Here is a 69688-nt window from a genome sequence, read left to right as displayed (position 1 = left end):
ATAGACACTGGGCTGTGGATAAAACACTGTACAAGGGTAAAAGATGCAGTGTCTGCGCGGGGCTGTGTTTCAGCTGCAGTTGAGGGCATCGGGTTTGATAGCAAACGTCTTCCCTGGTTCTCAGCTGGGATGCAGCATGGCTACTGTTGCTTTCTGCCTTCTTCCCCCGTCCCACACCCATTATCTCAGGCCCAGAGCGATGTCACCTAGTGTCAGTGACAGCCTGGTGTCATCTGCCTCCTCCATAATCCCTTTGGTTTCTCTTTCCAGTTCAGCCAGGCATCGGTGATCCGGAGCTACACAAAATTCGTGATGGGGGTACGTAGGCACCTGCCATGTCATTTCTCTTCTTCCTGCTGTCTTTGGGGTGAAAGCTCGTGGTCTGGGGAGGCGGAGGCTGGTCTGTACCTTATATCCAAAAATGAGGATACTTTCTAACGTGAAAACGCTGGAAATAGCTTTTTTTGGCATGGTGAGCATTAGAGAGGCTACCGTTTTTCTGTGCTTTCAGATTGCTGTGAGCATGCTGACGTACCCGTTCCTTCTCGTGGGAGATCTCATGGCAGTGAACAACTGTGGGTATGTCCGTCACACTGAGATCTAAGGCTTTCCCTTCCTTTCTTCCAGACCCTTGTTGTCCGAATCCTCTGCCGACGATCGTAAAGCTTTCATACAGAACTGTAAACTATATGGCACCTCGCAGAGCTGGCTCGTTTCCTGTCCCAAGTTGCTTATAATTTTAGATCAGAGGGCACAGACAAGAGCAGCATAAAAGCTCAAGTGGAGAGAAATAGGGAGTATCACGGTGGTGTGGTCCGATCTGAACCGGACCGGAGGCAGAAGGGATCAAAGGGACTGTGCTGGCTCTGGGGAGCAGCATGAGGGAAAATAAAGCTCCTAATGCAGTGCTGGGTGCAGACAGGAGCAGCACCAAGCTTGCTTTCCCAATCCCACTGCTGCAAAAAGCCGCCTGCGTCCGCACTTACGGGAAGGGGACTGGATCCACGCTGCTGGGGTAGTGTTTTATCAGTGTCTGCTGGCTCTTGAAGGTGTAGATACAGCTTATAGCCCTGAACTCTTTAACGTATCCAGGTAACGCTTCTTGTTTGTACACGCCAGGGGTAATTAAATTACATGATCTGTTGCATTGTAAATAACGAGCTGGTCATTTGGCCTTCAGCCCGGTGCGGACACTGTTTCTGTGTCCTCGCTTACACTTATTGCTGCTCTTGTGTTACCTGCCTGGATAATGTGACATCTGTACAGACCGTCTCAGCTATTCCTTGTTGCCATGCAGGTTGCGTGCCGGCCTCCCTCCCTACGCTCCTGCTTTTACATCCTGGATCCATTGCTGGAGGTACCTCAGTGCTCAGGTGAGGGAGCAGGGCGCACGCGGGGCTTTGGGCTCCCTCTGCTCCTTTCCGAGGTCTCCAGTGCTGCTCAAAAAGTGCCTCATCCTTGACCTGTTTCCATCCTTCCAGTGCTGGTACCAGGCATGGCAGTACTGGTCTGCCCATTGCATGCCCTGAGCTTGCAGCCTGCAAACTTGTACCCAGCACGCTGCAGACAAAGCGAGGTGGCTCTGCCCCTCTCCATCAGTCACCCCTGGGGAAAACACCCGACTCCAGCACCCACAGGGCTGAAACCCCACTTTCTCCTCTGTAGCAATGCGGGGTGCTCAGGCCTTGCAGCCCTGCAGCGGGCACGACTTGGTCCCTGTTAAACCTGCTGCAGTTCCCCCGCCGGGTCTCGGCGGGGCTGCCCTGACCCTCTGTGCTCTCTCCTCCTCAGGGGCAGCTGTTCCGTGGCTCCAGCCTGCTCTTCCGCAGAGCGCCCGTGCCAGCTGCCTGCTTCCCCCTCGACTGACTCCTCACCAGGGAGAGGTGATGAACTTGGACTCCTCAAGAAACCCTAAGCTTGTTTCGATATATGTATATTTTTTCTTTTCGATCCGAAGTCCATGGTGCCAGAACAAGCCACCTCCTCTCCAGCAAGACCAGCAACAAGTTGGCTTCTGGAGATCTGGCTTCAGGCTCCAGCTGGACCAAAGCTCCATCCTCATGGCTGTCTCGTCTGGGACATGTAGCAGAGCGAGCAGAAGGGTGTTGTCTTGTTTCTTTGGTCCAGGCTGTAGCTCTGGAGTCACTGGGGAAGGCCAGGAAACCAGAAAATGCCCAGGTACTAAGTGAGCCAGCTCCAAGATGCAGGGACGGGACAAAAGACTGCTGCATTCTGAGCTGAGAATCAGCGAGAGATCTGAGGTCACCTTGCTGGGAAGGCTGTGCCAGCTGACCAGCGCCCTGCCTCATCTCTTCTGGAGAGGGCAAACATTTGTGTTTGGGCAGCTCATCCTGGGCGAGATCAACCCTGCGACCTGTATTTAAGGTTTGGAGGGTACCTGAACACCAGGGAGCACACCACCTCCCATGGGTGTGAAAGGGAAGTTAGAACATTAAAGCAGAAAAGGGAAAAAGGGACACTACAAAGAACAGCACAGTCCCAAAGAGACTGGCAGGGCTCAGCTCCAGGGCGGTGCTGGACTTGGACACGGAGAGCGTGCGTGGGGAGGGACGCGTGTGGCGGATGGTAACGGCTTGGGGAAGCGTTTTGCAGCGGGACGGGCTGTATTTAGGATACACCCAACAGAGCTGCTGGGTGTAACCTGGGCAGGCAGCCCCTACACATTTCTCAGGGGCAGTGGGTCCCAGGTTGGACCGACCCGTGTTTGGGTGCAGCGTGTCTCTGTCTCTGCCCGTGAGCATCTCCCAGCCCGCAGGACCACGAGCCCCACCGGGCTCCTGCCAAACCCGAGTGGCGCCGCTTCGCCGACGGACACGGAGCCGCGTGTCAGCGTCCTGGTAACAGCCACACACCGAAGGGTTCGCCTTGCAGGAGGGACACTCGGTCTGTTGCCCCCTGGAATAATGAAAAAAACCCTTGAGCTGGCCAGAAAGCGTCAGGGTCAGGGGCTCCCCGTGCATGCAGGGGCATGGCTGGCTTTTGCGTAGCAGAGCAGGGTTTATCCTCAGCTCCCCAGACGAGAGGTTTTTTTGCACCGGTCTGTGCTGTCACAGCAGCCAGGCAGATTTGCCCCTATTTTAGTTCCCCTACAAAGCAGTTTTTTGCACAGAGGTGTTGCTGCCCTCTTGGGAAGAGGTTTTGGAGTCCTTGAGCAGGTTCCTTGAGCAGCAGCTGGGGTCACATCTCATCCTGGTCCCTGGAGACCCCAACCTGCCATCGCACTGGGGTCTTCCTCCATCAGGCAGGTTTGATCCACACCTCCCAGCCAGGGCACGCGGGACAGCACTGGTACATGCTGGGACCAACAGTCCCCACCCAGCTCCCTTTGGTGTTGTGAAGTCGGTCCTGTCTGTCCTCCCTCCCTCCCATACAGTTTGTGTTACAGTATCAGAAGTTAAATAATGCATGACCCTGTTCCTTAACACCAGAGATTATTTCAGAGGATTTAACTATGCTCCAAAATACAGCTATAAAACAACTCTTGGGTGTTTCTTTTTTCAAGAAGTTAAAATTTTTTCTGCTCCCTCATCAGGGAAGGTTTCAATTTAAGACAGACACTTCCCTTTGGTTTCTTCCCCAAAGCAGGGGCTAAACCGGCTGTTGCCATCTCAGATTCCTTCTGATCTTCCTCACCTTCATAGAAGCTCAGCAGGTTTAGGCTGAGCAAACTGCACTGGGTGCACCTGGAGTGAGGGTGGAGGCAGCTTGGCTGCCTGAAACAGTAGACACGAAAGCAGGTATTTGGAGTTAAAATTGGCCCTGAGCTCTTCTGGGAGGGCTGGTGGAGACCCTTTGCTGCTGTCAGACCCGTCAGGGGGGCTCAGCCACCCCATCCTCCCCTGCACAGCTTGCAGGATCCTTCCCCACCGGCCTTTTATCACATTAGCTGCTTTCTTGCCTACGCCAACACCAGGCATTGCATCTCCCAGATCACACACGCCTGCTCAGGAACACATGCCTTCACCCTCCAAATGAAGGCCACCTTCTGCTGGTCACATGCCTGTAAAACCTCCTACACCCTGTGCACAGCCCGGCTGCAGCCACTGCAATGACAAGTGCTATTTCCTTTCCTTTGAGGAATTTACCTAAATCTGTACCGGAGCAAGCATCCTGCCAGCCATTTTCTGCCCCATTCACTGGGACTCACAAACTTTGCTGGAAACACAACATTTGAATATAGTTTTTGGTCAATTTAAATGAAAACCAGGTTTTAAGGCTTTCAGTACGCTGCCTTACCTTGAAGCAGGGGCTGCCATTCATAGGATGATTAAATACTTCCCAACCTCCTGCCTTTTCTAACCCCAGTTCTTGGCCCAGGCTTCATTTGGGGTGTCCCACCATGGGGACAGCGTCTGCACCAAGAGCAGACAAGGAGATAATCCAAACCCTAGCTGGTCACCCCCTCCTCTTTTAAATTGCTGCCCCCATTAGCGGGTGCCTGGCCCTGCAGCTGGTGCTCATGTAGCTCAGCTGATGGGGACGGGGCCCTGCTCCTGCACGAGAGGGGATTTGGGGTGAAACCTGCGGCCGGGAGAACAAATGAAGCGGTGTTTGTGTCTGGTGCCTGGGATGGAGCTGGGGATTTCTCCCACACACAGCCCCAGCCGCTCCCTTATCTGCTCAGGAAACAAACTTGGGTTTAAATATTGACTCTCTCCTGCACAAAACCGGGATGGGTGGAGATCGCTGCCGTCCGGTGCCTGCGCGGTTTATCAGCCCTCAGTGGAAAATGGAGATTGCCGGGACTTTGGCCTCATCTGCTCCCGGCTGCCGGGGGGAGAAGGGAGGCAGCGACTGCAGCCAGGAGAGGGAAACTCAGGTCAGGGCTGCCCTGACTCTCTGCAGGGCCTGGGTGCTGAGGTCTGGCATGGTCTGGGGAGCAGTGAGGTGCTGGTGAAACCCTTGTGCCCAGGGAAAGTGCAGCTGAGCTCGGACTTTGCATTGTTCTTCCCTTTCCCCCCGCAGAGACACTGTGCTAAAGACCCTTCAGTTCAAACCAACCCCCCACCCAGCCCTGCTGTGCTCCGCGCTGCTGAGTCGGGAGGAAAACACCCAAGCAGACCTCTCCCAATGGCTTCACGGTGCCCACCACCCTGGTGTCTGGTCAGCGGAACGTCAGGGGCTGCCGGTCCCTCCCCGCCAGCCCCAGCAGTGATGGAGGGGCCCTGTCCTGTGGCTGAGCGTGAGGAAGTGCCCCGCAGCACGGTGACCCTCGATAAGGCTGTTTGCACTTGTTGTCCTGCAGCGCCGAGCTCCACGTAGGCAAATACTTCTTTTAAAAAATATATATATAAAATAATAACCCTTGTGGAGGAGATCCTGCTGCCGAGGAGGTGGGATCAGCTGGTGCTGGGAAATGCTCAGGGTGGGGACTTGGATACGGTGATGTGGTGGCTCTGGACCTGTCCCCTGTCTCTGCAGAGTCCCGTCCTTAGTGGGAACGGGGTGGCCCCATCCCCTGGGATGGCCTTTACTCAAAGTGGGAAGTTACAGAGGAGCTGGGTCCTGCTGGATTCCTGCTGGGCAAGGGAAATCCTGGCTGGAAACAAGGGGAAAAGGCCACAAAGGGCACAGCGGGAAAGCTCGGCGCGGTGGCCTGACCTGCCACGCTGGCGGTGGCGGCTTCGTCCGTCACTGGTGGCTTGTACGAGGAGGGGAAGAGTGTGGGGAAGCTGCTTTCCACGCTCCCCCTTGCCTGCTGCGGGCCCTTTTTTGGAGGAAACTCCCTCAAATCCCCCCAGGCTGAGCTGCCCTGTCCCCTCCTGGGATGGCAGTGCTGTCAGGGGGACCCGGCAGTGTTTTATCCCTCCCCGATGGGGGAAAGAGGCAGTGGCACAGGCCAGCCGGGGCGGCAGAGACGCCTTTCCCCATGGCCCCTGCACGCCTCCCTCGGTGCTCGCATGGCGCCGGCCCCCCCTCCCTGGTCCCAGGGGAGAAGCAGGAGGCCCAGCGAGCCGGAGAGGGGGTAGAAATTTCTCTGGCTTTTTGATTTGCCTTCTCTCCCCTTGCTGCGACCCGCTGGCCGGGTTGGTATGGTGAGGGTCCGCGTCGCCGCTGCAGCGGTCGTTGTCTGAGGCGCCGTCCCTTGCTGAAAAACGTGTTAATTCTCTAATCTTTAGGAATGGAGTTTCTTCCTTAAAAGCCGCCTGCGCTCTGCGGCCGGGCGGCGCGGCTCTTGTCAAGCTGCCAGAGGAGGCCGGAGCAGCGTCACATGCCGCAAAGTTTTACAAGGCGAGCGAGCCGTCTGGGGAGAGGGACGGGAGAGGGGACAGACGCACGCACGCACTCGGACGCGCACACGGAGAAACCTCCTCCAGGCTCCCTCCGGCTCTGATCCCAACGTTTATTATTTTTTTTTTTCCCTCCTTTTTTTTTTTTTTTTTGAAGAACAAAGACTTTGGGGTGGGTTGGCGCGTTTGTTTTTCCGGGGTTGGTGTCGGTGGCTGGGGCGGGGGGGGGGGGAAGGAGGCCGGAGGCGGAGGGGGGAGCCGGCGGCTTGAATGCGAGAAAGTCCCGAATTTCCCTGGCTGAGTTTCCGAGACCGTCTCTGCGAAACTTGGAGGAGGAAAGACGGGGGGGGGGAAAAGAAAAATAATTAAAAAATAAAATATGATGACGTCACTTGGAGCAGGGGTGCCTTCCCCGCTGCCTGTCAGATGCGCCTGAAAAGAACAGGGCAATAAAACAACAGCCGCCTCTGTCTCCCTCGTTAAACACGGCACTAATTGGATGTTAATTTCTCCTTGCTCTTCTCGCTGCTCGATTGTGAGGGCTCTGCCTGGCTCTCCCTCTCTCGCTTTCTTTCTTTCCTCTTGCAATGCTCTTGGCAGCTCCGAGGGACTCCGGACTGTGCGCTCCCCTCCCGCTCGTGGACTGGAATAATTCAGGAGCTGGGAGAATTAAAAAAGACGAGGCGCGGGGGCGAACGGTTCAGAAACGGGGCGGGCGCGATGGATTTTGAGAGCTACGCTAATCTCCCCGTTTCCCGTGCATTGTCCTGCCGACTTGGAGCTATTCTCTTCCCATTTGATTTCTCTTCCCCCCCTTTCCCTTTGCGTTGGGTTTGGGCTGCTGGGTGAAAATATACGTTTCAAAAAAAAAAAAAAAAGGCTTAAAAAAAGGCAAAAAAAAAAAAGAAAAAAGGCAAAAAAAGAGGAAAAAGGCAAAAAAAAAGAAAAAAAAAAAAAAAAGCATGGTTCAATGACGACAAACCCCCAAACCTCCTCCCAGCTCCCCCCGTCTTGCCGCGCCGCCTAACCCCTGCGTGGAAACAGGCGTTTTAGGGAGCCGGAGCAGGAAGTTGTTGTTCTCTGTCTTGCCCAGGTCATCCTTAAAGGGTATGTGTGCAAGAGCGGCGGGCGCGTGGGGCTCGGCGGGCACCCAGCAGCGGTCGGCCGCCCCCCGCCATGCCCCCCGGCCGACGAGGCGGGCAAGCGGCGGAGGGGGAGCGGGGGGCCGGGTGGTGTTTTGGGGGACGCGAGAGGGGCCCAAGGGACAGGATGGGTGGGGGAGCGGAGGGGAGGGAGCGGGAGGCGGAGGTGGGGGGAGAGAGCGAGAGCCGGGGAGTAAAGTCCTACCTGGGATCGGTGCCAACTTCCTGCAAAGGGTTACAGACCCGCGGCTTTGAGAGCCCACCAGAGGCGAGTGCGCTCTTGTCACGGTTCCAAGGCGAGATGAAGGCAGCGGGAACAGGTACAGCAGATGCTGAGTGGCCTCGTTTGCCCGCCGAGCGGGGCTTTGGCTCGATTTATACCTCGCCGACGGGGAGGCTTCGGTGCTCCCGCCGGCGGGGGCCTCGCCATCCCCGCACGAGGCCAGCGGGTGCCAAGGGTGGGGTGCGCGGGCCGGCGGCGGGAGGGGGGGTGCGTGCATGGCAAGGGGGGGGCCTCCGCCGCTCGTTCGCCTTCTCGCCGTTTGGATTAACATGCGGAAGATGCGCCTGTCACTTTGCTTACTGTCAGCGCCGGCTCGGGGATGGGTGACGGCTTTGTTCGGCGCAGCCGGGGGAGCCGTGCCAACTCGGACTTGGCAGGCGAAGCCGGGTGGGCAGGGAGAGGGGGACGAGGGAGCGGGAGCGGCTGCCGGGGCGGCTGTGGAGGGACGTGGCCGCAGGCCCGCGTCTGAGCGCGGCGGCTTTCTGGCGGCGTGTGCCTCCCTCTCCCTCCCTCTCTCCCGCACTCGCCTGCGCCCAGGCTGGTGCAGACAAAATGAAAACGTGTTTTGTTTTGTTTTTTTGGCATCTCCCCAGCAGCGCTACCAACCCCGGCTGCCCCCCCCTTCTCTCCAGTCCTTTCCCCAACCCGCCGCGACTCCCCTTTTACAATCGGCACAACCCAGGTGCTAGAGCAGCAAAAAAAAAAAAGGCCAAAAATAACCCCTGGCACCCAAACCACCCCCGATCCGCCACCCTTGGTGGCGACTGCTTCCAACCTTCCTCCATGGCGGGTGGGTTGTTGTTTGTATATATCTTTTTTTGTCCCTTTTTTTTTTCTCCCCCCCCATCGGATCCCTCTCGCATTGGGTGTGTACGTTCCTATTCAAGGACCCGCCGCCTCCTGTCGTGCTAAAACCAGGAAGGAGGGAGCCCAGGGCTCATTTCTGCTTGGACGCTGGGGCGGCGGGCGAGGGAGCCGGTGACGGAGGGCGCGAGGAGGGAGGAGGGGGACGGGCAGGCGCGAAAAGGAGCCCGGGGGGGGCGGGAAAAAAATAATCCACCTCCCCAGGCCTTTTGTTTAACCTGCGTCGATGCAAAGGAAGGTCTTGGCTTTTTTTTTTTTCCCTTCCCTTGTCCTTTTTTTTCCCCTGTGCTTGAGCCTGGCGGGGCATTTTCGAGCCCAACGGGGCAACTTTCTGGAGCGGGCAGTGTCGGAGGTTGATTTTTTGGGAGGTGGCGGGCTTGTCCCGCGGGCGCGCGGCTCCGAGTGCAGGAATTCCTGCCAGCTCGCCTTTGTGCCAGCCTCTGTTGGCCTTGGGTGTCTCGTTCGGATGGAGCCTGGCATCCAGGCACCGCCCATTTCTTGGCGTTGAGCTGCGAGGAGAAGGAAAGGGGAGAGAGCGAGCGAGAGAAGGGAAAAAAAAAAGCTGTCTCACTCAAACTGGCCTTTCTCGGAAAAGGATCCTTCCCTGATGATTGTCCGGATAAGCGGAGCTAAATCCAGCCACCACTCAACAACAAAACCACTCTCTTCCACGGTGCGTCTCTCTTGCTGCCTTGGTACGAAATCGAACCTCACTCTTAATTTTGGGTGGTGTTTTTTTTTTTTTTTTTTTTTTTGTTCGTGCGGTTGGGTTTTTTTGCCTTTGATTTGAAATAACGTTTTGTTCCTCCAGTTGCTCAGTCGCTTTGTTGTTGCTGTAACCTGCCTTCTCCCCGAAACCCCCTTCCCGTCGAGTCCTCCGGCCCTTGGTGCTAAAACATCTGACTTTAAAATCGGTCTCCTATAGAGAGGGATGTATAGCAGCTAGGCAGGTCACTACATGCAGTGTTTGGAGCAGGACTGGAGGGTGATTTCTCTCTCTACCCTCGCCCCACCGCCCGAGACGTCCCCAAGAGCCACCCAGGGCTGGGTGCGTGTCGCGCGGGTGCTTCTTTAGTTCCCCACTGGGCACCGCCGAGGGGGGAAAAAAATATGTCGAATCATGTCGGATTTGCAATTCAACATGGCAGCCGCAGCTAGCGTGGTGGGAGCTCCCAGCGCCGCGCAGACCGGCGGGCACGCGTGCTCCCGGCCGGCCGTGCCAGCGCAGGGTGGGGGCACGGGAAGGGTGGAAGAGGGGAGAGGGGAGGACGGGAGGGAGGGAGGACGCCCGGGCGAGGTCAGAGGAGGAGGATAATTTTATTTCATTTTGGGGGGGTGAATTACACCAGGAGCGATTCGGGAAGGAGGGAACTCAAACGGTCTGGTTTTGTCAGCATTAACTGTTTAGAAGCTGGCTTGTTTTTCACGCTGGCACGGCGTGCCAGGGTGGGTGGCAGGGCTGGGGAGATGCCCAGGAACGGGGCGGGAGGCTCTGCCGGCCCCGGCGGGCAAAGCCGACTGAGGGAGCGCTCCGGCGGCAGCTTGTGGCTGCTTTTCCCAGAGCGATGGAGGCCTTTAGGCTTTGGAAATGGACTGAACTGGGTGCTCCTGGGAGGAATCTGCTTTGCGAAGGCATCGGGATGATTTACGGGGCTTCTTGCGGCCGCCCAGTCCCTCCTGCCTCGTGGAGGTTCGCGCCTCTCCCCTCGTACCCGGGCGAGATGCGGCACTGCCGTGCTGAAGCTCTCCAGGTCTGCCCGGCCATAACTGAGCCCAGGGGTTTGGCCCCAGCGTGTGTGAATCTGCCCTCTTTCTGTCAAACTTAATTTAGGCCCGTTTGGGACACAACAAAAGCAGCTTGTTTGCAGGGCAGGGTTCTCCTTCCCGGCCACCGTGCTCTTCGCAGGCGCTCGGGAGCCATGAAAGCTGCCCCTCCTCCTTGCCCAAATTTTTCCTCCTCTTTCTCCCCCACTCAGCTTCCCCCCTCCTCCTCCCTTTTCCAGAAAAAAAGCCCTCTTTCAGTGAGTGACGCATGGCCCTACAGTAAAGCCTTTGAACTGGCCACAAAGCACCTGAATGCCCCGGCCCTGCCTTGCCTCTGTGACCTGCCAGCCCGCGCTGGCCGTCTCGGCCATGCTCTGGGAACATCCCCAAAATTGCCTCGCCTTCCCCTTGCTTCTCAGAGATGCTGTCCTGGGTGTTACGCATCTTCCCGGCCCTGCAGCAAGCTGCGTGGCCTTGTGGCACCCAGATTTGGGGCCGGGATGGTGGGGTCTGGCTCGGAACCTTGCCGCTCGCCGGTGTGCCGTTTGGCACAGCCATAGGGAGGTTTTCACAATACCCCGCGGTTGGTTTGGCAGCTGAAACTCCCGTGTTGTGGGGAGTGAGGGCAGTCAGTCATTTGTGGGGTCTGACCCCCCCCCCCAAAACGCGTTGGGATCCCCTCTTCAGCGGAGCATGTTTACACACACTTCACAACCAGACCCTTAATGTCAGTGAAAAGCAGCACAAGTGTTTTGCTCATCAGTCCAGTTTTCTCCCTGCAGATTATTTATACAAACAGGGGCTGGGGTGAAACCTGACCTTTCCCAATTTGTTCCCAATCCCTATTGCTGGGAAAAGCTGGTGGAGAGTGGATATATAAAAAAACCAACCTGCTGAAGCTCCAGTGGGCTCTGCAGTGGGCAGCCTGAGAGGAGAGAAAGCCTGAACTCAAACAAGGCACTTCTGACGTGTCCTAAGCAAAACATCTGGCACCCCTGGAAGAGCCATCCAGCCAAGGGACGCAGCTGTTTTATTCCACACAGCTCGCAGCAAAATAGGGCTCATGCTTCCAGAACATGGCTCAGCAAAAAGGATGAATTCTTGAAACTGGGAGTTGGATCTTTCTGCTGTTTATTGCCTTTGAATCCTGAGTTTGCTCTGGGGCTGCTCTGGTGCAAGCTCTGCTCCATCTCCAGGCGGGAGACCAGGAGCTTTTCTCCAAGGCTCAAGCCTCATTTGGCTGCTGTAACCCCCCAGCAGTTGGCAGAGCCACGCTGGATTTACGCTGACATTCCTGAGAGCAGGATCGGGCCTCCAGGTTTGTCGAGGGTGGCTCTGGGAAATTTCCTTTCCTTAAAAGGGCCAGGTTTGGCCAAGGCAGAGTTTGGATTGTGATTTCCTTTTTTTTTTCCCCCCCCCTTTTTTTTTTTTTTTTTAAAAAAAAACAACCCTCAGAGCAACACTTGCATTGGTGAAAATGACTTGATTTCCAGTTGCAGAAAACGCTGTTCTCTATGTCCCCACAGGCCAGACCCAGCTTCCCCCATGCTGGGCCATCCATGTAATCAGCTTCAGCACTCCAGTGACCACTTCTGGTGGGGAAAGAGGGGATAAAAGGCAGGAAGACTGAATTTGGCCTTTGTGGGCTCCATCCTCAGCCTTTCCACTAATTGTTCCAATGGATTTGGGGGCACAGGTTTAATGGGATCCTTGCAGAAACACATCCAAGGGAGAGCTGATGCTTCATGCACCATGGGGAACACCCAGAGGTACCCAGCTCTGATTCACCCTCTGTACCACCCCATAGCTGGTCTTCAGAAGAATCAATATAGTTTATTTTCCTTCCTGTAGTTTTTTTCTCTCTCCCTGCCACCTCTTTGGTTCCCTCATTTCCCTCCTCTTTTTTCTGTAGCACCAGCTTGTTATTGTGGAGTTGCTCATAGCTACTGTTTATCTTTGATGTTACTTGGCTGCTGCGAAAGGTGAGGTCTGGGAGGACAAAGCAAGGCGGCTGGTTTGTTATTGTAGGGTTGCTCATGGGCACTGAGCTGTGCTGTCTGGCTTTGCAGTTGGAAAGCCCATGAGATACTCAGGGCTAATGCACGCTGGGTTTGGCATGCTAGGGTCACTCACGAGATAGTCCTGGCCACAGAAAATGTAAGAGAAGAAGTAAAGGGCACTATCAACATGCTGCATAAAGTGAGGTCAGTGGAGTCTAAGAGGTGGGCATTACATTACTGTGTAATGTACCACCCCGTACGTCGCTCCCTGTGGTGCCCGGGGGTCCGTAGCCAGGCTATGGGGTGGTGGCTTTGCAAGTACCTCTCTTGCTCCTTCCCACCAGTGCTGCTCTGTCCTGTAGCTGCTGCTCATCAGCGTCACCATCCTGCTGGGCTTGGGGACCGAGGACCAGCCCAAGGGAGATGGCTGTGCATCCCTGGGCAGCCCTGGCCCATGCAGGACCGGGCAGGAGGTTTCTCCTTACCCCGCAAGACCATGACAAGTGTTGTGCTGCTTCCTCCTTCTCCCTCCTCCTCCTCTGTGCGGCAGCCACGGCCACCTTTGTCTTGGTTGACTGTCAGGATGTTCGGGGTGTGGTTTGAACTCGTGGGATGGCCTGTGCTGATGTTTTAGTGCCAGGCGTGGGGACCTGAAGCAGCTTTGGCTGGGCAGCGAGGTTCTGGGAGTAACACCAAGAATTCAGGGCAGTTCTCCTCTCCTCTCCTTCAGTCCTGGCTAGCTCAGTGCTGGGCACTGGCTCTGCTGAGGGGAACAAAGGTCGCAGGGGCAGCACGTGGCATCCCGGCATGTGGAGTCAGGATGGCTTGGGAGCAGGCAGCAGGATGGGAGAAGGCTATTTGTTTGTACCAGGTTTGACAGCAGAAGCCTGAGGGCTAGGAATGGAGGCACCCTGGGCGTGCAAGGAGACAGGGTCCCAAAAAGCCCAACTTGGAGCAAGAGCTCGGGTTATAACATTCTTCAAGCAGGCTGCAGTCCTCATGTGGAGACGCCACCAAAAGTCAGGGTGGGTGCTGATACCAACGTGATCAACAGTTTGAAGTTCTGTGCATCTGCTCCCAGGGCTCCTGTTTGTGGGAGAAGGACTGGGTTAAGACCCTGGGAGCTGAGCAGCCCCTCAGGGAGGATGCCTGGGATCATCCCTCCAGCCACGCGGCCTTGGGAGCACACCACTGCAGCTGAAGAGAGCTGGGATGGACACAGAGGGACACAGATAAAGGGGTCTGGGAGGGTTTTGCTTCTTTCTCCAAGCCGGCACCACACCAAAGCTAAAGCAGGCGATGAAACCTGACTACTCAGCATGTTTCAGTCTCCCAGGAATAAGAATACAGATAAGGTCTCCAGCATCACCTCCCAGTTCAGTCTGGCCAGTCATCCTACAGCCTGCTGGGGGATTGCCGCTGTGGTTTTAAATCTGCAAAAGCTCCTTCACTCCCTGGCTCCGTCAGCCATGTGCTGTTCAGCACACACCGGACTCCACCCAGAAGCGGCTGCATCTCAGCGGAGGCATGAGACACACGATGTGTCCAACCCCAGCGCACTCTTTATTGCACAACTTGCTCTTGTTAGTCCTGAAATCTTCCTGGCTCTTCAGAGAGGTAGCGGCAAAAGAAAAGTCCGGCAATGAGCTCCCAGAGTAGGGAAACTTGAGCCGTGGAGCCTGGCTGTGCTGGAGCTGACAGCCAGGATAGGCCCCTGACCTGGGGCTGGATCCAGCTACGCCTGAGCACTGTGGGAGTTCCCATCTGGATCTCAGCTTTGCAGTCTGGGCCCTCCCCTGCTCAGGGGATTAGCTGAGATGTGGTTCCCAGGGCGGGGGAAGGGGCTAACGAACAGAGACAGGATAACGAAGCAGGTAAGGGCTTCCTGTACTTTAGGGCTCAGGAGGAAATCCTGCAGCTGGTGAATCTGGATACGATTAGTGTCCATTTCTCCCTGTGTAATCAACCCATCTGTTCATCCTTGCGCATCAACAGCGCACGCCCCGTTGCAGGCAGATGCCTCTCAGCCACTGTTTTGATCTGTGTCTGCCATGGCTGCTCCAGGCAGGCTGAGAACAAGGCTCGCCCTGAACTGTGGATGCTGTGACGGCATCTGCTCCCTCTCCCTGCTGGGTTCAGCAGTGTAGGTCAGGCCAGAGGGAGCCCCAGGAGAGCTGCAGCCAACAAACCAGCTACGATTGCTGCAAACAGCAGGACCAAGCTCAGGAAAAGCCTCTGCTTTGGAGGGAGGGCAGGCGTCTTCTCCAAAGGGCTTTGAACAAAAGTTCAAAGTGATCTTTGTAACACGCTGATAAGCTCAGTTTTCCAGACACTGCCTGCTCATCTGAGCTCAACTTTACCACAAGCAGGTGAAGGTGGATTATGTTCGCTGCCAGGCTTGTGAAGTCTTGATCCTCACGTGGGATCCCGAGTACAGGCTATGCAGTCCCCATGCGGTCGCAGAAGGGACTGGGCTTTCAGGCCCGCTCTGTGAGAACGCTGGTTGAAGTGGATAGGTGATGGTGCAGGATCCTGGTCCACCTTCTTTTCCTTGGCAATCTTGTCCAGCTGTGCAAAAACCACGTGGCAGCTCCTCACTGACTTGCAAATGCCAGGCCAGCGTGCCAGCCTGGGCTGAAATGAAGTCAAAGGAGGAGCTGGTGTGTTGGTCAATGCTTTTTTGTAATGCAGCAGCTCAAGCTTGCAGGGTCCTTTAGCGTGTTCTGAAAGGTCAAGCTTGGTGCCAGAGGCAGGACAAAACCTAAGTGTTACAATACCCAGTCCTGTAAACTCAAACTGTGTGAACCTGCAGATATATTAGCTCTTACTTGTGTTTCATTTGGTCGTCAGAGTGTCTTGAGGGATCTATTGTACTAAGTGCTGTCCACATAGAGAAGAGAAAGACAGTCCCTACTCAGGGCAGATTACACGCTCAGCCCACATCTCTCCTGTGTGTAGTGTTAAGTGATCCAGGCACCCGAGCTTCTGCCATTTGCAGAGTGCCAAAATGTCATTACTGGTCAGAAACAATTTGAGGTATGCACCACAGATTAAACATTGAATTTGCTTTCAAGGGGTATTGTTGCTTAACTTCTAAATGCAACCTGTCTTCAGCCCTTATTCTGTTGCTCTGGACTGTTCTTTGGGTCCTAAATCTTCTGATTTGTGTTTGTTTTGGAATGCACTGATTTACCACTAAGGAATAAATGAAAAGCAAAAGAAAACAGCAGTATTTGTTTGCATAGGCCCTACATTGTTCTGCGTTCTGCTGCTACCAAAACAGAGGTGATAAATCCTACTCCCTGGACAGAGAGATGTTTTTGGGTGGTGGCTGTGTGCAAACAAGGCCAGAGAAGATAAACAAGCAGAAAAAGATTGTTTTTAGCAAATGGCAGTTGAGGATGGCTAATCAAGTGATGGGTCAAAGCCAACACAACACCATCAGTTAGCAAGGACATATTGATATTTTTTTCTCCAAGGCATTATTGCATCAAGAGAGGGAAGAGAGATGGATCTGTGTTATGGTATCTGTGGTCAAACTTGGCTGCAATGAGGAATGTGTATAGTTTCTGTGTTGGAAAAGGGGAGTTTTGTGAAGAACTCTGCCTGTAGAAAATACGTCCACAGTTCCAGAAGGGCTCAGCCAAAAGGGCGATGAAAATCTGTCTGTTGGTGTCATCGTCAAAACTGGTGGAGGTGGGAACATTTGCTAATCTTGCTTATTTTAGGGGGCCTGCTTTCAGTGGCAGTTTGTTTCTGAAAATGCAGCTCTGAAAACTCAGCTCTGAAGTCTAATACAATACACGCCTCAGACTAGACTAGACAGAGGGATGCATTTTCCAGACTGTAGGTTCTTGCCTGCCTAATTATGATTTCCAGCTTCTTAAGATTAGGCCTTTGAATTGTATAAATGTGACACAGAAGAAGTGGCTGTGACATTGCCTTGCATTTTCTTTTCCAGCTGGGGAGGAACCCAGCTAAATCTGCAGAGTTTGAGAGCTTGCAGAACTGTAGTGGAAGAAGAATAATTTAGTCTCTCATTTGGAAATGAAACTCAACTTCAGTTCCCTGAGCAAAACTGGCACAATTTCTCTTCCATCCAGCCTACACAGGATGGCCTGGGGACAGTCTCACTCTTAAGGGGTAACTTTTGGCAGCCTGATGAAGTGCAGGCTCTAGATGGATTGCTGTACTCATGCTCGAGTAAGGCAAACAACCTCCATCAGCTCGGGTGGTTCCGTTTTTGTTGGAATCTTTCAGAACTAGGTTACAGCCTCTGCTGTGGAGTTTGGCTTCACTGTTCAGTTGCCTTTGTAGACACAGAAGGTGCTTGAAGCTGCATGGAATGGCCTTTGGGTGAGCTCAGGACTGGCCAAAGTCTGAACTGGTTTAGCTTGGGGGATTCATTGCAGCTGCCGCTCCAAATCCAGTTTGGGATGGGTCCCAGTGATGTGGAAAGTAAAGCCGCCTCTCACTTTAGCAGGAGAAGTGTTCTGTACCACCATCCACCTTCTGGAAGAGAGAGGAGAAAGTGCCTTGTGTGCATGTACAGTCCTCCAGAGCAAGGTGGGATATGGGACACAAAAAAACTGCTGGGCATGTACCAGAAAGACTAGCAATGTCAAAAACCCTAGCTTGGATTTCTTCACTTCCTTGGTCTGGAGCCCCCAGAGCTGCGTTTGTGAGAAGAGAGTCACTGCATCTTCAGCCTTGATGGGAGAAGCAGGCAGGGAAGAGCTTGGATGGACTCTGGCCATTTGTGCCTCAGATGTGCTGTGGCAAAAGATGAATAATGCAGAGAAGTACCATCTGATAAGAACTGGGAGCCCATCCTTGTTAAAGCCGGTATTAGACTCAGACCTTCACGAGATCTACTGCCTCAATTCCATGGTTCAAAGCACATTTGGTTAATTAGTACATTAACTAATTAACTTTCTCAGCATTCCAGGTAGGGAGTATCTATCTCCCAAAGGAGGAAACGAAGTGACTCGCTGAGACTGGATGCAGGAGCTCAGCAATGCAGCTGTTAAGTCAGGTTTTTTCCTTCCCAAATGATGCTGTTGTTGCTGCTTCTGCCTTACGTACATTGTTCCCCTGAGACAGAAATGGAGGAGTCTGAAAGATTCTCAAGAGAATGCTCAGGCCTGGTGGGGAAAGGTGCCACTGGACAAACCTGGAGGGGAAAAGAATCCATCCAAATATACCCAGAGAAGGCAATCTGCTTCACCCATATGCTCACACTAACTAAGTAAAAAAGCGAATGCCATTTCTCCCCATTCACAAGGAAGGTATTTCTCATCAGCAAATTAATAAAATATCCCTTTGCTTCTTACTCACATTTTTTATCCACTCTAAATTTCATGAGCCAGAAGCAAATAGGCCAGTGCAGGGAGGAGAGAGCATGCGAGAAGTGATGGTGGGGCAATGTTTGTACGGGGTCGCTGGGATGTGAGTAGAGCGGCAGGATAAGATCTGAAGAGACTCCAGCAAACAGCCAGAGGGGAAGCTTTGATGCTGAGGAAGTCCACCAACTCAGACACATGATGATGAGCGGCTGATTGCCACAGCTTTACAATGTGGTAGGAAAAAACAAAGCTAAAGCACAAGGATAGAGTTCTTTGGCTTGCAAGACCCACAAGAGCATCACAGACCCTTTCTCATGAGTCCTGATCACAAACAGAAATGGGGGTCTTGTTCTCCCCACCCAGCTCTGATCTGAAATCAGATGAAATGCTTTGCTCTACCTACTATCAAGTGACAATCCTTGGCAGCAAGTATATGTGTGCAGAAGGATGAGAACAAACTCCTACCTTCAATGGTTCATCCCTGAGGAAAAGAGTCTTCTGAAACTTACGTATGGGCCCATATGCCTTACCAAGCCTTTGCTCCAGGCTTTCAAGTGTTTTTTACCCAGGCAGTAAGCCCTTCACAACCCTGGAAGCTTGAACAGCGATGTCAAGGGTGTGCCTTGAACGAGAGCTCTGGTGAGGCCACAGCAGCAGCATCTGAAAGCAGAACACCAAGAGCAAGCGGCCCGTCCTGTAGAGGGGACTCCTTTCAGGACCACCTCTTAATTTACCACCAGTTTACTAAGCCCACAGCAGCCCAGATTGGAGGCTACAAAAATATCCCCCTGCCCAGCAACTCCTCCCTTGTCCTTTGTAAAGCTTCAGCATTTAATTGTATTCACACCTCCGTCTCCTCACACGAGCCATCTCAGCTCTCTCAGTAACCCAGGCCCACAAAACCTGTGCCTTCGTGATCTCTTCTCCTTGCTCACACAGTCAGACACCTTCCCCTCTTGTTTATTCTTAAACTCTTATTCCCATATTTCACCCTGTGCACAGCCCCCCCCCCCCCATTTGACCAAAATATATTGAATAAGCTGAAGGGCTATATGCAATTTTGTGTGGACTATTAATATCTTCAGCAATCCCAGCGCCCCCCCAATCCCTTATTTCTCCATCTCAGGACCCACCAGGAAGGTGCTGCCTAGCTGATCCTGGGGCCTTCTTACTGGGAAAGGCAAAACACCCCATCTGTAAATCTATCTTTCCTACCTTGTTCATAAGGCGTTTTCACTTAGAATAAGGTTAAAAATAAAAGTTTCTCAGTTTGTCAGGGTTTTTCTAGAAGAGAGTATTGGTGCCAGAACAGCTGAAATTGTTTCTCATTGCTAGCTTTGAGCTTCATGCTGCACGTGGCCATTTCTTGATCTGTTGCTGTAGGCATCTAGAGCCCTTTGGTCTTTATTCTGCAAGCTGCCTCGATGCTTTTCCTGGAAGAGTATTGCACAAGAAATACAATATTCTCTCAGTGTAAAGGCTAGAATTTTCAAGTGAGCCTTGCCTTCCCAAACCCTATTAAAATAAACTGGACTTGGATCTCTCAAATACCTTCAAAATTCCTGAACTGCGAGGTTAATATGAAGCTCACAAACCTACCTCTGAGGTCGTACAGCTCCCCACCAAGCCCTTATGGGAAGTTAGGATGGGCAGGCACTTGACAGAATTTGTTACAGGTGATGCTTATTTTTAGGGATATTTTTAATAAGGCTAATCAATCACAGCAAATTACTAAGCAATAAATCCACAACAGTCTTCACCTGGAGATCTTAGGTTACTTTGCAGAAAGTTGATGAGGATCAGATATTGAGGAATAGTGGTTATTAAAAAAATGTTATGATTTTAGATTTCTTCACAGGATAATTCAAGATGCTGGCATTATGTTTCTGCTCTGAATTACTCTGCAGAGAAATTGTCCTCCCCACTGAAGAGATAAAGCTTAGCAGGTCCAGCCTCCAGTGCTTAAATTTATCCCACATGAATATGCCACAAAGTGCCTTGTCCAATTAACAACCTTCCTTATAGGATTTTCTTACAAGATCTGTAACAGCTTCAAAACTGTCCTAGGTTTTGGCATTTCCAGTTTTCTGCATCCTTAGGGGATGGAGCTTGTTAACTGGGAACTCTCACCCATCCTAAATCCTGTGAATAGTCTTGATTTTCACTGCTTGTCTCACCTACAGAAGCAGAAAGCCCAGGGGGTGTTTGATTTGTGTGCTCCTAAGGGTCTTCCCTGGGCTGGGTACTCTCACACAAGTTCATGAGGTGTTTGCTTTGCTCTGAAAACTTCTTGTCTGGTTTTGGTCAGGACTTGAAGGGACTTAATTTCTGGTGGTGGAGGGTGGGATTCACCTGTGCAGCTTGTTGGCTTCTTCAGTAAGGCTGCTAACTAGGAGCTCAGCCCTGTGCTTTAGGGAGAAGTGGATTGAGTGAAATGTTTCTCTGGTCCCTCAAGCCACCGGCGTGCTGTCAGGACGGGCAGTTGTGGTGTTGGTCTGCGAAAGGGTAGAAAGATGAAAGTCATGGAGCTCGTAAGGTGCTTTGCAGGCGTGAGGTGCTGCTGGAGAGAGCCACTCGGTCACCGGGCAGGCAGGGCTGCCTGCAAACCCCGCTGCCTGCAGCACGGCTCAGCCCCATCCTCACTGCTCGCACAGCCTTTCATTCCTTCTGGCGTGCTCGGAGGGATGAGGACGGCCCTGCACCCCACGTTGTGGGCAGGTACTGGGCAGCTGCCCGCACTATCCCCTGGTGTGCTCGAGAGTGGAAAGGCATCATTGCAGGCCAGCACAGACCCTGCACGGGCCTCGACCATGTGGCTCCATTTCTGAGGCAGGCTCGTCCAGATGGGAGCGAGTGAGGAAACCTCAGGTCGCTCCTCCCTGGACCTCCTCGCCACAGGTGCCGTTAGGATTTGGGTTGTAGAGGCCATGCTGCCGCCGAGCTGCCATCCCCAAGGCCTCCTCGCCTGCTCCGGGTTCCTCTCCCCCTCCCTGCGGGTGTTATTTACACCGTTTCCTGCCCAGGGAAGTTCAGGAGTTTGACGTTACCGGGTTGGTTTCCGCTCTCCTGCCTGGCTCCCATCGGGAGCTCTCGCAGAGCCCGAGCCCTGCGGTGCCAGCCGTGGCTGGGCAGGAACCAGCCCATGGCAGCGGGCAGGATGGAGGTGCCAGCCAGGCCCAGGGAAGGAAGCGTAACCCCTGTCAACTGGCCTGGGAGGGCTGGAAAAGCCGACCCCATGTCCGTCCCTCCGCATGGGTCCTGCTGTGGGGCTGCTCAGCCCCGGCGGGAGGAAGGGAGGACGCACCCGGGCATCGCCGCAGAGCTTTTGGGTTCCTGCCGAATTGACGCCCTCCCCTCTCCCTCCCTCTCCCCCCCCATCCTTCCCTTGTGCTCCCGCCTGGCCTGCGTCTCCCCTCCCTTCCCTTCTCCCTCCCATCCCACAGAAAACAAAATGGCTGCTGCATGGCCATTTTGTTTTCCGTCTGGAAGGGGGAAGCCAGGACGCTGGGACTTGGCTCTTTTTTGGAGGCTGCGGCCATGTTCGAGCCCAACTCTCCCGCTCTACGTGGCACCGGCTGTAGCAAGAGAGAGAGGAAAAAAAAAAAAAAAAAGAAAAAAAAAAGGACCTTTTGGAACGAGACCAAAGTCAGAGGCAGAGAGTGGGTAGTTTTGGCGTATGTTGAGCACTGAAAATGCCTGGAATTGCCAAACTGAGCTTTTGTATTAGCAGCATAAGGCTACTCGGTGCATGCAGAGTCGCGGGGCTGCACGGTATAGCCGGACGGAAAGGTTTGTTCGCTATATTCAATAAAACAGCCCTCTTTTCTTCTGTATTTATAAAGTACCAGAGAGCACTGTTGTCTAATTTGTTTTTGGACAGGCGGATGGTTTTACACATCGGCTTGGTATGATTAGAGCCGGTCATTGCCGGACGGTAGCATTTTAACCTGTTGTGTGTCCTCTTGTATTTGGTGAATATAAGATCTGACCTTTCCACTGATCTGTCAGAGCCTGGATTTAGCTGATGTGATCCGGAGGATTTTTTTTTTTTTTTTTAGGGATTTTTGTTTTGCTTATTGCCTTCTTGCCTTGAAAGTTTTCATCTTGGGAATACAAAATCTTAATTTAAATATTAAAAGAAATAGCTGTTCTTGGCTTTTTAAGCCCTTGCTTTTCTTACGAGGATGGAGCTGTACTGTGATAACAAGCTGTTTACCGCACCAGCGTGTGTATCCTGCACACATTAAGGTGTGATACACGACAGAGACGCCATCAACAGTAACATGCCTTGAAAGTTTAAGGGAACTTGGTGGCGTTACCATACAAATTTGCGCAGAAGCATGGCAAAAATACCAGAACATGCGCCAAATAAAAGCGATTTTTTTTTTTTTTTTTTTTTTAAAAGTGATTCTGCATTTCCTTCAGTAGCCTGGATGTCTTGGAGTTAGTAGTCACGTCTCTTCGTTCACAGACGCTTGGAGGAGCTGATCTCTGTCCAGTAGCATGGGGGGGATCGGGCTCTGATAAGGCATCGATGTTGGGGTGATCGTCCTACCTTTCCTTGAGGGGCTGCCCGGACATCTGGAGAGAAGCAGACACTTTCAGAAAGGAGCTGGGAAGGAGAGCAGAAAGAGGTGAAATCGCTTTTCTTGCACAGAAAGGTATTTGCCTCCATATCTGCTTGGCTTGCTTGCAAATGGACAATGTGGAGAATTGCACGGGCAGCAGTGGTCCCGGTGCTGGGGCTATGTGTGTGGGCGCTGGGCGGGCGGCTCGCGTTGCAAATTAAACGTTTTGGTCCAAATCTACATTAGGGGTGGATGTTACCTGCACACCTTTCGTGAGCAGCTTTTGAACTGAATAGCGAGAAGGAAAACAATATTAATGGAAGAATTTTATCGAGTATTACAGGAAAGGATTTTTTTTCCTTTAGATTTCTTTTACTTAACCTATAGAACTGGGTATGGAGCAGGTAAAAATAAACCAGAAAGATATTTTTTCTCTTATATCTCTTGACTGTTAGTATTTTGGAGAAATTAATCTATGAAATATCAATAGCACCTGTTTTACTTTTATGACAAAAAATTCTGGGTTGGTTTTGTTTTTTTTTTTCCTTCATGAGAGTGCAAATTAAATGCTAATTTACAAGGAAAATACATGAATGTTTAGGAAAACTGTTAGCTGTGTGGCCACCTTTAATAATGGCTTTATGAAAGGTTGACAAAAGATAAGAAGTCATGTAACAAGCAGGTTACAGGTGCCTGTATTATAGATAACGATACCAGATTCATTAATGACAATCCAGATGTTTATAACATCTGATAGGACTCGAGACAACCTCTAACAGATGAGTAGCTATTTATTAAGATACCTGCTAAGTGTTTAATAATAAGTGCCACGACAACGTTGATATGAAATACTACCTATGTCATTCAAAGAGATGGAGGAAAAACATTGCTGAGAGACGGGGGCTGTTGCAGCAATGAACTTCAAATATTTTTACTTCCCTTTCCCTATTCGCAGCACCTTTATTTAACTCTTTTGAAGTATGATATTTTAATATCAACTCCAGGGTCAGGTGTCTGGGAAGATGGTTGGCCTTGCTTTGCTGAGAGGTTCGCCTGGCCTGTAAGAAATTAGAAGCAACTTGTCCTTGTGGCTAGTTTGGCAAATGTCATTTTTTTTTGCTTTCCAGTGGCATGGAGTGCACTCCAGATGTTTTTCTGGGATGTCTGCTGCTTTTTCTCTGTCCAACTTCCTCGCTGCCGGCTCTGAACGGTGCTGTATGTGTCTGCACGCCCCGGCAACATTGGGGAGCTATTGAAAACCTTCCCTTTTCTTTTTGTTTTCACTTATTTTGTGTTTGGATTTTTTTTTTTGGGGGGGTGTCTGTTGTTATTTTTCTACTCCAGCAACGTGGCGAGGTGAGGCCGTGAAGTCACTACCGGCTTCCCTACAGGCAAAGTTAAAGAAACAAAATGGCCGACGGTCAGCCATTTTGTGCCAACGCAGCCGGCTGGCTGCACACAGGCTTCACGGTGCTTGGGGCTGGTTCTGCCCCAGTCCAGCCTGTGTTCCAGGAGGCTGAAAAGCCTCTCAGAGATGCAGGGCCCTGATTTCCCGCTGAGAAGCCCTGCCTGTCCCCGGCACGTTTTGGCACCGACGCGCGGGACTGCGGCTATACAAAGGCTGAAAGCAGTGTCTGCTTTTAAAGGAGCGACTTTGTTGTTTTATGGTTTCCTCCTCCCTCCTCCCCCCTCCTCCATTTCATTCAGTGCTCCTTAATAAACCAGATCAGCTCCTCAAAGCTTCGGAGCCTTTCCAGCTACTCTCTAAGGCGGGCTCCGTGCCTCCTCGTTTTAAAGGCAGAGACTTGGCCATGCTTGGGCATCCTTGATCCGCAGATGCTTCATAATTTGGGGGGAACCAGCTTGGGTTGTCTGCTGGGGATCTGATCGGCTGGTCATCACAAGCCACCCTGAGCCCTGCTAACTGAAGAACAGTTGTAGGTCACTTTTCCCTCCCAAAAATGAGTCTGAAAGCTGGACTGGAAATGCCATTTTTTTGCCAGCCTGGAGGATCTTGCTGTGAAGAAACATATTCATCCTTTACCTGCCAAATTCTCTCACCCCTCCAAGCACTTCTAGGCAGCGCGACTGTGCTGTGGTACACGCTGAGCATAGGGACTTCCCTGCAGTCTCTTGCAGAGGCTGAGATTTTTCCACAAAAATCAAATTTGGCTAGTTTTGGAGGGACTCATGAATCTGAGAAGAGAAAAAAATTACAGTGCCACTACCTTAAGGTCTGCACAGAAAACGGTGTTTTTCAAAGAGGTCCAGTTCTTAGCAGTCAAGTATCCAAAAATCTTCAAAAGGTGGTTTTAAATAACTTAGAAGGCGGTGAGAGGCTTTGGATTTGGAGTATAGGCTTCTGACTCCTACAAACCCTGTTGGCTATTTTATCCTGAATTTTGCATAGCTACATCACATTCAGGTACTTGTAAACCTAATGCTTCAGCAGCAATACGCTACAAGGGAAGGTTTTGTGTCTGGAAAGCCGGGCAGAGCTGGAATGCAGCTCACTTCGGCAATTGCCATGGGATTTTTGCTGAGAATCTCAGTAGACACGGAGTTTGCACAAATCTTATGGATGCATGGATATATGACTAATTCATAAGGCCTGTTTGTGAAAATCCAGTGGGGTTTTATCATTGAGCTGTTATCCAGTATGTGTGTGATCTTCTCTCTCCCAGGATCTATGATTCTCCCGCAGATATTAAAACAGAACATCGCTTTTTCACTTTCTGTCAGACAGCTGGGAGAGGTGGATATTGATCTGTCCTAACCTGGTGAGCCTGGCCCAGGCAAACCATTGCCCCGGCAGTGCAACCAGATACTGGAGCAAGACTTCCCAAGACTGGTTCCAGTGTTAGCTTTACCACGGACTTCTTGTGTGATCTTTGGAAAATTTGGTCATTTGTCTGCTTCTCCTTCCTTCCTCATCTTGAATTTTGGTGGTTTAGACCACGAGCCATCCAGGAGAGCAGCTTGCTGTCACTGCAATTTGTGTAGCAGCACCAAGTGTGACAGTGATACTGAGGGTAGGATGGTCATAGTGATCCTTACCAAGCACAGTATTTCTAAATCCTCCTGTTTGACTTCTTTCTTCACATATCCTGGCAAGATCGGGATTGCAGAGTCAGCAGCTGGGTATTCCCAAAACCTATACTCATTAAGACAATTATTATAATTAAATCTCCTGTTTTCAGGATTACTTATAGAAGTCAGAAGGGATTTTTTTTTTTTTCCTCTCCATGTATAATTAGATCTATGGGAACTAGGAGTTATTTAATGTAATTTCCCACCCACAGTTTGAGATTGGCCCAAATGCCTATTCTCTGCAGTGGTGTCAAGAGTGACCTTTTAAATGCCTGGCCTACTCATTTTGCTTGTATGTTTAAAATAATATAAACCACCAGATTGAGAATCAGGAAAAATTATTCCTCCGGGTCAGTTGCCAAGAGTCTCTCTGGAGAAGATGAATGTCCTCTCCTGTATGCATCACCTGATGTGATCATCTGGGCCCCCTCCCTCCTGTCCTCCACCACTGCAGAAACCTCTGGCTTTCTTGTCACCAGGATCCCTCCTCCTTGATGCCTATGGCACTAGCTTAAGTTGGAGGAAGATGAAACACTTTAGTCTAAAATAATACTCTGTCTCTGAGGAGGCAGAGTGGCCTGTGACAGACCTTTGAGCCTGACTGTAACCTTGGTGAAGCTCTGGCTGGTGTTGCATGTGCTAAGGAGTGATGTGCAACCTTTGTGCATCACTTTCTATGCCAATAAAACAGGAAGAATAACATTTCCCGTCAGAAGGCTCTTTGGGATGCAAGGTACTTGGCACTGTGGATGGGCTGGGTACTTAAACGTTATAGGAAGCAGTCCTGCAACATTGATTTTTTTGACGTTGTTTATACCCTGTCACACTAGGAGAGGCCTGGGCCAGATGGCCTGGCACAGTAGGTCATCCCTTGTGCAGGCTGAGTTTGTCAAAGGAAATTAAGAGAGTTACTGGGACTGTGTTGGATGCCAGTGAGGACTTCTGGACAGCTCTGCAAAGGAACAGGGGCACTTTGCAAACCTTCCTGCAAAGATATCCTTGTACTCTCACCTCAGGGATCCCAGCCACAATAGTTCACCAAACCTTTGGCAATCTCACCTATTTAGGCTGTTGCCTGTTAGCTGTGGAAGCACAGACATTTAGGCAGCCTTTGTCTCTTTGGGGACTCCTGCCTTAGCTCCTGCCTCTCCCACCACAACACTCAGCAGATGTTTGGGAGGCTGGGGGCACCTCCTGCTGAGCTCTCATGGGAAGTCCTCCTTGGGGTCTCTGCTGTGCTGCACATGCAGCCCGCTTAATGTGCTACTGGTGGCTTCCTTCTCATTACGGCTGGCTTTAATCTTCAAGGGGAATTCTTTCTCATTGCAAAAGAGCTCACACGTTTCTCTTAAACTACCGACTTAATACCTTGCATCTGTACTTGGGTGTGCAGAGAATGAAAAAGTCTCAGAAGGTGAGCCAAAGGCTTGAGGGGAAGCCAGTCTGTCTCAGATCCATGCTAATATTGCCTGGCTGTGCTATAGCATTAAAGGGACACCAAGTCTGCATGTTGCACTCATTTGTTTAGGAAATGAGATCTGCCTTGATGTACTCAATACCATTACATTTGCAGCCTAAAAGCTTCCTTGTACTCAGTTATTTCTAATCTGCTCAATTCCCTGGAGTGCAGAACAGCTAAATTGATGGATGCTCTTATCTGGTGTGTCAGGTTTGTTCTAGATATGCTGTGTGCTCAAGAGGTGAGGTCAGCCTGGCTGTGTGTTAGTTGGCATTATTGCAGTTGCAGGAGGGCTGTGCTAGCTGTGTGTACGGCCCTGGGTTCAAAGGGGAGGGCTGCTGCTTCTGTAAGCCCTTGGGTACATAAAGTTTGCAGCCAGTGTGATTGCCAAGGATAAAATATAGTCCAAGATGACTGAAGGAGGTTCAAAGAAGGGAGCTCCAGGACAAGGTTGGGTATGAGACTCCTTTTCCCTAACGTCATGAAGCCTGATGAATTTTCACGCGTTTCTCTTCACAGGAGCCGCAGAGCAGCCGGTGCCTGGGTAAGGATCATCTCATTGCCTTAGAGTGCCATGGTCCCAAGCTGTCCTTGAGGCTGAGGTAGTAGATTGAATAGTTGTGGAGTCCTATCCTCCCTTTGAGCTAACTATACAATCTACTGTCTTTCCTAAGGAGACAGTCAGGTCTTCAGCTCTCGTCACCTACTTCTGCTCCAAGCGTCGAGGCAGGTGGTGCAAGTAGTGCAAAGCCAGTGATACAGCCGTGACTGAGGCAAGACCTCTGCACTGCTCTGTGGAGGTGAGGTAGTAGGTTGTATAGTTTGGTGGGAGGGATTTTATCCCATTTCAGGTGATAACTATACAGTCTATTGCCTTCCTTAAAGAGCAGCAAAACCACTGGAGGAGGCTCAGCCACAGAGCTCCTGAGGCAGCACTTCTTTCTGTAGAGGATCCCAAAACAGCACGACATTGTTGAACAACCCAGTGGGTCTTCTCTTACAGCACCCAGGATTGCATCTTCCAGGGACTGCCCTGTGCCTCGGTCGTATGAGCACGGAGCCACCTGCTAACAGAAAACCTATCTCTGTTTAACGGGTGCAAGAGAAACCCTGAAATGAGTTCGTGCATCAGCTCCTGGTGTCCAGTTTATTCTTTTTTTTTGCAGAAGGTGGCCTCAAGTTGTAAAGGGTTTAAATGTGCTATTCTTTTCTAGTCTGTCCTTGAGTCTGGAGGGGACTGGATCCTGTGGTACAAAGAGGATAGATCTGAGCTTGTGATTTAAGTTTGTTGCACCCAGTTCTGAAGTCTGGGTTAAGAACTAGATCCAACAGGAAGCTTAGCTTGTGGACTCAAAGTCCTGGGAGCTGATCAGATTTGGCTGGCTGGCCCCTGCTCAGGAAGTGCATTCTGTTTTGGACAAGTTCCCAGCTCTCCCATGTTACAGAGTTACAGGGTGGGTTTTTTTCTGATTTGATAATCCATATCAACCTAACTCACTTATATGCAAACCCTGGTGAGGAGATTAGAGCTCCTGTGTATTTATATAGAATAAGACAACAATTCAGTCTAACACCCTGTGCTAGAGCAGAGACAGGTAAAGAAGAGATGTGAGCCAAAGGGAGCAAGTCCTAATCCTTCTGGGTTCTCCCAGGCAGGTAGCACTGTCATCTGACAGCAGACATATGAGAAGACAGTGTGCTTCAGAGCTCTGGCACTTGACAAGGGACAGGGAATCGTTATTTCTTCTCTTTCTTAGGAGCAGATGGGACTATCCCTCTGCCATAGCCCAATGTAAGCAGGATCAAGTCCATGACTGGAGCTGCAACACGAGCAGGGCTGCATCAGTTCAAGACTGAAGGGCATCTCGGGCCATTATCACTGCCGTCTCACTGTCAGGGAGATGTGTGAGACCTGAGACATCGGGCAGCGGGGGCAAGCAGAGGACATCTTCTCAGATGAAGTGGGAGGAAGAGAACTGCAAAAAGAAATTGGAGCCCTCAAATTTCACCCGGACCAAACACACATGGAGACTCAGACCTGACTGCTTGGGCCATGGGACTCCCCAAAATGAAGGAGCTTGTTTAAGGCTCCTCTGCTTCTTGGGATGGGGCGTAGCTGCAGCGAGGCTGGGACGTGACTTCCTCAGGCTGGGCAACAGCTGGTGGGTGGGGATGCCGCAGTGTCTAGCAGCAAAGGAATGCAGTCCTCTCTCCATAAATCTGGCTCTTCAGCAGTCCTGGCGACTTGCTGTGCAAAACTACAGCTTGGTCCTCTTGGATGCCTTATTATCCTCTAGCTGCTTGCTGAGGGGCAGGGCTCCTACCCGCAAATTGCTTGGAAGATACCAAAATAACACCACAAGCATGGGAACGAGCGGCACATCCACTTCGTATTTAAGAGGTACCACCTAGAAAAGAACCAATCCTCTGTGTCCCAAAGTCAGTTCAGTCCCCCTCCATCGCATCGGTGTTAACGCAGAGAATCTCAAGCAGTGAAATTGTGTGAGCTCGAAGCCATGAATAAAATATTACTGGAGATATTCTCTTTTGAAAATAAACTTGTTTTGACTTTTTTTCAAACTGTGTCTTTTTACTGCCTTGAAGCGAGCTTGGATGGTGAACTGGGATCTCTAGAGGAGTGGCCAGCGTTCCTGACTCTGTGCCACTGACCAAATTCTCCATTTGACCAAAATCCTGAGCATGTAAGGGAAGCCACAGCCAGGACACAATGAGGACGTGGGGCAGATTGGGTTGGCCGGGCAGTTGAGACCATCTGTTTTGGCTGTCAGTAGGTGCTTTCCTGGGCCAACCTGAATCCTGTCACAAAGCTCAAACCTGCTTCCTCACCTCAGTCAGCACAAGGGTTTCTCTCTGCCTTGGACAGTCCTCGCTATAAGCATGTTTATAACTCTGATACCAGCAAGGGGTGAACACAGGGACTTGCAGGCTGCACTAACCCACTGTCTTGTCTCTGATAAGTCATAACTAGGGCTCAGAAACTTGCCAAGGCAATATTTACTTTCTCTAATGCTTCCTGGTGTATGGGAGAGAGCAGCCTCTGCCCAGGAGGGAGGTTAGCAGGTTGTCTGAGCTTATAACTATGGAAATTTGGGCCACCCAGTGAACTCACTGGCCAGAATGCCCAGGCACGTTTCAGCAGGGCAGCCGTGCTGTGGCAGCGATGCCATCACTGGCCACAACGGCCACGAGGGGTAGGCGCCTTCTTTTAGCAAAAAGCAGCCAAGAAACAAGAGGGAGAAAGGTGGGTCCCCACCAGAACCCCCGGGGACACTGCAGGACGAGAGCACATTCAGCCCCAGTACTCCGAGGGATATGGGGCAGCTTGCTGGACCTACGGCATCACGGCCCCAGCTGCAAACTCCCCAGGATGGTGCCAGTGACTGCCCCAACCCTTCCAACTCACCATGTTCAGGGGAGCTTCGGGAGCACGAAGCCAAGTGACCTCTCACTCAACCTGAAGCGGGCACATCCCTCTCTGCTGGGAAACAGGATCCAGCAGGGGAACCAAGCAGGCAGAGTGAGTGTAGCAGCCAAGCCTTATAAACACCACAAATCTCATTATTTTAACCCAACTGACCACAGCTGATGATTAAATGCCGCCTCCTCCTCCCACTGCACACGGCTATGGGGCTGCCAGGACCCAGCAGTATCTTTGCCAGGGTGTTGGCCCCTTTCCCCCTCCAGGAGTTGCCCACTGCATCACCCCGGTGCCAGCGTATCCTTCATGCCAATCCCAGAAATGGTGTGGAAGTGCCACAAAAGTCTCCTTTGAATGTTTTGTGTCCTCCCTTGTGCACCACACCATACCCTGCCCTTGCCATAAGGTCACGTTCCCTCCCTCCCTAAACCCTCCTAATTTAGGATTAAACCACACCAACCCAAATATTCGTGCTGGCAGGGTTCAGCCCCGCTGTCCTGGGGTGCAGGGGGAAGAGGAAAGGAGATTTGCCTTCTGGTTTTGAATTTTCTGTTACAAGGAACTCTATAAATAGGTCCGTGCACAACTGCATGTTTCCAGAAGTCAGAAGCTTAAGGAAAACAAGATTCAACAGTTTTTACAAGGTCCACTAGCCCCAAAATAATGATAAAATATTTAAATCCTAGAATTATTTTGATGGGCTGATGCTAACGCTGTTTATCAGCAGCACCATTGTTCCCAGCTCCACGATGGCTCTCAGCAGGGTGAAGGATTCAGCGCTGCGAAAAATCAGGTGTTGACCAAATGCCCTGATTTTACTGGGAGGAGAAATGCTTTTTTGCTCTTTTTATTGTTTATAGGGAATTACTGCTATGTCCTCCTTCACACAGATGGAAAAACAGTCACAGTCTTAAATGCTCTCCCAGCTCCACCCCTGCCTGAACCCTCGCCCTGTACAACTGGTGACCACCGGCCACTCTCTGTATTTCTCTCATCTGCCCCTACCCCAAGGCTGGATTTTTTCCCCGAAAGCAGCTCAGCAGCAGGAGCTCAGCCTGCAACGAGAGCGTACAGCAGCCACGGCACCTGGGCAGGAGGTTATTTTTAATCTGATTCTTAACTACATCTCATGCTTGTGATTAAATAAAGCACTAAACTCCCTGTAGGGTTCTGCGTAGCGAGTTCAGAGCTGGCCAGTTCTCTGCGGTGTCTCTCCCACTGCCATCTGCCGGTCACCAGGGCTGGTGGTGACCGTGACCTAAAAAAACCCCTCAGGCAGCTGGTTTCCTGTAGGAGAGCTGGTGCTGCTGGGCTCCTGCTGTAGGATTTCAGGGAGAAGGGAAAGGCAGAGCTGCAGGGCAGCCTCGCCAGGCAAAGCAGGGGCGGAAGGATGGGGAAAAGCAAAAAGCGAAGGTCCGATCCCAGCGAGTTCACAATCTGCGAGGCCTTTTCCCCTTGTGCTTCTCACAGCTGGGTGATGTTCTACAGTGAAAATGCTGCAGAAACACGGCATCTGGGGACACATGCTTGCATTTAACTTCTTTCTTTGCTGTAAAGATGAAAAAGTATGTGTTTGGGGGTGAGAGAGGCTGGCTGCTGGGCCTCTAAAAACAGGGAACCAGAAGCGCCCCAGCCCCAGTTTTGTTTTTTTTTTTTTTTTGTTCTGAGCTCTCTTGCTCTTGCTTTCCTTGCCCAAAAATTCCTGGTGGGGACATATTTTTGCTCTGCACTAAGCAGGACACTTGGGAAATATTCCCTGTGTCATCCTCAATCTCCTCCTGGCTGCTGCTTTTACACCGTATTAAAAACATTAAATTGCAACCTTGCAAAAATCGGCACCCGGATGCTTTTGGAAAGGAAAAAAATCTTTCAACACCCCCAGGACCCACACTGTCTTTTAGCAATTCTACCTAAGCACACAGTCAAGGACATTTTACAGATATAATAAGCAGGCCCCCGGCCTCCAAATCCCCCAGTGAGACACTGCACGCCCCACAACAGGGTTTCACAACAGGATTTATTCAGTGCATGCTCTGGGGATGAACAGGACACAACATCATGGGGGAGGACACGAATATTGGCCTTCAGGACATTCTCCACCTCATCTGCTTAAGAAATCAAAGGATGTGACAACCAGAGAAGGGCCTGTATCTCCTAGTGCCTTCCACCGGTCTGCAAAGCTTGAGCCATATTTAACACACCTTCCTGGGAATCCTCAGGTGAAGGGAGGGGAGACATGAGGGAATAAAACACGCAGCGTCCCAGACAATGAAAGTGGTCCTGTAACAACTCCTGGAACCACCAGTAATCTCCAACATCATTCACGTGACTTGAGCTCAAATTGTACCAGCACATGTAATGACCTTTTTCTCCTGGACCAGGTTCCACCACACACAAAATATATGTCAACTGGGATCTGTATCTAAATTCAAATACACTTAAGTTATGCAAAGAAGGAAGCCATGCAGAAGAAAGCTGTACAGAGGAGTCGGTAACTCCTCTTTAGCACTGAAGGGTTTTCTTCTGTGCTTGCACACAGGTGCAGGCACACGCGTAAAATAACGTCATGGCAATGGACTAACTGTGGAATGGGTACATGTGGCAGAGAGCAGAAGAGAGGAAGAGACAAGGGTTGCCGAGGTGTGAGGAGGAGAAAGGAGTACATCTGGGTAGTACTGGCCATAGCTACCAGAACCAGGAAGGAAATAGAAAACCTCTCCTGTGGAACAAAAAAAAAAAAAAAAAAAAAAAAAGCCACTCTTTTTGACAAGGTGGAGGAAAAGATGAAGCTTCTCCAAAATTGAGACAGACAGACACATCAGGAGGGGAAAAGAGCATTTTTGTTGGAAACTCATCCTGACAAACACCAAATCCAACCACCATGTCTCATGGCCACTCGCGTTTCCAAGTCATTCTGCTTTCCCTGGGGACACGGTGCGGCGGAGCCTGCCAGCCACACAGGTGGGTGGGACAGCTCATCACTTCCAGTCTGGAAACGGACCAGAAGCCCAGGCTGGCTGGGAAGAAAGGAGAAGGGTCCAAGGTCACCAGCATTATGGCAGACACCCTCCTGCCCTTGGGTCTCCTCAGGAAGGGGACCAAATTCCCATGGGACTGCCAGCTGCCCTTGGCTCGCCGGGGCTGGAGCAGATGAGGCAGGGTAAGAAGAGAGCGTGTCAACCGGAATTGTCTGTGGTGTCTCCCAAGCCTACCAGCGTTGTGGAACAACCAATGCTGAGGAAAGCCTTGGTGACTGGTGCAGGGACAGCTGAGAAAGACCATTCAAAGCAGAAGGCCCACCAGGATGACACTGGGTAGGAGAAAGAGTGAAAGCCCCAAGTAGGTAGCGGGGGCTCCAGCCGTGGGCTGATCCATGCTCGTCTGGTCTGAGTTTGTCTCCAGTTCTTCAGTGTCCAGGGCACCTGCTGGCAGAAGAAAAGCCAGAGTTAAGGGGGAAGATGGGGACAAAAGAGAACCTCCCGCTCATGCAGGTCCATCAGTGACGTGCACCAAGGCAGCAGCGCAGCGATCCAGCGAAGGCGTGACACGGCCGTGGGTTAGTGGGGAGCAGGCTGTAAACAGAACCATGCTGCACGAACGAGACATCCGACCTTTCAGCGTTAGAGGAAAGAGTGAGGAAAAGGGTTGGTGCCACACACAAGAGGAGGATCCAGAGGACCAGTCTGATACTGGTTCCTCCCAAGCACTCTCCATGCTGCTTGGGGATCACTGGACGTCTGCGTGTCCATGCCAGGACAGACCCCACAATCACCTTACCTGAGAGGGAGGTCTGGAAAGCAGGGCTCTGCCCTTTTTTTTCTTTGGAAGATGATGTTAAGCGCAAGAAGGTAGGCTCTTCAGGGCTGAAAACCACTGACTTTGAGGGGGTTATGAGTTCACCTTTATTGAAAACTAACTTGATCTCTGGAACAATTTGGCTGGGGGATGGAGGTGGACTGGAAAAGGCTGATTTCTCTTTCCCATCCTCTTTCACATCTTTATTCATTTCTGGGACTGATCTGGGGCTGAAGGCTGTGCCCATGCTTTCTAGTAAGGCTGGATCCTTTGTAGTTAAGGGGCTGACAGGCTCTCCAGTGTCTACCTCTACTTCTGGAGATACTTTATAATCCAGGTCTAACGTGGGCTCAAAGGAAAGAGTTAACACAGTTGCCTCGGTAGGATTGAGTGTTTCTGTTTCAGTGGGTTCTGGCTTTGTGGTTGTGGAAGTTTTCGCTTGTGTCTTGGCTGTTGTGCTAAGCGCTGGTGGTGGTGTGGTGATTTTTGGCTTTGCTGATGTCGTAGTGGTAGGTGTTGGCTTGGCTGTAGCAGGCTTTGGCTTAGCCACAGTTGTGGTGGGCTTTGGTTTGGTTGTAGTGGTGGTTGTGGTGAGTTTTGGTGTGGTGGGTGATGGTTTGGTTGTAGTGGTGGTTGTGGTGGGCTTTGGTTTGGTTGTAGTGGTGGTTGTGGTGAGTTTTGGTGTGGTGGGTGATGGTTTGGTTGTAGTGGTGGTTGTGGTGGGTTTTGGTGTGGTGGGTGATGGTTTGGTTGTAGTGGTGGTTGTGGTGGGTGATGGTTTGGTTGTAGTGGTGGTTGTGGTGGGTTTTGGTGTGGTGGGTGATGGTTTGGTTGTAGTGGTGGTTGTGGTGGGTGATGGTTTGGTTGTAGTGGTGGTTGTGGTGGTAGTTGTGGTGGGTTTTGGTGTGGTGGGCTTTGGTTTGGTTGTAGTGGTGGTTGTAGTGGGTTTTGGTGTGGTGGGTGATGGTTTGGTTGTAGTGGTGGTTGTGCTGTGTTTTGGCGTGGTCGGTGATGGTTTGGCTGTAGTGGTGGTTGTAGTGGGTTTTGGTTTGGCTGTAGTGGTGGTTGTGGCGGGCTTTGGTGTGGTGGGTGTTGGCTTGGCGGTAGCGGTGGTTGTGGTGGGTTTTGGTTTAGTTGTAGTGGTGGTTGTGGTGGGCTTTGGCGTGGTGGGTGTTGATTTAGTCGTAGTGGTTGTGGTGGGTTTTGGCATGGTGGTTGTGAGCATGGTGGGCTTTGGCTGGGCAGGAGTGGTGGTGGGTGCTGGCATGGTGGGTTTTGATTTGGCCATGGCTGTGGTGGCTGCTGGTGCTGCAGGTTTTAGCTTGGCTGGGGTTGTCAGTGGGAGGGTGGTGGCAGGTTTTGGCTTGGCTGTTGTTGCAATAGGTGCTAGTGTTGTGGGTTTTGGCTTAGCTGTGGTTGGGAGCATGGTTGTGGGTTTTGGCTTGGCTGTGGTGAGTGTAGTTGTGGGTGGTTTGGCTGTGGTTGTGGTTGAGAGCATGGTTGTGGGTTTTGGCTTGGCTGTGGTTGGGAGCGTGGTTGTGGGTTTTGGCTTGGCTGTGGTTGGGAGCGTGGTTGTGGGTTTTGGCTTGGCTGTGGTTGGGAGCGTGGTTGTGGGTTTTGGCTTGGCTGTGGTGAGTGTAGTTGTGGGTGGTTTGGCTGTGGTTGTAGTTGGGAGTGTGGTTGTGGGTGGTGGTTTGGCTGTGGTGGGCACTGGTGTTGTGGGTGCTGGTTTGGCTGTGGTGGGCACTGGTGTTGTGGGTGCTGGTTTGGCTGTGGTTGTGGGTTTTGGCATGGCTGTGGTTGGGGCGGATGGGCTTGCCTTTGTTGTCACAGGGGCTGGAGTGGTCTCTTCTACAATGGGTTCTGGTAAGAGACGAAAAGGGCCACGGGTTAGGGCCGGGCTCAGCTGACCTCAGCGGATCCCCTGCACCGAGCGGGGCCACCAGCAGTCAACCGGGGCAGTGGGAAGCAACAGCCGACCCCTCTCAGGTCACTCTGGGCCATCTCCTGCTCCGGGGTTCCCAACCTGGAGACATCTTGTCTCCCTCACACAACCTCCTGCCTCAGGATGGGGGCAGCCATGGCTGGCTCAGGGGGTACGGGGTCCTTGTCTGCTCCTCCTCGAGGCAGCTGACCTGCCGTAGGCGCTGCCATTGCACCTCATGTCTCATGGTCCAGCCCTGGAGCTGCTGGGTGAGGGCTCCCCAAAGCTCCAGGAGGGATCAGAGCTTGGACCCCACCACAGGGATCTGAGCCCCAAGAGCCTGTCAAGGGACACGTCACGACTTCACTTACCACACAGGGAGTTGACACAGACTCTGTCCTCAGGACACTGCGAGCATGAGGGTCCTTCCTTGTATGGCTTTCGGCCTTTCATATTACCCCTGGAAGCAGAAGACACCAAGAAAAAGTGGCATGAAGAGAGGGGGAAACACCCATCCCAAAGAGGGGGTCTGATTCAACTGGAATATCCCAGCCAAGACAAAACTCGGGATTAATGTAAAACAACAGGTCTCGGTCTCCTGCCACACACTGTCAGTGCTGTTTACTCAATGGCCTGACCCCAAGGCTGCTAAAACCAGGGGAGACAGCTCCATGGAGCAGATCCTTCAGCACCCCTCAGAACAGAGCAGTCGAGGGGTATCTGCACACGTGACGTCTCCTTTCTGCTCAAGACCCCTGAGAAGGTCTGCAGCGACTGGCCACCCTTGTTCGGCCTCACCAGCTCCAAGCAAGCCGTTCCCAAGGCTGGTCCCAGGGCTCTGCAAGCAGACACTCACCTCTCCTCCCACGTCCAACCCTTCCTGCTGGTGCAAACATGTTTCTCCACCCCAGGCAACCGCTGCTGCCGGCAGGGAAGAACAAGGCGCAGAGCAGGGAGCTGCTGCTTGTACCCTCAGCTACTGGGAGTGTCGGCCGTGGGCAGCTCTTGGAGAGGGGGGAGGTCCCTCCCTGGGTCTGTGCCAGGAGCTGAACCAGACCTCAACAGTTGCAATCACGGGCGAGGATCACCAGACAACCCTTCCTTCCTTTGTGACCAACCCAAGATTAACAAAGACTGTTCTTGGACTTGCTTTGCTGTTATTTCTGATCAAGGCCAAATCCTGCTCTGCTACAGGGACCGAAGGAAGGACATTTCCAGCACAGAAACCCCATCAAGGTGCACCAAGCCACACGAGGCATGGGACTTACGGCGGGTAATAGTTGCAAACAAGCAGGTACATGTCCTCTGTTTCGATTCCTTCGATCTTCTCACAAAACTTTGCCCCACAGCCGATCTGATACGTGCTTGCCCAGACCACCTAAGACAAAGACCAGGGGTAAGAGTGAGGTGAGTGGGGGAAGACAGATGCCCTGTTGGCAGCCTGTGCCCTGGCCTTGAAAGCTCCTTTATCACCACACCAATGCCCCCCCCCATCTCTTAGTGTGTGCCCCAGATCCCCACACTGCTTTAGCGTTCAGGATCCTGCCCCTTGTGTCTGGGACACCTTCCCAATCTAGGGCTGCTGCCCACACATCCAAGTGCCACAGCTTTCCTCCCACATAGTCCATCGGGGCAGAGCATCACCATCTCTGCTTTGGTCCTAGAACCCTGTGTACATCTGTCCTCGTATTTACCACCAACACCTCTGCTCCTCCTTCCCCACCCAAGCTGTGAAGAAACACTCAGACCTCATAACTCCACCTAAGACAAATTGTCACGCAGCTCTGCTGAGTAGCCAAACAGGGCTGCAGAGCTTGTTTAAAAGAGGTCTTCTCCCAAAGGCTGGTCATGCCTGGCAGCATGCCCAGGTCCCCCTGTACCATTCTGATTCCTACCTGGTTCCCCATCGCTTTGCAAAGACTTTGGGAGAAGCTGGGGCTCTGGTACAGCTCCTTTCCCAAGACCCCCATCCCTACACCCCAGCAGCCTGGTACCTGAGTGTAGTGGCCACACATCTGTCCAGGGGCACACGTGGAAGTTGTCAAGTTGTAGTATTTCTCCTCCCCGTTCCAGTCTTCCACAGCAAATTCTAGGTCCAGGGTTGGGGCCATAGCGAAGAGGTTTTCCCCCCGTCGGCCCCTCTCCTTGTTGTGGTCCCAGATGCACTTCTCTGCGTAGGCTTGAGCAAAGGCCTCCAGCTCCATGTCCCAGCTCTGAAAGGAGCTTGGTGTCAGCATACAGAGAGGCACACCAGGCTCTCCAACACACACAGGACACGTACCAAGGATTCTTGGGCTCTCTGGCCACAATTTCCCCATTCATGAGTCTTCTAATCCCTACCCAACACAGTTCTCAGGAGATGGGAGCTCCACAGTCAGTCCCAGCACAACCCAAACTTCAGTTTAGAGGTCAAACAGGGGAAGGTCAGGGCATCAGCACAACTCTCACAACTTTGCCTGGAGCATCTCTAACATCATCCTCAACTCAGGGTGGAGAAACCATGAATTCACACAGAGGAAGGGAGGAAACTCACTCCAGGTCATGCAGGAGGGGGCCTGGGGCCATCCCATCCCTCTTTGACCGGGGCTGAGATGGGAGGAGAGCAGGACACATCTCCCCTGGCAGCTGCACAGAGCCTGGGAGCACACACTCCTGGGAAATATCATCTGCTCTCCTGGATCTGAGACGCGGCTGCCCGGCTGCCTGCCAAGAGCCCCCTCGGAGCCGCAGCAGCCCCACCGCCAGCTGAGCCCACCAGCCCGTGGTCCCCCGCCGGTCACATTGATATGCAGCAGGAGGAGGAGGAGAGGGTTTTTTTGCAGGGAGGCATACAAGGAACCCTACACCGCAGCTGTTTGGACCGTCCTTGTACCATTTGATGGAGACAGAAGCTTTGCTTCTGCAGGGGGCTGGAAGGCAGCCCAGCAAACAGCAGGTCCTAAGGGGGGACCTTCCTGGATGGAGGCAGAGGGGGACAGAGCACGGCCCTGATGCATGACATGTCCCCATGGGGTGCTGAGGGGATGCGGATGGGCCCCTGAGCAGCAGCACAAAAAGACCAGGGGCAAAGGACACCAAAATATCTGGATGGGGGCACAGACATTGACCTCCCACCGTGGCCCTGAGCCAGGCTGAGAGCGACGGCTGGAAACCCAGTTTGGGGAGCGCACACTCCTCTCCCTCTGGCACGGAGCTGGGCTCCATAAACAGGGGACTCGCACCTGCAGGATTTGCCTCATTAAAAAAGAAAAGTGGCTTTAGGCTATGTATCCCCCCCATCGCCTAACTATTTCCACAGCAACCAGATCCGTGTCCCAAACAGAAGCGCAGGGTGACCTCAGCCGGGCACGGTGCCACGGCAGCAGGTGAACTCGGAGGCGAAGACAGCTCATGCAAACGTCCCAGGAGGGAGGCAAGCACGGCGCTCTCATGGAAAACCTCTACCAAGAAATCATCAGGGCTGCTAAACATTTGTTGTGCTTAAAAAAAAAAAAAAAAAAAGCCTTTGGCACCAGTCTGTGAGCGGGTCCTGTATGTTTAAGCAAAAACAAAGCGATGCTGAGGAGGGGAGCACCTCAAAGCACACGATCTGCAATCAGAGCTTCAGCCAGGAGCAGCAGTCACTGGTTCAGAATTGCCACTGACTTCAGAACCTGAAGGGATCGTTCCCCTCAGGCTTTGACTCCAAAGCCCTTATACTCTGAGTTTCCTGTGCTCTGCCCTGGTGGGTTCCGTGGGATCATGGTGCTTAGGGTTCTGGCTCTGTTCCTTCAGAGTCTGAAGTCACTAGTCAGATCTCCTATGCCTGAATATAGCTTTTTGCTCCATTTGCTTGGTAAGCTCCCGTTTACCAGACCACAAAGTTCTAATTCAGCCTGGGCAACTTTTGGGCCAGGCAGGGAGGTCTCCTCTAAGTACACTGTGACCAAAAGACAAAAGCGCTCCAACTATCCATGATAAACAGTTGTCCTGCTCCTCCAGGCGTTTTGCAAACAGTGAGAAAAATCACATGTGGTGCAAGATAAAACACGACAGCCAAATTTTAATCAAATCAAGGGCCTGAATAAGACAAAAAGCAGCACCAGCTTGAGAGCTCGCTTTTGCTCCCACTGCAGCCACACATGATGGTGGGGCCCTGACTCAGTTTCCCCAAGAAAAATGGGGAATCCCTCACCTCCAAGACAGCCATGCACAAGCCACGGTGAGGATTAGGAGTGTGATGGAAAGCCCAAGCAACTGAATGACCTGGTTGCCATGTTCAAAGTTGAGGTTCCCTCCCATAGATAAAAGCCCATTGACCTGAAAAGGCAAATAAAACACACCAGGCGATGCCCCACAGCAGGATTCCCCCTCCAGCCCGGGGCACCTGCTCATGGCAACATCTTTCCTGCCCTCTCTCCCCATCACAAGGAGCTCCAGCGGGCGCTAATGTGAGAGGGAGCTGCATTGCTCTCACACAGAGCATCAGGGGCCGTGGATCACACTTCAGAACTTCCAGGAATGATCAAAGCCAACTCTATAGGTGAAAGGAAACTCGTCACTTCAGAGGCAATTTAGGGAACTCCTCCACTGACACCTAGTTGTGACCCTACACAAGAATTGTTCTGCCTCCCCTAAAGAAAACCCCAATCTCTCCTAGCATAAAGATTGAGGCTTGCACTACAAAAACACCCTCTGACATTCCCCTGCATTAAAAGCCTCTTACCATCTTCAGCATATCCATAGCAGGAGGAGACACCTGGGAGCGGTATTTATTGTGCCCATCCAAGATTATCTTCTTTTCTTCATCACTCAAGGACCAGCTCAGCTCCAGCGCTGTGAGCAACAGGAAAACAGGAGGAAGACCTGAGCTCAGCATCATGCAGCCAGCTTCTGCTCTTAGCAGCCCACGGCTCTGGCAGTCAGATTTAAAGCACCTCCCAAAAGCAAGGAACACCCAGCAGCTTGAAGATTGGGGAGGAAATGTATTTCTTTATTAGAGCAGAGTTTCGGAGCCACACGGTACACACCCATCTCACATTTCGGCTGTGATGGAGAAGCAGCAGCACGGCCGGTGCCAAGGAGTGTGCAGGGTCCACTCCCCGAGACAGACCCTGTGTCTGAACCATAATCCCTGCGCTGGTGTTTTCATCCAAACCTCCGCTGCTCCAAACCTCGGACATCCCTTTAGCCCTCAGTTATAGGTCCCCTCTTCTACCTCCTGTCCCTTTTCTCCTCAACCATAACAATAATCCCATGGCAACTGGCAAAACCCTGTTTTATACAACGGTCCTCCCCATCCCTGGAATGCAGCTGTGTAGAAACGAAGGCAAGATGCAACGGCTGAGAACAGTTTGCAGCATCGCAACTCCCTGGGTGGGAGTCGTTTGGGGGAAAGCAGTGGGCAGCTGGGAACAGCCCCCCCAAGGGCTCCCCCAGGCTGCTGGTGGGGGTAAGCCAAGGGTTGATGCCCCTTCCCTGTGCCATCAGGAGAACAGGGTATAGAGCTGAAATTGCCCCAAAAAGGGGGAGTTGAGTCTATAGCTGCCTTCAGGGCTGGCTGGAGTAGCCGGACCATTAGCTCTGGAGGGACAGGCTGTGCTCCTTCCCCGCTAGGCAGACACCCGCAGGGCCCAACATCAGGTGTCCTGAACCAAGCCTGTCTGGCAGAGACCCTCCAGCCTGCCTGCAGCCTCTTCCTCCCCATCTGTGATTGTGCAAGCGCCCCGGCTCTGCTCCAGGAGCTGCCTTTGGGGATCGCAGGCTATTAGAAAGGATCAGCGGGTGGGCAGCTCTGGCTAGCAGAGCCAAGTTAATCACACGCTGTCGGCTCGGCCTCCCTCTCTCCCCTCCTGGCTCCCCAGGCAACGCTTTGCCATTTCTCCTTTTGCTTTGGACCACGCTGATCATCCCTCTTGCCCCAGTAGTTCTCCTACTACCCCCCTCATCTCTTACCTCTGCATATTACCTTCTCTGTCGTTAGGCCCAGGGTCTACCATAGTCTCAACAGTCCAACAATTTCTGCAAGCAGGGTCTGAGGCTAACAACTCCTCTGGTCGAACCAGAGGTTGCCCTTTACTGCTAAGGTGAACTTCAGGACTGCAGTCTCTGTCAAGGCAAACCTGTCTCCATGCTGAGACACCTCCAAAGCTCTGCTGCTGCATCTCCAGAGACCTGGAGGAACAACTAGAAAGGATCAACGCTGGCTCCAACTCCAATCAGCTCACTGTGGCTTGGCTTACAAGGAACAAGGCATTGCTGAGAAGACCCCAACACACCTACAAGTCTCCGCAAACGTGATGCGGAGACGAAGGGCCAAGCTCCAGGTAGCCCCTGGCACTACAGCATCCTAAGCCTCGCGGGAGATAGGGCAGCAACAAGGACCAAGGAAAATGGGACACACAGTGCTCGAAAGGAAAACAGCCCTGGAGGAGGCACAACCAGGGCATGCAGCTCACGGGGGAATGTAAGAGCTGATGCATTCGGCAAGGTCAGGCACAACTGCTGGCAAAGAGGGTGCAGGGATGTTTCTCAACTCCCCAACCTGCCCCGACAGCTCTTCCCTGAGGCAATGTCTGAAGCCTCGAGCTTAACAGCACAAGGCCCAAGCCCCACCCTGGAGCTGACAAGCTCGTGTCCAGCCGGCATTAGGTAAGCGCACGAGGAATGCGGCTTCGCTTCTGCTCCCTCAGGACCAGCCCAGCCACCCCCCCCAAGGAGCTGGGAGCCGGGCGCTGGCACCTGAGAGGCTGGGAAGGGGCCATTCGGCTCCACAAAGTCACAGCAGAACCACAAAGCCTGGTTTTTTACTGACTCACGTCTTGAGGATCTTCAGTGCAGCTTCTCGGGCGTCTACCAAGGCTAATAGATTGTCTGCGTGGTACCGGGATCTTTCTCTCCTCTGCTTGACTGTTTTTATGAACTCCAGAGGAGCTTATCTTCTACCCCTCAAGGTTTGTCTGAAATAAGCTGAATTATGAAGGACGGATGGAGACTGTTATTGGGAAGAAGGGAGGGACAGGCAGAGCTGTTGCATCAACAGTGTTTAAGGAACCAGGCTAAAACCAACACAACATTTTCTCAGATGTTTCTTTTGATGTTCTAAACAAGTGTGTTCTGACTTTTCACTTAAAATTACATTTCCACTTGAAAAAGTGCCCTAAAATGGGTTAAATAACCCCTCAAGAACTGACAGGCAAAATGAAAAGAAAAAAAACTAATCAGGAAAGGGGAAAAGGTGCATTAACACTTGCATTTAATTGCAAAAAGTAAAAACTTTTTATTCTTACATACAAATCGCATTTATTTACACACTTTACAGGCTTTTTCCAAGTATTTACAAAGTTTGCAATATATTAAATTATGACCATCCATAAAATTCTGCATTAAGTGCATATTTACATTCTTTTTTTTTTAATCCACCACTGAATTTATAGTGTTCAGCATTGAAACAGTCTTTATGCATATATAGCTTTACTTCCCAGCACCCCTGAGCCTTTATAACAAGCCTCCCCTCCCCATAGACAAAGAGATAATGCTAAAAATAAATCACCTGTCATTTGTTTGAATCTCCAAAGCAAAGGGGAAGTCCAGCATCTCCCTTGTTTAACTCAGCAGGACAGTAAATCTATCCTTTACAAGCAGGAGTTTCCTGAAGAGGAGAATATGGTTCTACATATAAAATCTACGAAGAGGAGAACATTTGGTTTGCAGGAAGCAAAAGCTCTTTGTGCACCCACTGAAAATGGCCTCACCCCAGAAAGTGTTTGGTTCTCCTGGGGGCCACGGGGCTAAACGTGGAACACTGAGCTAGGGATGGGGCAGATCCTGCAAACTTCACTCCTCGGAGCAGCATTCCTGATGTGAACACGGGGGTTCAAAGGCAGGAGGATCACCCTGCTGAGACGCTGGCCTTCACCGAGCTCACGTCTCTAGGAAAAGACGACACTCTCCTGCTCCCCACCTCCCCTCGCTCGGGGTGTTCCCACGCCGGGGAGGCCAGCCATGAGAGAAGGGAGGTGCTTTGATCCAGCCCAGTAAAACCAGCTTCTCTGCCAGACCATTACAGCAAAAGAACTAGCAGGAGAAGCTAAAGGCCCGAGACTCCTGGGAAACTCGACCGTAGAAAGCTCTTCAGGGTTTTGCAAAAGGAGTTTGAGGCTGGGATCTGCAGAGATGCCTCGGGGGAATTTGTGTGTGCAATGCCAGTGGGGAAGAAAAAAAAAAAAGAGAGAAAAAAAGAGAATCAATAGAAACTGGCAGCTTGGCTCCCGTAGGAGATGCCTATTTCCCGGTACTGAAGTAAATAATACTCCTTTCTCCTCTTTTCAGTTACCCTGAGTTCAGGGCTGACCAAGAGCCAGGGCTGACCAAGGCTGACCCCTGCTCTTGGAAACCAGCTTTAAACCGTGATCCTCCTGCCCAGCTGATGGGGGACAGCACATTTTCTAGCCTGACGAGGAGAGAAGTGACCCCTCTGCACCTCTGCCACTGGGCTCTTGGGTAGCACCGATTTCTCCGCCTCACTGGTGTGATTTCAGCTTTGCAGCCTCCGGGAAGTCAGGTGAGCAGGAGCCCATCTCCCCACTCACAGGCAAGGAGCTCTGAAGCACGCAAGTAAGATTTTAAAAAGCTGGCATGCACACATTGCCCGGGCACCCCTCTGAGCTGGCCAGGGTGGGGAGGGGGGGATTGTCCAAACCAGTATATACACCTGCATACGCACAAGTGCCAAAGTGAAGCCAGTGGTGAGGGAGACCACGATGGGGACACACCCCCTCTGCAACTCCCCTCAACACGTCTGTCACTGCGATGCCTCAGTAGCAGAGGAAAGAGCCACATTCCCCCCAGTCCAGCCTCAGTGGATCACTAGATGCTGCCGGCTCTCTAGGGGAGTCCCAGCCTCCTGCAGCCTCCGCAAAGGCTCTGCAAAGCCAGAGCCCCGGATGAGGGAGACGACCAGGGCTCTGTCTGAGATGTCAAAACATCCTTTTGGCCATCTTAGTTTTGCCACTTTGGCCTCACCTCCGAGTTCTCCATCCTGGCTCCTCGCCCGCGCTGCGAGGTGGAAGGCATCAGCACTACTTCTCTGGCAGGGGAAGACAGGAGCTGCTCTAGAAGCCGTGCTACAGGCCGGGGCTCCACACTCAACAGTGGCTAGGGCCAAAAATCAGCTCTTTATCAGCAGAATTGCCCTCCTGTTTTAGTTTAGCAGCTAATTACAGCTTTTGGAAGAGGAAGAGAAAATATACTGGAAGTTTAAAAACAAATGATGTAAACTCCAAAGGGAGCAAGGCTGGGACATATGCAATGTATCGCCTAGACACAGATCTGGAAACTTATGCAGAGACCATAAAGTGCACTTGGAAAGCTGCTCTGCAAACAGTCCAGATTCACCATCTTCTGTCCAACCAGCTGCAACTCCTTGAGGAGGGGAAAAGCAATACGTGCGAGCACTTTCATTAAACAGGCACAAATCTGCCCCAGAGCTCCCCTTTTCCCCCCAGTCTAACCAGTAACTGTAAACAGATTCATTTTCTCTGCTTCTTCCCAAAGGAGCCAGGCAGCCACAATGGCTTAACAAAATACAGGCATTTCACAGACACTTGAGAATTGTCTCCGCAGCTCTTTTACAAGTTACAGTCAAGGACACTTAGAAGTAACAGCATCACCAAACCACCCACAATCTCAGCAGTAATGGGTCCAGCAGGTTCTCTCCCCATGCATTTCTAACCAAATGCTTTACAGAAATGGGTCAGGTACAAAACCAGTGAGAGGTGAAGTAACCTTGTCAGCCTTTGAATTTGACTTGAGAAGCTGCCAAAACGTACACAGCAACAGTCACTAATGAGGCCCTAATTCTGCCATCACCAAACTCCCAAATTTCCATGAACTAAGACCCAGGCTTTAAGAGGAGGGAGAGGGGTGGTGTGTGTGTGTCTTGGCATGTACAAGATTGCGTGTAGTGTCACCAGTGTAAAACACACCCCAAGCAGTAACAATACTAACTGAAGTCTCATTAATCCAATTCCCTTTAATATTTTGCTACAAATTAAATTAGTCCTTTTCTGTCTTGGGACAGTCAGGCTCCCCCTCTTTGGTTCTACTAGATCTGGTGCGTGTTGGTCCCGTGTCAAGGGCCACGCACACAGGCTGACACAGGTGCTGTGGCTGTTCTTATTTGTTTACAGGAGAAAAAAAAAGGGTTATGCATAGAAATGTCTGTAGTGTCAAGGCCTCAGACTAAACTCTCTGGAGCAGGAACTGTCCTCTGCCTTATCCTTGTACAGGAGCCAGATGTGGTCATCCCACTTGGCAGCTTTTGTCAGACCCTAATAAGATTAGTACAATGTTTGCTCCCATTCTCCTGGTCTTGCTCAAAAACAAAGGCTGGATAGACATTTTTCCAATCTGTCATTTTACACGTACCTAAACTATTTACAGAGGAAGAGGTTCTCGCTCCTGAGAACAGAGTTAACTTGCTTTCAAACAAACCCCTCCCAATTCCGTATTAACAAGTGTGAGATTATGTCCTGAACCCCAGCCCTGGCCTATGAGTTCAGCCTGACACATCTGTAAATGATCTTCAACAGCAGGATCAGACCCAAAGGATCAGACTTGGAAGGGACTGCAGCATCCACAGCCTGCAAACACTGAAACCGAGCCTCTCTCAGGGCATTGGATAAAGCAGTGCTCAAGCAACAGGAAGCATGCGAAGGCAGCTTGGAAAGGACTCAGGAAAAACCAACGTTCATTCTGAAGACAGACTTCCAGGTCTGGAAGGAGTCAATGCAAAAAAAATGCCAGGGATGAGGAAGCTTTCAGGTGCTCCTGTAGGTGCCCTGGGCCGGGATGGTAGGCAGCACCCCTCAAAGCAAGGGGTCACAAAAACAGTCGTGCAGCCCTGGTGTCTTATGTACACCATCAGAAGATGAAACTTTTACAGAGCTGCTCTGCAGCCAGCCCCAGCCCCATCTAGAACTACTGCACTCTCAGCACCACCGCCACTAAAACTCACATCAGCGTTTTGGTAGGAAGGGAGGTGGGAAAGAAAAGCACAGTTGCTATTTGACTCACAACCTGCTGATAGAGAACCGCAGAAGAGTGATCACACGACACCAAGAAGAGGCCTCAACAGATTCCTTCGGTACAAGAGCGACGCAGCGGATGAGGGTCTCTGCCCCAGGCTGCAGGGCTCATCTCAGCCCTGGAGCACGGAGCAGAGACTGGCTTTGCAGGGCACGCTGCTGAGGCACGTAGCTGTGTATGTGGCAGAGAGATGGGCTGCAGTTGGGATACATCACCGATTCATTCCCTTTATCGAGCTGGCCTGACAAGCCAGGCTCAAAGCCTCCTCCTCAGGAGGAATGTACACAGAAATGCTACACACCCCCTCCACTCCCAAACCCCCCCTGGAAGTTTCAGAAGTGCCATAATCCACAAAGGACACAAGGTGAGTCTCATCCTGAGAAATCCCTCTGCTGCTCCTGGAAAAAACCCTTTGCTGCAAACCCAGGGCTTACCTGAGGGGACAGGGAAAGTCATAAATAGCTTGAGCTTCTCCCAAAATACATTTGAGGAAAGGCAAAGAATTACCTCGAGGGTCAGGAAAACAGTCATTTTTAAACACTGTAAACATGCAGGGTGGCAAAGCTGCCTGCCCCAGTTGCCCCAGCTCTATCTCTTTCAAGACGTTGCCTTGGCTTCAAAGCTGAAAGTCTTCTTGTCCTGGCAACAGCTCTGTTTCCCCCCCGCACCGTCCTTAGCTAGCAGCTCCGTCACAAACAACCGCCGGCTCTGTCCCTTTGGCCATGAAGCTCATCGTCCAGTAATCCGCGCTGGCATAACCTTTGGAAGATGCAACAGAGGCCAGATTAGATGAATCCAAGCTTAACGACTGCTCACATTTCCCGTGAAGCGATGGGGGTACGCAGAAGCTCTTTGGAAAGACACTGCCCTCAGTGACACCACTCAGCAGAGCACTGTGTCTTGTGTAGCCCACACTGCCTGGTTTTTACCCCGAACATCTCATGGTATCCTACTGCTGGTGTTCCAGGCCACAATCTCCCAGGCCAGAACGATCACTCCTCTGTACTGCGAGCAGGCACACACCAGTTTGAAGGGGGTAACGGCACACACCACCTTGTCAGGTGTCAGATAGAAAAGACCCAGCTGGAAGGAGTCTCCAAGGGATCTCCCAGACCCTGCATGCTACAGCACTGGTACTCACCCAGATCTCCAGCTTCCAGCTCCACCTTGAACATCTCACAGTGTCCTCTGCACTTGTCCAGAGGTACAACAGTCAGGGTGAGCTGCCCGCTTCCAACAGCCACGAGGCTGTGCAAACTGTAGCTCTGGGAGGAGAGGAGAAGATTTTAAAAGCTTTGCTGCTTTTCTTGGGTCTGTCTGATCAAGCAAGGGGCAAGTCACTGCCCTGCAGCAAGGCGAGAAAGCGCAAACCACGGGTTTGCTGCTCCCCCCAGTCACCAGCAGATCACAGCTGAGGGCAGCTGCAGGCAAGGGTCCTCCTCCCCTCTTCTGCCCAAGGCAATGCAGGCCCTCCACACCCACAAAACCCACAAGAAAATGGAGGAGGAGATCAGGCGAGAAGCCTGAACGTCACAATCTTCAGTGAAACATCTCCATGGTAGGTATCTTGGAATGGGTGAGACTTACTGCCAGGAATAGCTCCTAAAATGCAACTCTTAAATGAATTCTGCCCAACTGTGCACAAAAAGATCATCCCCTCACCCAGCTACAGAGCAAGGCCAGGACATAAATGTGAACAGAGCTGGGACACCCCAGGGGCATCTCTAACTGCAGAGGGAGATGGGGACCGTGCACCTGCACAAAACCAGACACAACTCCTGGGTGGTACAGCCTTGAGACGCCACACTGCCCAGGGATGGACAGAACTGACACAGCCCTAAACCCTTCCTGTCAGGATTGTATCGGGTAAAAACGTTCTGCAAATCCCCCAGAGACTCGCAGCTCGTGGAGGACAACTCACAGACAGGGAGACAATGTCTCTGGGACGAATTTCTCACCTTATTCCCCAAATCTGGATGGCGGATGAGGAAGCAGCTCTCCAGGGACACTGTCTTGGGGAAGGACAGCAAAGAGGAAGTGGGGAAAATTTCCTGCAGAATCCGAGTTTTATTCACAGATTTGTTCCTAAACAAAACAACCCATGTTAAAGAAATACCACACAATAATAATGCTTCTATTTAGAAGACTACTTCCAAGATCAAAATTCTTCAGAAATATTCATGCTTGATAAACAGCCTGTTGACAGACTAGCCTCTAGGAGCAAAATTCGGCATCTCAGCTTCTAAATTCAGCATCTATGCTGCTTCATATCTTCTTCTTAGCACCTGCAGCAGGACCACGTAAACCACAGATGCCTAAGCTTAATCTCCCTCCCCTCTTCCCTTAAAACGATCTGAGTCATTGATCGGATGCATTAATTAGAAAAGATGCAGAGAGGTGGCATTGTATGTAACCATAACTGAAACCACATGGCAAGGCAGGGGGAATCCAAGTTTATTCTCTAGGCCCGGGAATGTAACTGGAAAAGGCAGGGTGGGGCTTGTTATTTTTACATCTCTGTCTAGTGGCTTCACATGATTAATACTTCTGTAGCCTGGTCATCCATCTACCAGTGCTGAGGTCAGGATGTGCAGCAAGAAAATCCCATCTAAGCATTAGACAAAGCACAGGCTCCACCATGCCCTTCTCCGAGACCGCTCGGATGCTGCCCCTTCACTCATACAAATGTGCCGGGGAGCCAGCTCCACGCTGAGTGGCACCCCCCCACGGGATGTGGCCCTCTTCTCCACAGGAAAGGATGTGGCTAACCGTGGCTAACCAAATTACTCTGCAACCTTAGAGAGCCCTGAACGGTGTAAACGTCTGGTAGCCACGCTAAAGGCTTAAGCACAGTTAAGAGGGCCAGGATTAGGGTTGGCCATTTTGCCGGTGTGAGACCAGACACTAGTTGCAGGATCCCTTAGTTTTCTGTTGTCAGTGTTTTGCAAAAGTCTTGGCACCTCTCCTCAGTCAACACTAATGGCAGAGGATTTCCACTGAGCAGACACAGGTGATTAGAAATGGAAACAATTGCCTCTGGTGATCAGACCACAGCCCAGATGATTAACGTATGGCCTGAAGAACCGGACCGAGCAGTCACCAGGATATTTTTGTCTTGTAAGGGGAGTAATACAGGAAGTCCCAGCCACAACACTTCATTTTTAGTGCAGATGTCTTCTCCTTGAATCAAATCAGTGCCAGCAAGTAGACAGAAGCCCGTAACCCCCTGTTCCTGCTGCCCTTCCCTCTGGTTAAAGCACAACTTGCAAGCTCCTGGTAGTTCACAGAGGCAAAGAGCCTGGGCACCCCTGCAGAAAGGACGTATACATCGATCACAGGTTTTGTCTTTGACTCACCAGGGAAAGAAAAATGGGCAGCTCCACAATTCAGCTGAATTTTCTTCTATTATAACCTCTGCCAGGTCTGGATCCTGGGACTGAAAATGCTTCAGTTCTTCATAGGAGAGATGCTGCCCTGTCTTAAACAACACAAACCAAAGATAAAAGCTGTGCATCTGGGGTTCTTCCCCTTCCCTACTTCCATCCCACCACAGAACATCCAAGAGTGACAGCCATTTAGATTGCCAAGTTTCCAGCCACAATGATCATCAGTCAGAAGAAGAACTTGCTAAGGATGCAGTGAGCTCCTCACCCCGACATCTTTAAACTGGGGCTAAATGTCTTCTTAGATACATGTTCTACCTCAATTAGCAGTTTGAGTTTGTGGTTCATAATGCTGGGCAGGGGTCTCTGGCTGGTGCCATTCAAGAGTTTGGACTAATTATCCAGCCTTACATATCCATGCGTTACCTTGATTAGAAAAGGCTGAGACCTCTGGAGCTTTTCTGATAGTTCTCCAAAGTCTGTCACTATCTGAAGGCTTTTCACAGCAGAACAGACTGTGCAGTTTGCAGGAAGCGTAGAAGTGTTCTGTCTGCAACCTGCTGCCCACCAGTCCTGGCATTCTTGAGAAGAAACAAGAGAAACATGTTTAATAAGACCAAAAATGAAATGGAAAGGAGACAGACTCGACGATAAACTCATTATCCCTAACATGAAACAGTGAGATTTCTTATAGCTTCCAATGGCTGTAAGTTACTCAAAAAGAGCAAGCTTCACTAAGCTGGAAACTCACCACAGAACATTTCCAGCACAGACTGAAGATTCTAGAGAAGGCTCAGGGTTGTGAGAAATGGGAGAGCTTTATGGAAATTCCACCCCTCTGTATATATGAGGCTAAGCTACCTTTTCATTATCAACAGAAGGACAGCAACCACCACATATGGTGCAATTAAACTAAAACAAGTCCTCAAGCAAAAGAGCAATCCTAGCATGTTTTTACTAAGGAGACACCCAAAAGACCAAAAAAAAAAAAAAAAAAAAATCAGGTTGAAAAGAGTAACTCTAACATGGTTACCACTGGTGCCATGAACTCTGCTAAGACCTCTCTGAAATCACTACCCTCCCCTTTACCTCTGTGTTAATTAAGAAATACTCTGTCCCGGGCAAAGTTTTCCCAGTCTGATGTGCAGAAGATTCTGGGGAATGTGGGATTTCACAAAGATGTGCTGCTGCCGATTTCACTCATCCCATGCATTGACTTGAAGATGAAATGGGGAGAAAAGTGCCAGCATGAGGAACCCCTGGACCACAGCTATGCCCATTCTGAATTCCAGAAATCATTGTTACACCACGATTGGCTGAACTGCCCTACAATGAACATTTCATATGTTTGCATCTCCAAAAATTCCATTTTTACATGTAACCATTACTTGATGCCCATACTCTGCCTCCTCCAATTTAAGTCATCCCAGCACAAAAAAATAAGTAAACATTAACAGAAGTGACATGTTGCAGCACTGAATGAACAAGACAAGAGCCAGTAACACTGAACGCCCCACGCATTTCTATGCTAAAGATCTGCAGAAGCAGCCGCCACACTAAAAGGACGTGGCTCTAATTTCATGGCAGTGACATCTCTGGTTTTCCAGCCTTAAATCTGACTGGGAGATGTTTGACTCGGGCAGTGGCAGCACACCCACCCAAGTGCCTGATCTGTCAGGGTGGGTTAGGAAAAACCCAAGGCCCGGGACACACCTCACATGAAACGTCCAGAGATCTGTCCTCACGACAGGCCCACCCGTTCCGTCCGGTGCCAGCACATGTCAAAACAGCTCATGTGTCCTGGACACTGCTGCAGGCCACCCACTCGGGAATTGGAGTGGATGGGAAAGGGGAGAAAGAAGAGACAGCAAAGCCTGTCTGAAAAATAAAGTTGGGAAGCAAGGATGCATAGCAGCTTTTTAGAGGGGGAAAAAAGACCACGCACACCCTGCCTGTTACTGCCATTGTGGTTTCCAGCTTCACTCACACCCCTGTGCAGGAGTAATAACTGATGAACAGCACTTAATAGGAAAGCTCTTGTTTTATTTTCCCCTCTGACATCTGTAACAGACAATGAGGAATGTTATAGAGGGTTTAGGTTCATTGGGACTTAACAACAAGGAGCAGATTGGGGTTCACTTTGGAAATATTCAGACAGAAAAAAGCAATCAACTCGCAAATGCTGCATTTCCCACCCTACTGCTGGGATATGGACTGAAAGGGATCAGGATATAATTCCTAGCCTTTCTGGAAGACGCGTCTACACTGCTTTCAGGGAAAGGGGTAAAAAGGCAAAACAAAGTGTAAAATCCTTATTGCAAGCAGAAGTCCCACTCCCATGAGAAACTGCTTCAACGTACTTTCCCTCCCTGCTCACAAGAGAAAAAAGAAAATCTTTGTTCCACCGCCTGTAGAAAGCTGCAATTTTACAACAACAAAAAAACTCAACTCACAAAAAACAGCTGGTCAGTGACAGGAAACAAAAGGCTGAAAGATCTCACCAGAGGAAGGGCAGTCGCCATGAAGAGAACAAGAAAACATATCTTATGGTCTCTCATCATAAAGGGAGTAGCAATGCTATAATTTCTCTCTGGGCAAAACTCAGAAACCTCATCCCAGAGCATTAAGCACAGTTGTCCCAAAATTTTCTCTCCAGGCTCAGGGCAATACCCCACGTAACAGGATGCTAATCAGCTTGACAGTAGAGAGCTTGATTCCTCTTTTGAGCTAGGCTGGGATATTTGCATTCTCAATTGCTTGATTCAGGAGGTTATTTCTTTTCCCCATGAATAACCCAAGCGAAGCACGGTTGAGACGCATTTCAAATGCTGCAAGTGGGGTTGTGGGATTTTTTTTTTTTTTTTTTTGTAATTAATCTTTTAGATTTATTGTTGAGGGTGTTAGTCTGTACACCAGCATGTGTGTGACTGGCATGACAAGTATGGGCAGAGAGAAGCGCCTGCCCTTCCCAGGGAGGGAGGGAGAAGAGACCACGGACAGAGGAGAGGGCAGGCAACTGCACACGGGGGACCAGAGCAGGACTTCTACCAAGGATGCTTATTCTCTCTTTCGATTACCCTCCCTGCATTCCTTTTACATTATCACCCTGCCCAGACACCCTGGGGGATTATTCTGGTTTAAATCGAGCTCGCTGTCTGTGTGCACGCACAATCTGCTCGGAGATTGAAAAGAAAGATGCACTCTTCATCCCAGCACAACTGTCACGTGCAGCCGTCACACGATGGTCCCATCCACTCTTCATTCAAATGGTAAAGTGCTGGGCGTGTGCAATTATCCCTGTGGAGCCTGAGTGCAGGAAAGCAGCTGTAGTATTGACACGTACAACTATCCATTACTCGACAGAAGCACGGGCCAGTCCCAACTAACCTCTCCTCCACACTTGTGCTTTCCCATCCCTCTTTGAGGAGCAGCCTTAAGTTGGTTAAGCAAAACCTCAGTTCCACATCAGTCATACCCAGCTAATATTTCCTTTTATGCTTTATTAGCTCTCCAGAACAAGAGCTGTCTTCTCCTCTGTTTCAGGATAACTCCTAGCAGAGCCAGGGCTGGGGACATCCAGCTGCTAATATAGCACAGACAAAGATAACAACTTTCCTTAAAACACGTCTATGATTAATGCTAGAAGGAGTTTATGACTGTACATTCCACTATGCAGAAAAATAATTTTCAACATACAATCAATTTAAAATTAGTACCCCGCCCTTCTTGGCTACTTTCAGAGAGGATCTCCCAAGTTTTTGGCTGGCCCCAGAACTACAGAGGGGTGTGTGCACACAACCCCAGAGATGCTGGGTGTGGACGATCAGATTGGAAGTTAAGAGGTTACTGAGAAGACCTGGCCCTGCTTCTGCCCGTTGCAGCGAAGCAATAAAACTTATGGAAACTGGCCCAGATAGATCTGAGAGCAGGACCTCAGCAACAGCTCTGGTCTCTTTAGGGACTATATGGAGGACTAAGTATCGCTCTGCTGCTGCAGCAGGTTCAAAGGGAAGCTCCGTAGCAGGGGGACCTTTTGCTCCTGCAAGATGCACAGAGCCAAGGGCTGTTCCTGACCCTAACGAAGTGCTGAAAATGTAAAACCTCCTGCGTGTTGAACTGCAGGTGCTGAGGCAGCTTGCTGGCTCCCCACCAAGCTGGTTTACTCCCCAGTACTCAGGACTGTAAGGCTGGAGAAACCTCCAGCAAGCAACAACTAAGTCTGCACAGGAGAGTCTGGTCCAGGGGATGAAGGTCTCCTTCCTTAGGGGAGGACAGCCATCACCCATGATAACTAGAAGCGAGCTCCCCAGAGGGCTGTCTAATGCACTGAGCAGCTCCACAGCCTGTAAAGGTTGGCTTCAAATCCCTGATTCTTCTTTCTGAGGCTGACACCATTCCCCAGTCCCACCACACACCTCACTAGGGACCAGGGCTAGGAGTATTCAAGCAACTTCAGCAAGCCCCAGGATGAACCCGGGGCTCTCAAGAAAAACTGGCCTGTGCACTGAATGTTCACAAGATGTTTCTCTGTCCTTTCTTATAGGTCCATTGTACAAGCCTGGCTGTTCCAATAACACTTCTGGACTGTTCCTTACAGGATCCGATGTACCATCAAGAATTACAAAGGGACCTGTAATCAGGACAGGTCAGCAGGTAAACCTCAGGGCTCTCAAAAAACACCACCAGCTCTAAACTGGCCAATTCAAAGCGGAGCTCAGGATGGGGGGGACGACTCATACGGGCCCGACCCAGTGACTCAAGTATGGTGCTGCACTGACAGTCACAACCTTGTTCCTACGTGCTAGATCCAACAACGAGATGCCAATTTCCACTTTTACAACGTCTCCCTACAGCTGCACATTTGTAAAAGTCAGGGGATTTTTCAAGGTGGATCTGAAGAGATCCTTCAAAGGAAAAGATTAAGAGCACAGGCTGTGGTCTTACCTCTGTGGTCTACACCTCTGCTGTGAGCACACCTTCCCCTTGGCCAAAGGGACCCTTTATGGAGGCACATCTGACAGCCTGTGGGATACCCACCTCCTCCCTTCATTTTCATAGCAAAAGCCCAACCACAAGCTGATTCTTATGGCTGACAGAGGGCAGAGCTTTTTCAGAGACATTCCATCCCACTTGTAAGATTCCCAGTGATGAAGGGCCCACGAGATCCTCAGTGCTCAGATGTCCAATTACTATTACCACAAAAGGGCTGCAGCTCTCCCTCCAGTTGGAAGTATCTAGCTTCCAGATGCTGGATTTTACAGTGCTGGTTTCCATTATTTTAAGGATGGGGATTTGGAAGGTCTAGCCCTTAACCTTAAAGTGAAGTTGCAGCTCATAACCTACTGTTATTGCTTTGACAGCCAAAGAATATGCAGGCCAGGTTGCTCTTGCTCCTGAGATATGACTAGCCCCTTGCCGCACTGGGACCACTGTGGACTTACAGATGCTGTACTCCTCCAGTACATAGCTTGTTACTAGTTGTGCTATGCCACTGCAGCAGGATAATCTACACGCTTATCACCACGCCCTCCTAGATTTTATAAAAAGATAAACCAATGTTTTACAAACTGGAAGCAATTAGACATCAATTCATGATCACAATCTACGAGGTGGGTAAATCTCATCATTCTTACTTTACAGATGTAGAAATTAAGAGCTCTGTAGTTACTGTGTGGCACAGCTCAGAGGAGACACTTGGAGCACTTTGTTGTAAAAGCAATGTTTCCCAAGCTCCATCTCGCTGGATTTTTTCACTAGACTAAAAATTAATTTGATCATTTATGCCATGTCAACATCAGGCTAAACTGATGGGTTGCTAAGACAGGAATCATAAGGAGCACTTATTAATTACAGCATGGACATCTTGATTAAGGAATGCATCATAGTGAGGTTTTAAATATATACAAAGAGGGTCCTTGTTCAGCACAAGATCTTCACCTCTTCCTCATACTGAACTTTTTTGTAGCTCTGAGTATATTGAACATATTTAACCCAGGAGAAGAAAGTACCTCCCAGTCTGGTTCACAGCATTTTTAGGAACAGCTAGCAACAAAACAACAGCTACAAATGAACCCATCAAGAAAACCTTGTTTTTGTTCTGGGTAAAAAGTCAACAGCTCAAAGAACTACTCATTCATTGAACTAATGGGTAACGGCTGGTCAAACAACTGACGGATGGTTAGTCAATCTCTAGCAAAGAACAAAAATTATTTTGATCCAACGAGACATTGTGAAATCAAGTCTGCTCAGCCTAGCCCAAGAGGAACTCATAGTCCACTGGGGCTAAAAAGCAGTATTACCGGAAGAAATCTGCACCTACCAATCTAGAAAACTGAAAGCAGGAACCAAGCTGTCAGGAAAGCCTCCAAAGTCCACTCCAGCCTGCACCTGCGGTTACATGCCCTAGAAGACAGCTTGTGCTGCTCTGGCAGAGTCTGCATGAGCAATCTGGCTCAGAGGAACAGCACGCTTCTGAAAGAAATCCCTCCCAGTTGCTGCCACTTGTCTGATGGTGGCTTCAGTCTGTAAAAGGTTTGACGAGTCTGTGTCGCTAGGGCAAAGAGGGCTCTGCTAGGCAGCTAAACGCCTCTGTAAGCACACTGGCTTTCCAGGGGAGCAAATCCAAAGTGAGAATTCACTTGCTCTGCAAATGAGGAAACAAGAAATTCTGGAGCCATCAAAATGTAGAAGAGCAAAAGGAAAGGAAGAGTTTTTCATGTTCCGGATTAGCACAGTGATTTGGAGGTAGTTTACTGTCAGCAAATCCAAATAAACAGTCCACTGGCTGAACAGAGGCCAAAGTAAAGCACTATATGAGAACAGCTTGGCACCACCCTGCACTGCAAAGTCAGCTTTTTTTTTTTTCCCCTTTGAACGAGTCAACACTCACATCTGTTGGTCACTCTCAGGTTATAATATAAAAGGGTTGTTTACACACACACACAAAAGATCAGATAAACTGTCAGCTGTTGGGCGATGGGAGGGAGCCCTGCACGGAGCTGCAACCCACATCACACTCACATGCACCTCAAAATGCTCCAGCCCCCGGAGCGAGTGTATGAGAATATGCACAAACACAAGAGCAAACCAGCTTGACTTTGCTTAGGAAAAAAAAGTAAGATCCTTTGTGAGCAAGAGGAGAAGGCCATGCTGAAGGCAGCAAGAAATGAGAAATCAGATCCTGCTTTACCTCCCCGAGCAGCCTTGTTGTGCAACCCTTCCATTCAGAGCAGGCCCATGCTCCTTGGGCTCACGCATCACTGAACCCTGCGGCTCAGATGCTGGGTGGGCCACAAAACCCACGGTGAAAGGCTGGCTGCACACCTGGGTGCTTAGCCCCCCGTTGCACTCAAGAAGCAGAAAAGTCCACTCTCGTGTATGACAGGTGTGCTGGATGCTCCCTTTCCCCACAGGGCTGCGCCATGGATAAACTCACCTCGGGGCTACAAGTACGAATGGGGGAGTATGAGACACAGAGCAATGTGGCTGTCCCATCGCAGGCTGCCTGCGAAGGGTTAAGATCAGAAAGAAGCCAGGACCTGGCCAGGTGCCAAGGCAAGCCTCCAGCTAGATCGAAGGTGGCCAGCCAAGAGGCAGAGGCTGCTGTCCTCTCCCAGTAACCCAGCCTGCTGTGGCCCATCCCCACAAACAGCTCTGGTACCCCACAGGCCTTGGGCCGTGACAGCAACAAGCCATTTACAACGTGTTGCTTAAACAGCTCCTCCAGCTGGGTTCCCTTCTCAAAAACAGATTATGTATACAACCCATAAACGTGATTTTAACTCTACCGGTCTAGGCAAAAAGGAGTATTTAACACAAGGAGTCTTCTCCAAGCTGGGGGTATCTTGCACAGGATCCCTTTATCTAACACTGAGCTACGTGTGTGTTTGTGTCTGACTAGGTGTGCTGAGCAGCTACCGGTCCAGCTGATATTGAACGCGTAGGGTGTACTCCTTGTTAGAAGCAAAGCTGGATTTTCCTCAAGGTCATACAAACCCCTGCTATCAGTGCAAGGTGCAAATTGTCACGTTGTTGGACGACAGCCTGTTCACCACTGACCGACCCGCTCTGCTGAGGTTTTTGAGCTGCAAGGACTGAACTTAACCATGAGCACACACACAAGTTAATTTAAGAGTAACTTAATGCTCTGCTCGTCACATCATTGCTCTGTGCAGCTGGCAGGGAACAGTTATCAACCAGGTGACATCAAAATTTTTATTTGGATATTAACAAAACTATAAGGATGTCACACCGTTGTGACAGAGACAGGTAGAGTGACCGCCACTGTGGTTTTAAAATTTTTGTTAAGAAAAAAAAAAAAAGAGAAATCCCCTTTTCACTTGGCTCTGGTAAGTACAAACTTCAAGAGCTCATTATATGAGTTTCTAACACGTGCAGGGGAAAGGGAAGTACTCGTACTTTGCACCAGAGAAGTGAAACACCGAGGGAATGACTCCTCCATCCCAGCCTATGTCAGAGAAGAGAAACGAATCCAGGTTACACAGGCCCTTCTTTCTCCTCAGAACAGCACCAGAAAGCTTTCAGTTAACCCACGTGCCCACCCAAAGTCCACCACGTTCTGTATAGGAGGTAGAGCCCAGAGGTCTGCAAACCCACCACCCGCCGGGGGGCTAAGTGAGGCGCTGATCTACCTGGCCAACAGCCGCAGGCCGTGGCAGGAGAGGCGTTTCCCCCAGCCCAGAGCAGGCAGCGTGACCCAGCGCTGGGGCTTTCACAAGCTCTGCATAAACACGACCTCAGGAAGAGTAAATGCAAACCACATTTCCGAAAAACTTTTCCCCAACTGAAGGGACCTCGGTTCCTAGCCCTGGGAAAACAGCTGAAAAAGAGGCATGGATGCCAAACCCAAGGGTCTAAGAGTCAGCTTTGAAGAAACAAAGGGTGGGAACATTCGTTTTAATATGGGAATTGATCCGGGGGAGAAAGCCGGCAAGCAACAGAGCAGAGAGACAAGCAAAAAGGAAATTTACTTTGGACCTGATCCTACAAACTTAACGCAAGAGAGAGCTCTGCGGACACTGCTCCTCACCTCGGCTGCTCAAAGGTCCACCCACGGCCGCCAACAGACAGGCAGCCCTTGTCATCCACAGCACAGCTCTTGGGGTGGAAGGGATGAGGATGAAGGTGAGAGTGAAGGCAGGTCACTCAGCCAGAGGGAGAGGGGAGCAGTATCTGGCACTCCTGCTCCTCCCAAAGCCTCCCCACCACTCTAACATAGGGCTCTGGCTCTTGGGGGAAACCAGGCATCCGAGCTCCCTTTGTTCTGCAACACAAACCTGGCTGCTCAGCCCACACCTACCAGGGGACCGGGCTCCAAGCTGCAGTCCCGGAGACAGGAAAACTGCCCCAAAGCTCAGGAGGGCCAGCACAGCCCCAGAGCCACAGCCCCACGCAGGAAGGCTGCCCCTGCCTGCCCAGGCACTTCAGGCTTGGAGGAAGAGAACCGGACCACCCATGCGCCCACGCTCGCCGCGGCGGGGCTTTGTCCGTGCCACGCTGGGCGGCGCGGCCAGGGGAAGTCTGCCAGCACTGCTGGTGGGCCAAGGCAGCCTCCAAACTGCTAACAGGTGGCTTTCAACAAGAACAGCTCGAGTTGGATTTGAACGGGTGCCCGAGCAGAGAGAGCTCCAAGTTTCATCCTCAGCCCCCTCAAAATTTTCATCTACCAGGATCTACACAGAGAAAGAAAGAGGAGTCTGTACACCGAGTCCCTTCGTTAGTGGTTTCGTCTGCTGCTCCATCACCTCGCGTGGTGCTTTCTCCTATGCAAGCACGCCCCAGAGAACCAGACCTGCCTGCAAGACCTCCTGGCCTTCTGTTCATCAACAAACAGGACAGCACAACGTAGCTTTACCCCTTCCCTTCAGCAGACCACAAGGACAAAATCAAGGGCAAAACGTTACGTCATGCACAAGGCAGGGCTGAAAGAGAGCTCAGGAGACTGCTCAGCCCCACACCATGAAACCTGCTGCATGGTTTTACCACAGTCCGCTCCGCAGCGAGCCGTGAAGTTGACACCAGCACTGCTGGGACAGCCGGACGCTGGGACAGCCCTGGTGGCTGCAGCTGCCTGCCGGGAAGCCAGGACACGAGGGATTCCCACAGGAAGCCAGCCAAGGTTCAGGCTGGGTGCTGCCCTCTCCCATTCCAATAGCCAGGGTCTAGTCCAGCTCCTTGTGCTGAGGCACAAATGACCCCAGTCATCCCTAGCAAATCTGTCAACTGGGACATGCTGTGGTTTCCACCACAACCTAATACTGTTGGAAAAACAGAGCAGGAACTGCCTCGTCCCCTCTGTACCTCCCCCATTTTCCCCAGAGGTGGCTTGTTGCCCACCCTATTGCTCATCACTTCAGAAGATTTCTGGGACTCATGGAGGCATGAGGGGTTTTATATGCATTTAATCAGCAGCCTTGCATCCTTCCTCTCCATCCATCCTTCCCTTCTCCCCTGCTCCTTTGGATGTTTCCCTATCTCCTCCCCATTCAGCTGGCTTTCTCATCAGTAGCCCAGACTTGCTCCTGCTCTTATTTATCTTCACAGCAAGACGCTCATGACTTCAGGCAGCCCTTGTCCTATAAACCTTTTGCTGTCCCAAGGAACCTTGCTGAGCTTTCCCCATCCACAGGGGCCCTGCAGGATCTGAAGGAAGAACCTGTCAACTTTCTGAACAAAATTTCACTGAACAAATACAAGCATTAAAGTTCCTGTTGGTTTCCTCCTACACCAAGAAGCAGAGGGGTGTACACAGACTCATGTCAACGCTGAAATGCATTAGATAAGCAGGCTGCTAATGTCAGGTGGCTATCAGAGCCATCTCCTCGCCTTTGTTTTTTCCTCCTTGAGAGAGATCCTGGTGTTTAAGGAAGGAGACGAACAATGGGGGATACCCCGTCGTCCCATCCATACAAACCCGCATCAACAGAAATCCCACGTGTCAGCGGAAGAGAGGGAGACACACAGAGAAAATGCAGAACGGTGCTGGCATTTCAGGGTGCCCTTTTTAGCTACAGCAGGAAGGTCAGAGCCAGAACAGACAACTCCAACACAATGAGCTGCCGAAGCTAAATTTAAACCCATCAAGGGCATGGACACAGGAGTTTGTTTTTATGGTGAGCCGACAGACAATCAACATTGTGCCACATCCCTGCTCAAAATAATTCACAGCTTTATCATTACTGACAGTCTTTGTGTTTTATCAAAGAGGCAGAGCCCATGCTTACACCCATTTGCCAGTCTAAGTCAGTGGAAACGATTAACTGAGAATTAGTCCAACTTTTCCATTTCTATTATGCCCGTCTAGGAAAATCTATTACGGTCTTTTCCCATGATGGGACCACCTCATTAGGGAGCCACTTATCTAGCTTCCTCACATACACACTACCCTTAATGTTACGTTAACTGCTATAAACACTGTAACTCTCAAGCCCATAGTCCTTTCCCAATATGTCACTTGGCAAAAACTACTTTTCCTTAAACCCGGGTCACACGTTGAGGTTTCTACACTTTGCTCACAGATGTCAAGATTTGGTTGGCAAACTGTCTTTGCCTGCTTACTCAGAAAAAATAAAAGGAGGTGACATTTACCCAGCACAGCTATCTCAGTATGATTCTCAGAACCGCAGAGATTTTGAGAGGAAGAGGAACTCTTGTGGAAGAAAAAACCTGAGGTGTTAAAAGCAAGGAAAGGAGAATGTGCAAGAATAAAATTATGAAGTTAAGAGATAAAATATGCTTCAGCCCCAATGAATGGAAGGGAAAGAGCCCTAGCTAGAATTCAGGATGCTATTTTTAAGTACAGTGGTAGAAAAAGAGAAAACCATGTTGCCATGCCAGTAACACATTTGTTATTTGGTGCCCAGGGAGACACTCAGATGATTCGTATGGCTGGTATTTAACTTAGTATTTCTTGCTAGGCTTATGCTACAGCAGAAAAATAATTTCCTTACTCTCGAGCATGTACTTCTTGGCAATGGGCAGAGAGAGCAGCCGGATGTGACCGATGAGGGAGCCCCAGGCATGGGCTCTGGAGAGCGGAGCTTCAGGTGGCAGCGGGCTGTATGGCTGGATCACGAAGTAAACAGTCAGCAAGACCAATCCCAGTGTGAGCAGGCCCTGCAAGAGAAAACAGGCACATAATTAATTATACTGCAGTGAGCTGATGCGTCTTCAGAACAGGACACACCTTCTGGTTGGTATCAAAGGGTTGTGGCTGTGTGCTGTAAGATGAACACCCAAATTTTTGCTGTGGTTCCTCGCTCAATTGCAATGCTATTTATGTACACACATTTGTCACTCAGTTTTCTTGTTAGGGCTGTCCAAGGACAAAATTAAGCAGCCTTCAAACCCAAACCACAAAACTCTGTGCATATATTCTAGCACTGCAAACAATCCAGCACCAGAGCAACGAGGATTATCTACAGATAGTTCCAATTCCTCCCACCTAATCAAATAAAAGCTTGCACTTCTGCCATACCTCTTACACAAGGTTTTCAAGGCTTTTTGCAAACATCCGTCAAGCCTTGAAACACTTTGGCAGAGTTGGCACCAGCTCCCTCCTCCATACCAGAATCCCAAATAAGCCTTAGAGATGACATGACGCATTTTTCCCCCTGGCCAAAGTCAAAGTGAATCAACAGCAAAAACAAGAACAGAAGCTGGAAGTTCAAACTTCCAGCTTCCTGTTCTCCTGCCTTATTTTGCACCTTTTTATAGGACACAAGGATGAAAGCTTGAATTTTTTTCTAAATAGAAACTATCGTGATGACTTTGTAAAGATGTCACCAAAACATTACTGAATATTATGCCAGTGGGAAGGTTTAAATCCTTGTAGCAAGCATCTCAAACCTACCTAACAATAGCATCCTGTCCCTCACTTTGCAAAACTTTTTATAGCAGCTTTTAAGTTAAGGGTCTCAAAACATTTTTCTAGCATCAAACATCATGGCAACAGGTTTATTTTATAGACTAGAAGGAGAATAAAGACAGGTAGAAGCTTGTGACAGAGTCAGAAACAGAACCTGGCTCTCTTCATTATTCAAGTCTGAACTTTAAGAATCGCCTTCCTTCATCACATTTCCACTGAGGGTGCTGACACTGGGAATCTTTGCCCAAAGAATCCATCTAAGTCTCATTCTTCAATAATTTAAAGACAGGAAGGTGTTGACATGTTAAATTTCCAGCACACATGAGCAATTTCAAATCTCGGTCAACTGTCTTCTGTTTCCAAACAAGTTCATGGAATGAAGGAAAGAAGCTACACTTCACAGCTATTTAAAAAAAGAACTCAGAAAAGTTCATCAAGAAAACACAATGGGAAATGAAAGGCTCTGGTGCAAAAGGAGAACTCCAACACTCAAACGGTCTGTGCATGCACACCTTACCTTGTAGAGAGCCACTAAGATTGGGTACCGTGGAGGTCCCCTTTGGGGCTCATTTCTTTCCAAGAGCTGCTTGATGAATTTCTCTATGGCTTTTTCTGACATCCCACACTGGTGGCCAGTCTGCCTCACTAGATCGATCGTCTCCGACAGCTTGTCATAAATGCTGAGCTCATTGGCCGACAGCTCCATGGCCTCCGATGAAAAATCTCTGTGGAGAGATTCAGTATGTTAACAGAAAACACACTCCAGCCGTACGGCTCAACACCAGCATGTGCAGAGAGATCACAGGAACATCGCAATGTCTAGGCAAGAAGGAGGGCTTCTCCGGAGCAAACCTGTTTCAGCCAAAGGCAAAACATTTAGCTTTAGTGCTAATAGTCTCTGCTGGTTCCCTATCTCCTGGGGACTGAAAAACCGTGAAATTTCCTGACAAGAGAAGAACCAGCCGAGATTGGCAGCTTATGTAAATGAACAAAGCTTCCCAGAAATCGATGAAAACTCCATTTATTCATCTATTCCAAATGAATCCATCCCATAAAGTGATTGCTTACCAGAGCCAGCAATACAAAGCTGCTCATCACACGCAGTAGCCAAGCTAAGCTCTCCCACACTATAATTTTAGACACTTGTTCTAACGTAGATTTGTTTTCTATAAATCCCCTGTTAACAACAGGAACGGGACAGAGAAATAAGCAGTAAGTGTGGGGCAAAGTTCAACAGTTTACAATTTGTTTAAATTTTCGCAACCTAATGTCCAGGCCAACTGATTATTGAGTAATCCTGAAGCGATAGCAGCATGCTCTGCAGGCAACAAAAGCTCCTACGTTCCTCTGAAAGTTTGCCCGCAGGTCATTCACATGCAGAAATGCCACATAACTAAATACCCCAGCAAGAATTACATTGTGAACAGGAGACAGAGACTAAACAGCATTTGACAGCAAATTATTTCCCACAGTGAGATTTCAACGGGGAAGCTTGTAAGAACACACCTATGAGCAATCAACATTAAGATGCCAAAAAAAGAAATGTGTTCCTCTACCACTCCCCCTGTCAGCCACAAAGGCAGAGCCTTGCGATACCAAGAGCAGCAGATGGGCTGAAGAAAAGATGCAAAGAAATTGCTGGACAAGCTAATAGCTGCCAACGTGAGAATCCCATTGTTTGAGACCTTTTGCCTCAGAAAAACACTGCTGGGGGAAAGGGAGCATCTGTGAGGTCTTGCATTGCCTCTTGTTCCTGAGCTGGGAAAACTCTAACCTGGATCAGACTGGGACAACTGGAACTTTCTGGGGAGACAGAATTTAGCAATGCATTGCCCCAAAAGCACAGACCATCATGTAAAAAGCACAAGAAGCACGATCGAAACACCCAGCTCACAGATGAAAATGGAAATCAGGCCCCTGTCCCCCTTTTGCTCTAAATACTACCTGAAACCAGGAACCAGCTCGTGAATCCAGCGTGCTGCTTCACCCAGCTCACCACCTCGCTCTGCAAAGTCTGTCGCTGTACTGCGAGAACTGTGTAACTATTTACACGGATCCCCTCCTCACACACCTCACAGCACAGCCTGCATTTTAAAAGCACAGATCTGTTTTGCTCACTTGAGAACAAGCTGACAAGCACTACATAGCATGCTACCTAAACTTAGATTTGCTCTGCTGTAACTCGTTCTGGCTGCTTCCACAGGACAAATCAGCCACAAATGTGTGTATCTATGTATCAAGAAAGAAGATCCTCATTAGCCAACCAAACTTGAAATCTGATTTGCCTTTAAAGAACTGGCTCACAGCTCTCCCTATAAACCATGGGCTCCTACAAGTCAGATTTTTAGTATCTTCTGCAATGCCAGAGTGTACTTTCAGAAAAAAAAAAAAAAAAAAATCACTTTTCAGCAGGACTACCAGCTTCAGCAATCGCTCCTCTCCCCTCAAGATCAACTCCTTGTTCTGCCCTTGCACATTTGTTTATGTGGTCACATGGTGAATCAGATCAGGAAAATTATCTGGCTGAAAAATAACCCCTATTTGTTTGGTCAGCAGCTGCCTAAGCATCCAACTCAAGCAGTCAATGTCAGATGTTATATTAACATTAGTGTCAAATTTCTAGCCGCAGCCTTAGAACCACCAAAAGAGTAAAATACCAAATTAAAACCTAACCCCAAGCACGCAATGAGAACACGCTGCACTACATTGCCAGGTTAATTAGCTCCTGGCCCTGGTCTACCGACATTCCTTGCGTTCCACGCAAATATTTGTCCCAGATCTTACCACCTGAACAGCCCCATGGGCTAGCAAAGCTGCCCCAAAGCAGGCTGGATCAATAATATCTCATTATGGATCGTAAGCTCTCCAAGGCAGGGACTTTTTCTTCTCGTCTGTAAAGCACCTGGCACGCACTTGACTCCATAAAAACAATACATTGCTTTACTAACTCTTTCATTTATGTAATACCCTGATCCATATAACAAGCAAGAGCCAGCACATCTGCAGGATATTAGATGCCTTCCCCCCTTCCCCCCCCAGCTTTTATGGTCATTGTAGTTGCCTTGACGCTGCAACTGGTATGCTACATGGTCTGAAAGGTTATCTGGCTTCCTCTGGCTCCCATGTGCCAAAGCTTTCGCCTCTGTGAAGCTCTCCTGTGCTGAATTCCAGCAGATTCAGCAAGCTTCCCCTGCTCGCAGGATCTGCCTGGAACCACTTAAAACAATTATCCCTATAGAAACACTGTCAAACACTGTGATTTCCCCCTTTCCAAACAGCAGAAGCATCCTATGATAAAATGCTGAGATACATCCCAGTTCTCCCCTCCTCTACGTTTGTATTCAACTCTGAGCAAACACCTTTGTAGACAACCCCTGCAAGTCACAGACATTAAAAACCCAACGCAGCTCCTCGACAAGCTCAGTAACCTATGTCCTCAGCTAGGAAACAAGGCATTACGCTCCCACATTGTTTTGAGAACAGTTGAGGCCTTAAAAAATAAATAACAACCCATTATTTCCCTTCCTATCACCACAATACAACCGACAAAATAATAACAACAAACTACTTGTAGCTTTGCCTTCACACGCACATACTGAGCAAGCCTTACCCCTTGCAAACAGCAACCCCTCAGAGACAGGCCTTTTAAACTAGGCAGCCCATATGTTATTGCTATTTTTTTTTTTATGAACTCCACCACCCTAGGAGGAATTAGCAGCTCTCTCTGCAAACATAAATAGCGATGGCTCTCGGCCTGAAGGGTTTCCAGCGCCCAGTTCTACCCGCAAACCCGATGCATGGCGGGGCATTTGGATCCAGGCTTTAGGAAACTAAATATTTAGAAAGAAATGCTGTCCGAGGAGTCTTTAAAAGGGAAAGCTTGCTCGTCTTGCTGGTGAACCTGACCCAGAGGTATAAATAAAAATACATTCTCATCTGCTTTAACACCGTTCGTGCTGCCTCCCCCAGCCCCGCTCAGGGGAGTCAGGTCCCAGACCTGGGATAAAAACCCTCCGGAGAAGGGCCTGAACCCCACCACAGGCCCACGGCATCGCCCTTATTCATGTCTGAGGCACAGGAGCACCAGACAGGATTAAAAAAAAAAAAAATTAAAAAAAAAAAATAATTAAAAACCCCAATAAATTGAAGCAGAAACCAGCCCCCACCCCAGCAGCCGGGCGCCTGGCGAGGGCCCCGCTGAGGCCCGGGGAGCCCCCCCAGGCCCCGGGAGCCGCCCCCCCCGGCCCACCTTGAGGGGCCGAGGCCCGCCCCGGTGCTGCGGGCACCCCCCCGCCCTCCGCCCCGTCCCCCCTCAGCCACCCCCGGCCTCACCCCGGCACCGCCCGGCGGCTGCCCCGCTCCGCCGCCCGGCTCCGGGCTCCTCCCGCCCGCGATGGAGGCGGGACGCGGGGGGCCGAGGGGCCGGGCCGGGCCGCCCCGCCGCTTCCTGCTTCCGCCATGGCCCGGCCCAGCGGCGGCACCCCGGGACCCGCAGGCACCCCGAGCACCCCCCCAGCATCCCAATCCACCCCCCCGGTGGCCCTGAGACCCCCCCAACAGGCCCCCCGAGGTTCCCTGCACCCATTTGATTCCAGAACACGGGGACCTGCTCCCCCGTATCGCCGTGACAACCCCCCCAGCACCCACCTGGGTCCATGAACACCTTGAGACCCTCCGTCTTCCCCAGGAACCTTAAGACCCCCCCACCAGCGCCCACCTGAGCCCGTGAACACCTTGAGACACCCCCCCAGCACCAGCCTCACCCCCCATTACCCACAGACCCCCCCCCAACCTGAGACCCCTCCACTCTCAGACACCCCCCTGCTAACCCTAAGACCCCTCCCAGCACCCACCTGAGCCTAAAGCACCCTCAGTCCCCCACCAGCACCCACATGAGATCTGACCACCTTCAGATACCCCCAACACTCACCTGGACCTTCAGCACCCTCTTTCCCCCCCCAGTAACCTTAAGAGACCCCCCCGGCACGCCTGAGACCCCACCAACACCCCTTGAAAACCACAGCACCCCCAAATCCTCTGACAGCCAGATCCCACAGCGCCCATGACACCCCCAAGCACCTCCCATGCCCCTGGCATAGCCCCAGCACTCACCCATCACCCCCTCCAGCCCCCCCCCCGACCCTACAGCAGCCCCATCCGTCCCATTTACCTCCTCCAGCTCCACTGGGCTGCTTTTGTGCTCCCCACCAAGCCTCATCCAGTGCCTCCCTGAACCCCACTTACCCCCAGCCCCAGGGGGACACAGGTGCCCGTTCCCACACTCGAGTGACAAGCATGGGGTGTTAATGCCCTAAAAACTGTGGGAAAGCCCTAAAAAGTGTGGGAAAAGCTTCCAGGAATAAAGGGCTGGGAGATGAAGCAAGTGGAGGTCCCCAGAGCCACCTCCGGAATGAAAAGCTCAGAAGAAAGCAGGAGCAAGAGGTCTCAGCCTCACCCAGCTCTCAGATGTGGGCTCTAGTCTTTAACTGCAATTAAATGCATTTTCAGTCAGCTGCTTGTTGTGGTGGTTTTGGTATCTCTCCGGTCCCTTTTCAGCCTTGTTTAAGTTCTCAGCCTCAACAACTTCCTGCAGTGCTGAATTCTGCAGCTTAATTAAACATTGCGAGAAAAAGTACTTCCTCTTATCAGGTTTGAATTTCCTGCCCTGTCAATCCCAGCACGGGAAGAGGGATGGTCTGCGCATCCCGATTTAACTGCCTCTGGGGGGAATGGGGTGAAACTCTGGGAGATGTTGGTGAGACCCAGTGGCTGAGGCACTGAAAGCTTTGGCAGATGATTTGTTCCAACTTGTCAGGAGCTCGTCCTGGTTCTCTGCTTTCAAGGTGGACGAACACATCAAAGCGAGACGGTGGTGAGCGCCTGCTGACTTTGGGCTGGTTATCTGAGATCTTCTGCGATCTTGGTTTGGCTGCGGCAGCTCCTCTAATTCTCATGGAGCACCTTGAGGAATTACAAACAGCTCGAAGGGAAACAACGTGATTTAAAAAAAATTCCTGTGGTCCAAACAAATATGTGTTTCCCTGTTGCTATTAATATCTCAGACCTTGATCCTCCTCCAGATAATCATGCATGTGTTTAGCAGCTTGCAAATGAGCAATCCCTTTGATTCTGGAGTGGGAACATTTTCTGGGATCGCAAATTATTAAAGGTGAAAGATGCTTTCAAATGCAACATGCTGACTGTGTTTTCCAACATGCTTGATTGCCTTCCTGGAGTTTCTCAACCTGGCCATGAAAAATTCATTTCAAAGTTTGGAGGGGAGCAACACTTGTTTTATGCAACACCTTTGGGCACAAACTCAGTACTTTTTTCTAGACGTGAATTTTAGTGCAATAAAACAGACGTTTCATTCTGTCTGCTGTTGTGGGAAGCTTTTTCTTTTACAGATATCTCTTTTGGGGCCTGTT

The 69688-nt window shown here is 50.7% G+C and overlaps 3 protein-coding genes across 3 annotated transcripts in view; 1 reads left to right on the top strand and 2 right to left on the bottom strand.

Annotated features, from left to right (window-relative positions):
• The window catches only part of MTCH1 (mitochondrial carrier 1), an 11977-nt gene extending 7992 nt beyond the window's left edge, over positions 1-3985 (top strand). The window contains exons 9-12 of the mRNA XM_074925431.1: positions 271-318; positions 512-579; positions 1298-1373; positions 1792-3985. Of these exons, the coding sequence (XP_074781532.1) occupies positions 271-318; positions 512-579; positions 1298-1373; positions 1792-1866 (267 nt within the window). The 3' untranslated portion in view covers positions 1867-3985. The remainder of the gene's footprint in view (positions 1-270; positions 319-511; positions 580-1297; positions 1374-1791) is intronic.
• A 28236-nt stretch (positions 3986-32221) lies between these two features.
• PI16 (peptidase inhibitor 16) lies at positions 32222-41902 on the bottom strand. The gene is made up of 7 exons (XM_074925823.1): positions 41872-41902; positions 40630-40739; positions 37919-38137; positions 37193-37302; positions 36296-36384; positions 33983-35863; positions 32222-33627 (listed from the first exon to the last, which is right to left on the bottom strand). The coding sequence occupies exons 1-7, from the start codon at positions 41900-41902 to the stop codon at positions 33488-33490; spliced, it is 2580 nt and encodes an 859-aa protein (XP_074781924.1). The 3' UTR covers positions 32222-33487.
• Positions 41903-43141: 1239 nt separating this feature from the next.
• On the bottom strand, positions 43142-67720 carry C23H6orf89 (chromosome 23 C6orf89 homolog). The gene is made up of 8 exons (XM_074925626.1): positions 67593-67720; positions 63778-63985; positions 62344-62509; positions 50801-50955; positions 50348-50469; positions 48950-49076; positions 48133-48256; positions 43142-47750 (listed from the first exon to the last, which is right to left on the bottom strand). Exons 1-8 carry the CDS (start codon positions 67718-67720, stop codon positions 47665-47667), a joined length of 1116 nt encoding a protein of 371 aa, XP_074781727.1. The 3' UTR covers positions 43142-47664.
• Between the last annotated feature and the right edge of the window lie 1968 nt (positions 67721-69688).

The sequence above is a fragment of the Athene noctua genome, chromosome 23 (assembly GCF_965140245.1).
Source record: "Athene noctua chromosome 23, bAthNoc1.hap1.1, whole genome shotgun sequence".
NCBI classification, from domain to species: domain Eukaryota; kingdom Metazoa; phylum Chordata; class Aves; order Strigiformes; family Strigidae; genus Athene; species Athene noctua.
This window is presented reverse-complemented; position numbering and strand designations above follow the sequence as displayed.

Excerpts from the sequence above, each read along its gene's own strand:
- PI16 (XM_074925823.1), bottom strand. The coding sequence starts at position 41,902 with ATGGTAGACCCTGGGCCTAACGACAGAGAAG. Across the intron at positions 40,740-41,871 it reads TGGGCCTAACGACAGAGAAG|CGCTGGAGCTGAGCTGGTCC; the intron begins GTAATATGCAGA and ends TGTTGCTCACAG. Across the intron at positions 35,864-36,295 it reads CTGTGTCAACTCCCTGTGTG|AACCCATTGTAGAAGAGACC; the intron begins GTAAGTGAAGTC and ends GTCTCTTACCAG.
- C23H6orf89 (XM_074925626.1), bottom strand. The coding sequence starts at position 67,720 with ATGGCGGAAGCAGGAAGCGGCGGGGCGGCCCGGCCCGGCCCCTCGGCC. Across the intron at positions 63,986-67,592 it reads AGCCGCCGGGCGGTGCCGGG|AGATTTTTCATCGGAGGCCA; the intron begins GTGAGGCCGGGG and ends ATCTCTCCACAG. Across the intron at positions 47,751-48,132 it reads GCTGGAAGCTGGAGATCTGG|GTTATGCCAGCGCGGATTAC; the intron begins GTGAGTACCAGT and ends CATCTTCCAAAG.